A 69,743-nucleotide genomic window follows, 5' to 3' on the forward strand; every position below is an offset into this window, starting at 1 on the left:
GCTAGGTCCTGGGGATGGATATATATACATCGACGAAGTCTGCTCTTACGGGCTTACATTATAGTTGGAGATAGAGAGCTAGTTAACAAAGAAGTAGGAAAGAATATGACTGTGATAAGATAGAGAGTAAACCAGGGAAGGGGCAACGGAGTGGTCAGGGAGGGCCTCCTAAAGTGGTCCCATTTCAAGAGAGACTGCACGATTAGGAGGTAGTGGGACCAGCATGTGCAAAGGTCTTACAGACACATATTTGCAAATATATGTTAAATCCAAGAAGGGACTGCTCCTTTATCATAAATGGTCTAAGAAGCCCTGATACAGCTGATTCGGATGTAGAAACAAGCTGAGAGAGGTGAAGGGACTACCTCCAGGTCACACAGTGGAACACGGGCAGAGGAAGGATGGGGACTTTGAGTACAGAGGAAAAAGGAAATGGGAAGCCCTCATCGAGCACACCCAGTGCATCACCTTGTTCTGACAGTAGCGCCTCCTAAGCATTTCTCAGCTCGATCTATTTCTCCCACTTAGGGTAGGCTGCTCTTGTCTCCTACTTGGGTGATCCCAGCAGCCTTTATTCTTGCCCCCATGGTCCTTTCTCTCTATGGCAGCCAAAATTTGCTCAAAACAGCCTTGAGTCAAATCTTTCAGTGGCTCCCCATTTCCTTTCGATAAAATACAGACTCTCCAAGTTGCATGGCCATAGAATTAACATCCAACAAAGACAATGATCAGATTGAAAGGAGACCTAGTATAATCTTGCCAGAACAAGGGGACTCTTCAGGGCAAACCACTCTAGAATGGATAGCCACCCTAACCAAAGGCTATGGACCTAGGGCCATGACCAGTGAGGCCGCTGAGATAGCTAGGGCTTTCACTTAAGCCTCATTTAAGGAAACTTATTCTTAGGTCTCAGTTCTGTGCCTCAGTTCTGCAAGTGAATACTTTCCTAAAATTTGCACCCTGAGTGCCTCCTTCCCCTGTCCTTGGCATAGCCTGTACCTCTGGGACTTGCCTGTACCTCTCCTTTGCTGACCCTTTTCAAATCCTCTGCAGTATGCCCTCTCCCTCCTCAGGGCTTTTGCCTGCTATTCCCACTCTTCAGTTCTCAGATCCAGCATCACCCCCTCTGGGAAGCTTTCCCTGATTTCTCCAGATCCAATTTAGTTATAATTGACTCTCCAAGTGCCACATGTGTCTCCTTCCCAGCACTGGCACCAGGGAATCATTGGTAATCTGTGAATCACACAATTCAAAGTTTATCTTTGAAAAACACAGAAAATATTTGCCCTGGAATTTGGGTCGTTGTAAAGCATAGGGTGACAACTGGGAAGCATTTGGACTCCTAAAGTAAGACTCACCTCTGGAGTGAAATTTTCTGGATTCCAGGGCTCTTTCACCCTTCCTTTTGCTGTGTGACTTCAGGCAAGAGATTTGAATCTCTCTTGGCATCTGTACCCCCTCCTGAAAAGACGAGTGATAGTAGCCACCTCAAAGGGTTGCTGGAGAGATAAAACGCTTTTGTAAAACCCTTTAGCATAGAGGGAGGAAGGACACTAGAAACAGCTGATATTTACCAAACCCTCATATCCAGTTTTTAATCCTCACAACTGGATGCAGCAAATTCTAGGGATATCCCCATTGTAGAGATGAGTAAACAGACTCGGAGCTAACAGGAGGAGTAAGGATGAAAACGCAAGCCACTTATCCACGATGCTCGTAAACGTTTACTCGATAGATTCCTTGGTTCTCGTAGGGAATTTCTGGCAAGCAAAATTGACAGTAGAGAAAATTCCGTGCGGAGGACCTCGCTAAGCCCGACGGCCGGGGGCATGCTGGGTATTGTAGTTCGGCTGCGTCGCGGAGCCTACCGGGAGTTGTGGTCCTCCGCACCAACGCTCCCTCGGAGAGGCTCCACCCCTCTCTCGGAAGTCACAGCCTGTCTCCAGAGCCAGATTCCTCCGGTGTCTGAGCCCCATCTCCGCCTTGCGCTGGAGCCGGTAGCTTCATCTGGTGCGGCCAAGAGTCTGATTTATTGGATTGTTGGGAAGATTGAAATGGTTAATGGAACTAAAGAATTTGCAAAAGGCCTTGACAGAATGAGCGCTGAGTATTAGCTACTATTTTTCTTCTTATTATTTATTTCTTATGATTTAATCCTCGGTGACCCCTGCAAAGTTAGCTTTTGTCATCTCTATTTGTCAGATGAGGAAATTGAGGCTCGGGAATGTGAGAATGCTTTTCCAGGGTTACATAACAAGGAAGGAGTAAAAGGTTTGGAATTCAATTCTCTTAACCCCGGGACACCTGCCCTTTCCTCTGTGGAGCCTGGGAGGTTTTGAGCAAAGCGTGGGTGGGTTTGCATTTTTACAAAGTGCAGCCCGGCTGCCTGGAGAAGAGTGATTGGGCAGCAGCAAGACTGGAGGCGGGGAGTCCGGAGAGGGGGAGAGTTGCACGCTGTTGACCGCGTGCGCACGGCAGCTGGTTTTGTCCAGGAGGCCCAAGGGCCAGTTCCAGGTGTGAATCCGAGCCAGTCCCTGGCACGGCCATTTCTTTTTGCCAGGGATTGGTCCAGGGGTGTGCCTGTCACCTAGTTCTTTCTAGTCAATGAGTTGAAGAGGGGCCGTGTTTGGAAAGTTTCCCTCCCCTGAGAATATCTGAGAAGAAAGCTTTTTTGGTCCCCATTCTTCTTTCCGAAGGAGGCTGTGATGGTTGGAGCTGTGGCAGTCCTGAGCCAGAAAACTTAGACTGTAGGTGTCCACAGAAAGATGTCAGGAGGTAGGGCCACCCATAATGTGGTTGAGCTGCTGAAGGAATCCTGCGGCTGTTTCCCTACAGTTTCTGTCTTCCTTCCTTCCTTTCTTTTCTTTTGTCTCTTCCCTTCCCTTTTTCCCTTCCACCTTCCCTTCCCTTCCCTCCCCTTCCCCCCCAACATGAGGCTCAGACTCAAAACCAGGAGACCAAAAGAGTCAATTGCTCTTCTATTGACCCAGCTAGGCACCCCAACTTACAAGTTTCTTAAGACATGAGATAAGTCTTTATTGCTTCAGCTGCTCTTAGAGGTGGGTTTTTGTTACCTACAGTCAAAAGCATACCTAATAGCTGGCACAGTGCCCAGTGAAGAGTCACAGACGCAGACTGTCCACAGTGTTCATTCAAAGACTCTTCTCAACAAGGTGGGGAAACATCTGGGCAGTTTGGGAATCTCTGTGATGTGAAACACATAAGTAGTACATTCAAAATGTGTAAAAAAAAAATGCAATACGTTTTTTATAAAACCAACAGTATTATTTTTTTTAGAGCAATAGTCCTCAAACTCGACTGTGCACACAGATCACTAGTAATCTTGTTAAAATGCAGATTCTGATTGTGTGTTTGGGGGTGAGGTTTGTGCTGAGATTTCTAACGTACCTAGGGAATGCACAGATCACACTTTGAGTAGCAAGCTTGTCAGTAACATTGTATACATTTTATGTTTATATTTCCAATTTATAGGTAAGAAAAACCCCCAACCTCCTGCTATAGCATTTATAATACAAACTACAGAAAGTAAAGGGGACAAATTGTTGACAGAGGAAGAAAGGTCATGGACATCCAGAAGATGGAGAGTCAGATGCCTGGGGAGGGTGTCTGTGGTTGATGGGATGTGGGAGACACATTTGCTAATGGCATTTCATGGCACATATATGGAATTATGTCCCTCTGGACTGTGTCTGAAGTATAGCATTAAGATGTTTTATCTAACATTTGATGGAGTTGCTGAAGTCTACAGCCCAAAAGGGATGGGAGTGGGTAGGGTAGGGGATCATTGTGCAACCCATTTATTCCTCTCTTGATGGACATCTGAATTGTTTCTATTGACTTTCTTCCTATACACTTTATTTTGTACTGTCTGAATTTTATATCATCTGTTACTTTTGTGATCAGGGAAAAATAAATAAGAACCAGAGGTCTGGGATGGCAGGGTGGGTGGAACCAAAGGCTGAGTTTCCCTAAATTATCAAGAGCCCTTGCAACTCATGGTGAAAAAAACATAAACACTCCAAAAGAAAGATGTTAATTGGGGTGCCCGGATGGCTCAGTGGGTTAAGCCTCTGCCTTTGGCTCAGGTCATGGTCTCAGAGTCCTGGGATCCAGTCCTGAATTGGGCTCTCTGCTTGGCAGGGAGCCTGCTTCCCCCTCTCTCTGTGCCTGCCTCTCTGCCTACTTGTGATCTCTCTCTGGCAAATAAATAAATAAATAAAATCTTAAAAAAAAAAAGATGTTAATCATAGCAAACACATACTATGTTCCAGGAACATAGGGTTTTGCATATATTAATTAATTTAATCTTCACAACTACCCTATGCATTCAGTACCATCATTACTACTTATAGATGAGGAAACAGAGACACAGAGAGGTTTAGTAACTTGGCCAAGGTCACAATCTTAAAAGCGGCAGAGCCGGGGTTTGAACCCTAAGCTCTTAACCACTACTACCCTGCTTCCCAAGCAAAATAGGAAAAGGACATGTACAGAGTAAGGACATGAGGTAAGATACTTGATCTTACTTAACCCATTGCATTTCAGTGATTCTAAGATGCACATTTTTGCATTCAAACATCTCTGGAATCAGGATGCATCTTACAATCAATGATAGCTTAGATTCAGTGAAATAGAGTAAGAGAAATGCAAATTAAAACCACCTATCAGATTGGCAAAGCACAAAACACTTGATAACACACCGTGCTGGCAAGGGTGTGGGGAACCTGGCACTCTCCAAAGTTGTGAGTTTAGATGGACAACTGGAAGGCAGTTTAACCTATGAGCTATCCAAATGGAACACAGACATCCTGGGCCCACCAGTTTGGTTCCTAGGACCTGACCCCTCAGGTCTCCGGTCCCTCGTCAGCAAAGACTTAGTTTCTCCCCTGCAGTTCGTATTATCCAAGATTGAAAACAACTTCAGTGTCCAACAGAAGATGAGTTAAAACAGGAGAGTCCATTCTGAAGTTGGAATGCTATACAGCTGTCAAAAAGAGGAAGGAAGCAATCGATAGAACACTATCTCCACAACACAGTATTAAAAAAAAGGCAAGTGTGGGGGCGCCTGGGTGGCTTAGTGGGTTAAGCTGCTGCCTTTGGTTCAGGTCATGATCTCAGGGTCCTGGGATCGAGTCCCGCATCGGGCTCTCTGTTCAGCAGGGAGCCTGCTTCCCTTCCTCTCTCTCTCTGACTGCCTCTCCATCTACTTGTGATTTCTCTCTGTCAAATAAATAAATAAAATCTTAAAAAAAAAAAAAGGCAAGTGTGGAACTGTGTGTGTAATATTCTACCTATCATGTGAAAGCAGGGGCGGGGCGTGCCTCTCTGCCTGTCCCAGGGACTCTCACGGGTCTTGTTGGAATAATGGCCTCTAGGGTTGGAAACTGAGGGTGTGGAGAACTCGACTGGGAGCAATTTACTCTTCACTCTAGATGCTGCTGCTGCTGCTGCTGCTGCTGATGATGATGATTATTTGTAAAGGGCCAGATAGTATTTTAGGCTTTGACAGCCATTTGTCTCTCAACTTTGCCTCTGTATTAGATAATATGCAAATGAATGGGTGAAGCTGTATTCCAGGGAAACTTGACCACACACTGAAATTTAAACTATGTGTTAGGGTGCCTGGGTGGCTCAGTGGGTTAAGCCTTTGGCTCAGGTCATGATCTCAGGGTCCTGGGATCGAGTCCCGCATCGGGCTCTCTGCTCAGCGGGGAGCCTGCTTCCCTCTCTCTCTCTGCCTGCCTCTCCATCTACTTGTGATTTCTGTCAAATAAATAAATAAAATCTTAAAAAAAAATAAACTATGTGTTAGGGGATACTCTTTCTTTTTTTTTTTTTTTTAACCCCTCTTCCCCTCCAACCACTTAAAAAAATGCTTATGGGGCCATAGAATGACAGGTGGACCAGATCTGGGTCCCTGGAGCTATCAGCCGACCCCTGCTCTAGATCCTTCTGTATTGATTCTTATTCTGTATCTTATGCAGACAATGCAGACATTACCTATTAAAAAATATTTGGGGCGCCTGGGCGGCTCAGTCGGTTTAGCGTCCCAACTCTTTTTTTTTTTTTTTTGGCTCAGGTCATGATTTCAGAGTCATGAGATGGAGCCCCACTGTTGGGCTCTGCGCTCAGTGCAGAATCTGCTTGAGATTCTCTCTCCCTCTGCCCCTCCACCTGCTCACCCTTTCTCTCAAATAAATAAAATACTTAAAAAAAATTTAGAGGGTAGCTTGAGATTTTTAGGTTTATCAAGGGGGTGGAGTTAAAGTTGGAGATAGGAGCCCTGCCCAGACCCTCTCTAGCAAGAAGCCAGCACAGAGGGGAGTTGCATGACCTTCCCAGCCCAGCTGGAAATACCGCACTGCTTGCTACCTGCTCCACGCCACCACCAGGTAGCAGCACAAATCCACCGAAAAGCGGGCCCTCTCCGCACCGGCTGGGAAGCTGAGGGCAGAAGTCGGGCCCGTACACCTGTTTTATTTTGCCTACCATCTGTTTAAAAAATGGAGCCAGCCTTTTAAAAAAAATCTGGATTTCTGGTTCCTCTTTAATCAGCTGATGTGAGCAGCAGCTGCTCTCTGGGCCTCAGGTCCCCAGGGCATCCCAGTCCTCAGTGTCAGCTGCTCTTTCCCGTCCTGCCTGTAGCTATTTTCTTGCCAGGGACACATTTCTCACTCGCCACCTGCCACCTCACCTCCATCCCTCCGCTGGGGCTATAGGCCAGTGTTAAAGTAGAAGGGCCCGAGGGCAAATTAAGGCTCTGGTCCCAGCCCTGCCACCTATCAGCTGTGTGACCTTGGCCTGTTCCATGACCCCAGTGTCTCAGTGTCCACCTGTGCAAATTGTGTTCACCTCTCAGGTTCAATGCACGGAGCTCCGTGGAGTCTGGCGTGTGATAAGCGTTCAGTGGATAGTATTTTCCCCTGCCCAGCCCTCGTGCACACTTGTCTGTGCAGTGCCCACCCCATTCTCACAAATGACCCCTGAGTCTTGCCGAACCTTAAGACACAACCACCTCCTCTCAGCTTTTCAGTTATAGGAGTTAATCAAATTTCTTTAGCTATTTTTACTTATTATTTTCTGTTACTTATGAACTCTGATTCCCCTTCCTTTTGTGATCCCCTCGGACAGTAACAAATCAAGTCTAATGGTGGGCGAACTTTAAGGAAAATTAAGTTATGGGTCACCTTTTTAAAAAAGCTTTATGATCACTCTAAAGAGTATTTTATCATCTCTGTCTCCCCCCCTTTTTTGGCTAGTATTGCAGAAACTAGCCCAGACCAGATACTGATTGTAATGTCTTTATATTCACTACTGAATCTCAGTGCCTAGCACATGGGAGGTGGCTTATAACGTCTTTTCAGTGGATAAATGAACAAGATACTCATTTGTCTAAAATGTCTAGTGTCTCCCAACTTCCTCAGCCTCGAGGCTCCAGGTAATAAGTCCCTAATTTTCCAACCCTATCTTCCACTTTCCCAATATTCACTCTAGTCCGGCCCACTGTCTTTTAAAAACCTCAAACTTGTTTCTGCCTCAGGGCCTTTGCACTTGCCATCCAGTCTGCCAGCCTCTTCCCCCAGCTGGCTCCATCTTCTCCCACAGGTTTCAGGTTAAATGTCCCTCCTTGGAGAGACCCTCGCTGACCACCCTGCCAAACCTACCCCACCCTGCTTTTCCAATATGATACATTATTTTTTATTTTCTTCACAAATCACCATCTGAATGTACATGTGCATTTATTTATGTTTATTGTCTCCTCGGGAGGTCAACTCCACCAGGGTTAAGTCCTTGTCTGTTTGTTGACTGCTGTGTGCCCCAGTGTCCAGGTCAGAGCCCGGCACATGCCAAGAACATCTGCTGAAGGAATTCACTAATAGGGATCTGCCTTCATCACTCTACCCTCATGATCTCCTGCAGGAAGAACATTCCTCATCCAGCCGTGGGTCCCCTCCAAAAGTGTCTGGAGCAGAAGGCAACATTGATTCACTGTGTCAGGTGACAAAGCTCCCATTCTGAGCCCAAGACGGGAAGCGGGGAGCTAGGAATGGGATAGGGGTGGGGCCTTACCTTCCAGGATCCTTAACCACCCCCTTCCCCACCAGCCAACCAGGAAACACGAGGCAGCCGAGGATAAGTAGACTCTTGCTGCTTTGTTATAAATATATTATGTACATCCAAAACATGACATTAAAATATTACTCCGTGTTACAGAAAAGATATTAAGGCTTTCTATTATTTACATTAAACAAGCAAGCACCTTTAAAAAAAAAAAACAAAACCAAACCAAAACAAAAAAGCCCCTTCCTTCCTTCTCGGACATCCCCCTAGCCAGAGGGGACTCTGTATCCCCTTCCCAAAGACCAGGACCCTTTGCAGGGGCTGCGCTCTGTGAACACATCCTCTGATTAGAAGTATCAGCTCTGGCTGCAATCCCATGGGCAGCTGGGGAGGGGACAGGGGGAGGAGGTCCAGGCTTGGGCAGGGGATTCCTGCCTCTTCTGGCTGGCTGCCCTCAGACGCTTGCTGCACTTGGGCCATCCTTGGGTGGACAGGCCAGGCCGAAGGTGGTGCCTGGGGCAGCTCCTAGACCGCTGGGGCAAACAAGACAGAGAAGACAGTTCCATGGCCCCAGTGCCACCCACGGTGAAGGGCCGCCCAGTGAGGCGGGGGTCCTGGAGGAGGACAGGGAGTGGGTGAGCTCCCCCTCTACCCAAGGAATGGCTGGCAGGGTGGAGCTCCTTTTTCTGCAGAGGCAGGCTTGGAGACAGAGCAGCTCAGGTGGCTGGGGAGGGGCCCAGGAAAGAAAATGAAAAAAAAAAAAGGAAATGAAAAATCAGTGGCTCAAGTATTCTGTGTCACAAGGGGTGGGCTGGGGGGTGCCCGGGCCCAGCCCAGGAGGCGTCCTCTCCATCTGGAGGGGTCAGCACGAGGAGGCTGGAGTTTGGCAGATGGCTTCGGTTTGGGGGGGCTGGGGAAGGTTGGCAATAAGGTGGCAGGCTCGGAGGAGCTATTTGATCTTCTGGGCCCATTTCATGTCATCTGCCCGAGGCTTCTCGCCGGTCAGGCCCTGGATGAGGTCCTCCAAGCGTCGCCAGAAGCCTATCTTCTCCAGAGGGTAGTTGAGCCAACCTGCAGTGGAAAGAGGGCACCGGAGGGTTGAGCAGCAGTCGAGGAGATGGAAGGAAAGGGCTGGCTTTGCCTGGGGCAGGAACACTTAGGAGTAAGTCTGCACAGGGCGGGGGACAAGGGCTGACCAAGGAGTCTGGGGATGGGGACCTCCCACTAATGGGCTTCGGGGCTGCTCAGACATACCTTTCTCCTCTCACTCATTCACTTTCTTACCCTGTGCTTAGTATGTGCCACGCACAGGGGCAGCGTTTCTTATCACTGGGCTCACCTGCCACCTCTTCCAGGAAGCCTTCCTTGACACATCACCCTCTTTTGTTTTGTTATAGCTTTTATGATAACCTATAACCGTTCTCCACCTTCTAATTCACTACCTTTCCATGTTGTGTTGGTTTTTCTCTGCAACTCCCAACTAGAATGTCCTGCTCCACACAGCAGGACATTTCCACTGGGGATCCCACTGGCGCAGAGTAGATGCTCCAGAAATGCTGCTTACAATCCCACTTTCTATTACAGCACCCCCGCCGCCCCCGATCATGAGGTAGGTACTATTCATCCCATTTTCCAGATGTGAAGACTGGCTTGGAGTGGAGTCTCCCGAGTGGGCGGCCAAACCAGGAGGGATCCTAGGCCTGGCTGAGCAGTGACCTGATCTCAACAGTCTAAATTCTAACCCTTCCCCCTGCCCTTAAAGAACATGACTTTCAGACATACAAAACAATATTTCTTGTGGTTCTCTGCTCTGCCTCCAGAAAGACAATGCCCCCTGCTCCCTATGCAAACCAGGAGCTGTGCGTGATCCGGGCCCTCTGATAGAGCAAGCACCTGGCGCCTGCCACAGTGCCATTCACAGCCCAGCAGGGGAAGGTGGCACCTAAGGAGGGGGCTGTGGGCCCCATCTTGTGGGGAGAAAAAGGACACCCAGTCAGGTCTGTGAGACTCATAAGAGCCAATGCCGGCCTGACTTGCTGTCAGATGCTGAGAGCAGCTCTGCCACATCTAAGTTGGACGCCAGCTGGCCCCGGCAAACCAGCTCCGTTTACCTTTGGTACCAGTCCGTGAACAACCAATGGCATGTGGATCTCCTGACTGTTCCTCAACCACACCAGGCATGCTCCTGCCTCGGGGCCTTTGCACTTGCTGTTCTGGTCTGTCCTGACTTGGCGGTCAGGTCCCTCTCACACTTGTTTTTGGATTCCTCACCTCCTTCTACGAACAGCTACTTCTGCTTCCTCACTCCATGACTCTCTGCCCTTCACCTTGCTCTGCCCCCCATAGTGGGGGCATTTCTCTTGTCTAGACTCAGTCATCTCCCCTCTCCTCTGCCGCCAATGCCCTTCGCTCCAGCCACACGAACCACTTTGCCGTTCCTCAAACCAACCAGGCATCTGCGTTCTTCCTTCAGGCACTTTGTACCTGCTGCTCTCTGTGGCTTGGCGTGCTCTTCCTTCAGATCTGCATTGTTTTGTCCCCCAGCTCAAATGTCACCTCTCAGGGAGCCCTCACCGCCTTCTCTCAAGGGTGAAGGCCCCCACTTCCTTCTCCTACCCTTTGCTTTGTTCTGCTCCAGAGCAGCTGGCATGGTTAAATGTACTACTTACGTACGGTCTGGCATGTCCCCTATGAGCATGGGAACCCACCAAGGCAGGGACTTGTGTCTGTGTCTGTTTAGTGCTGTGTTCTAAGCCCAGGACAGTGTGGGGCACACAGTGGGTGCTCAGCAAGTATTTGCTGGCTGGCTGGCTGGAATCCCAGCCCACGAGGTGGGAGAGGGGAGTGGGGAAGGTTGGCTCCTTTGCACTGCCGTGTCCTCTGCACCTAGACTGCTCGGCACATAGTAGGTCTGTGCGTGTTGTAAGAGCAAGTTCCTGCTGGACAAGGATTCCAGCACCTCCTCTTGTGACCTCTGCCCTACTGACCCCGAGGAGGAAGCCACAGAGAGGTGGGGGGTGGGGATGGCCTATTCCAGGTCACCCTGCAGCCGCACCTGTGGTGATGCAGAAGTAGGTCTCATGGGGGGAGACATGGTGGATGCGGTGGTGTTTGCGTGGCAGGATGATATGCCAGTCCTGCAGGAGGGTGACCCAGCGTGGCAGCCCAAAGTACGTGTGGGACCACTTGTGGATCTGGTTGGTGAAGGTGCCGAAGATGATCAGGCAGAAGACGAAGCACTCCCAGGGGTACTGCGGCTCCAGGGCTTCTGCAGGGCAGGGAGAAGGGGGTGCACACAGGGCCATTGAGTGGTCACAGGGCGGGGCCACCACCAGCCTGGCCCTTACCGCTTGCCCTGGGGCAGCTCCCTGGCCTCTCCCCGCCCCCCTGCCCCTGCCAATGGTCTCAGGCAAGTTCAGATTCCCCTCTGGGCCTCAGTCTTTTCTTCTGCTCAGTGGGCAGATAATGGAGTCAGTGGATGAACCATTACAGATGTGGGCTCTGGAGTCAGGCAGGGCCGGCTTCAGGTCCGTGCTCTGACATTTCTTGGCTATATGAGCTTGGGTCAGTGCCTCTGCCTCTTTGAGTCTCAACCTTGTCATCAGTAAAATGGGAGTAAGTCTTTGTCCAGGTTCCCTAGAAGCAGAGCCTGAGACACGGGTTCACATGCTCAGAATTTATATGAGGAGGAATGGGGGAGGCGTCCTCTGTTCAGAAAAACATCTGAGGGGGTAAGGGAAGCAGGGGAAGAGCTAAGCAGTGTTGGGGTTAGGGGAATCTTGTCTCAGCCTGATCCTGGGGGGCAGCTCTGGAGAGTTAATGGCTTCATAGAGTTGGTCTCACCCAGAGGTGAGAGGACTGGTCTTCTGTAGGTTTTTCCTGTCACTTTAGGCTTAGGCTTTATTTATTTTTATTTTTAAAAGATTTTTATTTTATTTTATTTTATTTGACAGACAGAGATCACAAGTAGGCAGAGAGGCAGGCAGAGAGAGAGGAGGGGAAGCAGGCTCCCCACTGAGCAAAGAGCCTGATGCGGGGCTCGATCCCAGGACCCTGAGATCGTGACCTGAGCCGAAGGCAGAGGCTTTAACCCACTGAGCCACCCAGGCGCCCCATAGGCTTAGGCTTCAGACTTATCCCGAGGGGAGAGGTGGGACCTGCTCTGGCAGTTCTCAGAAGGGCCAGCTGGGAGCAACCACCACTGATGGCAACTGGGGGATGGGCGCCTGCCCGTGTAAGAGGATACGGGTGGGCACTGCAGCGGCCACTGTACCACAGAAACTCCTCACATCTACCCACAGGGGGAGGGGTTGCTCCAAGGATGCACAAGGTGTCAAATTGTTAGAACAAGACCGGGCACAGGAAAGTACTTACCACCGCCGCCCACCCCGCCCACCTGACAGATAACTGCCGCTCACTGAGGTGAAAATGACTTTCTTTCTTCCCCCAAACAGGCAGGGAGAGATCAGAACTCAGAACTTCCCGAGTTCATAGGCTGTATTCTAATTACTAAGCCAAGGCAGCCAAGCCAGCGGCCCTCAGGGCCTGGCAGGCCACGCCCAGGAGCAAGGTGGGCAGGGGTCGGGCAGCAGGGGGTCATGGGGACCGTCTAAAGATGGCGGCCACGGCTCCTGCCCCGTGAAGCCAAATGGGAACAAGGACCCAGGATGGCCAGAGCAGATTGTCCAAGAGAAGCTGGGCAGCTGGCGCACTCACCGGGGCTCTGGGTGCGGAACTTGTAGGCCATGTTCAGCAGGGGCAGCAGGGTCACCAGGCAGTTGTCGCCGTTGGTCTCGATGAAGTCGTGTCGGGTGATGGCTGTGGGGTCGATGTGATGCTCTCGGAAGGGTCGAATGAAAGCCTGGGGTGGGGGTGGGGGTGGGGGCCAGAGAAGGGACAGATGGGACCAGTTGGCCTGTGGCGGCCAGCGCCTCTCCACTACCTCCTGGGCACACCAGACTCAGGCTCGCCTCCTGGCCTTTGGGATGCCAGAACATTCCACCATGCTGCCGACGTGGAGCCCACCCGGCCTTCAGGGTCCAGGCCTAAACAGCTTTGGCAGAAGACAGTCCTAATGACTTGGCCGGGACCCCAGGATGGTGCTCAGTCCCCCCCTCAGAGGTGGGAGGGGAGATGCAGACGATCTCCACCCTTCTGCCCCACTCTGATACAGCTGAGGACGGCTCTCACAGTGGCAGGAAGGCCTCCCTTCTTTTTCTCCCCCACGGCCACGCCCCTCCTGGTAACTGTCTCCTCATCTTCCTCTTGTATCGGTACATGCTGTTCCGATGGGGCTGACTAACCAACCAACCAACTAACTAACTAATTAACCCCCTAGTTCAAAGTGAGCACGCGATCCTGGCCCGGCCAATCTGAGCATTTCTCTGCCACGGTGCAGGACAGGGATGGGCATGTGACCTCCGCTGGGCCAGTGGGAGGGAGCCATGGGACTTTGGCTCTAACTGTGGGAAAGGAGAGTTCTTCCGCCTACAGGGCCACACTGGTAGGATGAAGGAAAAGCCTAGGTGACAATGAAGCCAACAGAGAGTAAAGCGGAGGGAGACGTGGAGAGAGAATCATGAGAACATGGTATGACTGGACTGCTGGGTTTGTCCTACTGGACCCGGCAACGCTTTCCCTGGGTTCTACTCTACTGTTCAGTTACATGAATGACGACCTTTGGTTAAGCCAGCTTGTACTGGACTTTGTCACAACCAAAGGAACCTGACAGAAGGTTAAGTTCAATTAAAGAAACAGGGACACCAGGGCTGGCAAAGGAGAACAAGATGTGGCCCCCAAATTCAGGGGGCTCAAAGCTTTCTGACTATCCCAGGCTTCATGCTTTTGCTTCCAGAAAATCCCAGAGGGTTCTCTAGTCTGTTCTTGTCCCAGAAGAGGGACATGGGGTCAGACTGGAACGATGGTTTCTGTCTTTCAAACAGGGAAATGGGAGGCTCTGAGAGGGAGGGGGCTCACCCACGGTCAGACAGCCCAACCCCTTGCTAGGTGGCAGGGCTGGGGCAACGGTACGTACCTTCCCCACGATGGGCAGCTCCACAGAGCCCCAAGTGTCAGCTCCCCAGTGCACCAGGCCAGACAAGAAGTCAGCAATGAGAGCTCCTGCAACTGTGGACAAGAGGAGGGTGAGGTAGGGGTGGGGGACCCCAAGGGACAGTCCTGCCCTCCACCCCACAGTAGGGAGCCCCTGTTCACTCGCCTGCTTGCTCACTCACTCATTTGTTATAGGGGATGATGTCCCTTCTCTACCTGGGTTGCCTTTTTCCCTCTGAATGGAGCCTTAGGTGTAACACTCTTGTCCCTTTACTTGCTCTGCCCGGGGATATGTGGGGACTCATTTGCTCGGTGAGTCTGGAGGACATAAACTGGGCATGAGCAGATCAACTCAACTTTTCCCTGTTAGGAGCTGACTGTGCGCTTCTCTCTGGCCCCAGGCACTACAGACGGAAGCCTGCTCTGTTCCAGCGCTGCCAGTGACTAGACGGAAGTATCCTTCTGGGGTCTGGTGTTGGGAAGCCACGCCTTCCTCTCCAATCTGGCTTTTCTGGCAGCCTTTTCCTTGACTTTGTTCTCAATGTGTTTGGAACTGGACTGGGGTTCCCTCAAAGACCCCAACACCGTTCACTCACTTGAGGGCTCAGTATAATACAGAGGTTAAGGGCTGTCAGATCTGGACTTAAATCCTAGCTGTCTCTCACTAGCTGTGTGATGTTGAGCATGATGCTGAACCTCTCTGTGTCCTAGTTTCCTCTAGGTGGATGGGAATGGTCATCACCAAAAAAAAAAAAAAAAAAAAAAAAAAAAAAAAAATGCAGCTGTCATTTATTGAGCACTTTCGGTACTAGGCACAAGCTCTTTGCATGTTGATCTCAGTGGGGTCCCACAGTCTGTTCCAAGTTGGTACCATCCTCACGCTCTCCTTACAGAGGCGGAAATGGGAGGCCTGCAGAACAGAAGGGACTAGGCAGAGGCCACAAAGATGGCAAGTGGCACAGAGGGGCTCTTAACTTGTCTTGAGGTCCAAATCTACTTCCCCTGCACACGGGGGGAAACCGAGGCAGGTTGGCCCACTGCCTGTACAAGGGAGCACCCCAGTGCCGTCCCCCATTACTCCCCCTGCTCACTGCCATCTCAGCCCTCCTGGCTTATTCCCTCTCCCCCTGCATCTCTCACACGCCTCTGCATCTCTCTCTCTCTTTGCATTTGCTGTTCCCTCTGCCTGGAATGTTCCTTCCCCAGGTGTGGTGCAGCACACTCCTTCACTTCCTCCAGGGCTTTGTCAAACATCTGCTGGAGACATCTGATCTAAAATTATCACCACCCCCAGCTTCCAGCATCTCCTGTCTCCTTTCTTTCTTTCCAAGCACTTATCCTCTGTTTGCTCATGGTCTCCCTCGCTCAAGAATGTCAACTCCACAAAGGCAAGGGTTTTAGACTTTAATTGTTTATGGCTTCGTCCCAGTTCCTGGCCCTTAGTAGGGGGTTCAGTAAACATTCCGGGAATGAATCAGTGCAAACCCACTAACTACAGTGGTTGGCACACAGCAAGCAGATCAATCATTCTTCAATCATTTTGTCTATCAAGCACCATTTGGGGAGGACCTACTGTGTGCTAAGCTCTAGAGCCAGGGACGCAGCAGACACTGAGCTCACTGTCCCCTGGAGCAGGGCGATAGGAGGGGGTGGGGGCAAGCTGTGAACCATGCAGGCCACAAATGCAGTTTCGAGTACAAACCCTTCCCCTCCTCCTCCCCAGGCCGGTTCTTCCTGTGAAATCTGAGACACACCAGGAACCTTTTAGGGATTCTCTGAGTTCTGCTGGGGTCCCTACCTCCTTGGTGACAGGGGACCAGGGCCTTGGGACACTGTGGAGGCTGCAGAAAAACCCCTAGGTGCCGTCCAGGCTGGGCAGTCCTGCTCCTCGAGGACACCTGGGCTAGGGGAGTGGGCTTTTTTTTTTTTTTTCTTCCCCTTTAAAATTTTATTTAGGGCTAGGGGCACCTGGGTGGCTCAATTGTTAAGTGTCTGCCTTTGGCTCAGGTCATGATCCCAGAATCCTAGGATCGAGCCCAGCATCAGGCTCCCTGCTCAGCAGGAAGCCTGCTTCTCCCTCTCGCACTCCCCATGCTTGTGTTCCCTCTCTTGCTGTCTGTCAAATAAATAAATAAAATCTTAAAAAAAAAAAAAAAGACTTTATTTAGGGCCGCCTGGGTAGCTCAGGCAGTTGGGTGACTGCCTTCAGCTCAGGTCATGGCCCGAGGGTCTTGCTCCCTGCTCGGTGGGGAGTCTGCCTCCCCCTCTTCCTCTTTCTCCCACCCCCCCACCTTGAGCTCTCTCTCTCTCTCTCAAATAAATAAAATCTTTATTTATTTTTTAATTTCATTCATTTATTTGCGAGTGAGGGAGAGAGCACCAGTGGTGGCGGGGGGAGGAGCAGGCAGAAGGAGAAGGAGAAGCAGACTCCCTGCTGAGCACAGAGCAGGACTCGGGAGGCTTGATTCCAGCACTCCGGGATCATGGCCTGAGCTAAAGGCAGTCGCTTCACCGACTGAGCCACCCAGGTGGCCCCAAGCCAAGGGCTTCTGCCCTTGCTGCTCCCCTATGTCATACTCCATCTCTCCCTGAAGATCCCCAGCAAGGTGGGGGGGGGCTAGTCCTCCTGGGCTCGGGGCAAACATCACCCCAGACTCCTGGCTAAAGCCACCCTCCCAGGCAGGTGCTGGGTCACACCGCCCCGCTTTATCTGCCACAGCACATCCTTTTTCCTGCTGAGCCATATTCCATAGTTGGGATGCGCCATGGGGCATTTTTAGCTGCTGGACATCTGGGTGGTTTCCAGGTGCAGCTGCTAGGAGTCGAGGCTGTGAACATTCACACGCAAGCCTGTGGGCAGACACATGCCTGCACTGCCTCGGGGGCTGAGACGCCAGCTACGTATTTGTTCTCACTCACAACATTTATGGAGCACTTACAGGTGCCAGGCCTTGTGCCAGCACCTTAAATGTTTTATCTCTCTTAATCCCTAAACTGGACCAAGGCTAGTCCTAAGCCGGTTACACATCTTATCTCCTTAATCGTTGTAAGCATTTAATCCTTACAGATGACAAGAATGATAATAATGAAAATAAGAGAAAAACAATATTTATGATAGTGGCTACCACTTACAGAGCTCTCCCTGTGTGCCAGGCCCTGTATCAAAGATGTTAAAAATGGGGGTGCCTGGGTGGCTCAGTGGGTTAATAAGCGTCTGCCTTCAGCTCAGGTCATGATCTCAGGGTCCTGGGATCGAGCCCCGCATTGGGCTCTCTGCTTCTCCCTCTCCCTCTGCTCCTCCCCACTGCGTGTATGTGGGCTCTCTCATTCCCATCGAGGGACATCCTATGAGATACCAGGGCTCCTCAATACTGTCAAGGTCACCAAAAACGAGGAAAGCCTGAGAAACTGTTACAACCAAGAGGACCCTAAAGGAACATGATACATAAATGTGAGTGGGATCCTAGATGGGATCCTGGAACAGAAAAAGGCCACATTGGGTCGAAACTAAGGAAATTGGAATAAGCAATGGACTTTAATTCATAATAAATGTATCCGTATTGGTATCTTGACTGTAACAAATGTACAGACACTAATGTAAAATAGAAGATGTTAACAGTAAGGGCAACTGGGGCCAGGGGCTGTGTGGGAACTCTACGTACTCCCTGCTCATTTTCTGTAAATCTAAAACTATTAGTAAATAAGCTCTGTTTTTGAAAAACTGCATCATCTTAGTTTACGTCCACAGCGATAGGGCCCAACCCATCCTGACTTTTCCAGACTCGGAAGGAAAGGGCGGTTGGGGCTGCAGGTGAGTAGCCAGGGACGATCGTGAGGGCAGCTCCCAGTGATGCTGAGCCTTCAGATCCCGGTCTGCGGAATGGGGACGTTCATAGCACTTACTTTCCTTAAGCACAATCAGTTGATGAACTGGGCTGATGCTCGTAAAGTCAGTCGCTGGGACATGGTTAACGCTCCCAGGAGTGGCCCTAGTTAGTAGCTTAGGTGTTACCCCCCTCCCCAGGCCTCAGTCTTGTCATCTGTCAAATGACCAGCACCTGGCCTTGGCAGGCTCCCAGGCAGGGAGGGATGTGTGCTTTGGATAGATGTCAGGAATTGCTTTTGGAGAGGAACACACCCCATCCTTAGGCTCTGTGAGCTCCGGGTCTGTGCAAGAGGCTGTTTCAAGAGCAGTGACTCCAGGACTCCTGGCCTGCTGCCTGAAGAGGCTGTGATGGGGGCAGGGGTGGTGAGGCAAACACACAGGGCATCTTTGTCCCAGTGTAGGAGGCAGTAGCTGGAGCTGGCTCCTTCTGGGGGCAGCTTGGGGCTGGTCAGCATCCCATGTGCAGGACACTGGAATAGGGTACAGGACTCATTCTGGGCTACCCTGACCCACCGGGTGGGGACTGCATGTGGCCACAGGTCAGCCAGCTGTGCCTGGTTAGTCCCCTCCAATTTCAAGGCCTGGCATGGAGACAGGGAGAGCAGCTAAGACAGATGTGGTCACACCTGGGTGGCTCAATTGCTTAAGTGTCTGCTTTTGGCTCAGGTCATGATTCCCGCATCCTGGGATCCAGCCTGCACCAGCCTCCTTGCTCAGCAGGAAGCCTGCTTCTCCCTCTGCCTGCCACTCCCCTGCCCGCTCTCTCTCCTGCTGACAAATAAATAAAATCTTTTTTTTTTTTTAAAGATTTTATTTATTTATTTGACAGAGAGATCACAAGTAGGCAGAGAGGCAGGCAGAGAGAGAGGAGGAAGCAGGCTCCCCGCTGAGCAGAGAGTCCGATGTGGGGGCTCGATCCCAGGACCCTGGGATCATGACCTGAGCTGAAGGCAGAGGCTTTAACCCATTGAGCCACCAGGTGCCCCCAAATAAATAAAATCTTAAAAAAAAAAAAAAAAGAAAAAGAAAAAAGAAAAACACCATCAGCTGAAGGCAGGCTGCTCCACAGGGGCCTGGGCCAAATCCTGCCTTCACAAATCCCGGCTTCATCACCTTTTCCCAGGTTTCAGCTTGACTCCTCACCTGACCTGAGGCTGGGTAACCTCTGACTTCAACATCAGTCCTTGCATTCACTGTGCTCCCTTGCCTAGAACGCCCTCCCCTCTACTAGTCCGCCAGAAACTCCTACTCAGTCCTCAAGGGCCAGCTCTCTAGCGCCCACGCTCAGCAAACAGCTCAAGGCTCCCAGGGACGATCATTTGTTCACGCTTCTGCTGAGAATAATACTGTCCTTGTCAAGGTCCCTGATGGCCTCCATGTGGCCAAATCCGGTGGTCCCCTTGCTGCCCCATCCTGCTGGTTCGCTCCGCAGCCGCTCCTAGTGGACCCCCAAATCTTCTGGAGACACATTCTCCTCCTGCCTTCTGTAATCCCGCCCACCCCTTGGCTGGCTCTTCTTCCTCCCCCGCCAGCCTGGAGGCACCAGGGCCTTGGGCCTCTTCTCGGCCTGTACCAGCCCCTGGGGGCACTCCGCCAGCATCTGAGCTTCAGACACCTCTTCTACTGCGAGGACCCCCCCGATTTCTATCCCTGGCCCCCTTCCTGGACTCCAGACGCCGATTTCCAACTTTGTGCTTGGCACCTCGCCCGGGGCTCTCAGGCAGGCAGCTCAAGCATCTCCCCCCAAGCTGCCTCTTCCCACCTCTGTTAATGGCCCTTCCATCCAAGCCTGAGAATTACCACCGACAGGCCCTCCTCACCTCTACCACCGAGCTGACGGGGCCCTCTGGCTGCTCGCCTCACACAGCTTGCTGGAAATCTGATGGTTTTTCACCACCTCCACTGCCCTACCTGGTCTGGGCCACCACGCTCGCCTCTCTCCAGCCCTCCCGCCCCCATCCGTCCTCCCTGTAGCTCATCAGTGGCCCCTCATGGCCCACCGAACAAAACTCCAAGTCTAGACCACAGTCCTGCTGTCTACACCCCCCTCCTCCACCTCTCTGAGCTGCCACCAACTACTTTTCCTCAGATCAGCCTTCTCCAGCCACATTGGCTTCCTGTCGGTTCCCTGGACACACACCAGCCTCTGGGCCTTTGCACCTGCTGTTCCCTGCGACCCCTCCCCCAGATATTTATCTAATCTCCTCCCTCACCTCCTTCAGGTCTCCCAGCAAATGCCACTTTTCCAGAAAGGCCTTCACTGCCTGTTTTCTTATCTTCGTTTTGCTTCCCAGCATTGCATCATCGGCCCGTGTTTATTAACTGGGCACCTTTTCATGCTTCCGCCTCTCCTGGTTTCCAGGGCCTGCCAGAGGCACTGGAGCCTCTGGGGAGATAGCGCTGGGCCAGAGGTAGGCTCTGCAGACTGGCATGGTGCCTAGCCTCCTGCGTGTTAACACACAAATCAGGGTGGCTACTTAAATCGATTAGGGACTGTGCAAACATCACTATCAGGAGATTGTCTACTCTTATCGCCCAGAGGCAAAGGTGTGGGATGGGGGAACTGGTGTCACCTGTGGTGACTGGACAGCCAGAGAGCTCCTGAGCCAGGGACTGGAAGCTCTGATCCCAACCAGGGAAAGGAGGTGGTGACCTGCCTGGGACACACACCAGGGCTCCAACATGTTCTCTTCCAGGTACTAACTGCAGGCTGGATGGCCCCGCTGGGAGAGGCTGTGGCTTGAGTACAGGGCATGTCTGGGCAAATGACCCCAGACTCGGTGGCGGCCCAGGGGAGGGCCAACTGGCAAGCAAAGAATTGAGTTAAAAGCGCCCAGTGTGCGGCTCGGTGCACAGTAGGCCCTTGGGAAATATCCACTGCCGAGCACAGTGGTACGTCGGGGGCTGCCTCTCCACCTCTGCTCTGTCACTGGTCCCTTGGCAGCTACATGCAGCTGCACTTTGGCCTCGGGACAGCCCGAGTTGGCAGGTACCCCGAGCAGCCCCAGCATAGAAATGTTGAAAACAAGGCTCAGAGATGCAAGCACAAGCACACCCGCCCAAAGCCCCACAGCCACAGGGCAGGAGAGCTGGGACTGGAACCCAGGGCCTGCTCCTAACCACCCCCAGATGGGGCAACAGGGCTCACGCCGGCCACATTCCTGCCCCTGAAGGCAGTGCTTGGAGGCAGAGAGGCTGCAGGGGAGATCCCTCTCACCCCGGGGCAAAGGGGACATGTGTGGCTCCCAAGGGGGACCCAGGCTCCCCGGCACCGGATGGGTTAACTCCCTCTCCCCCAGCTGGCCCAGCCCCCCTGCCCCCCTACACAGGCCCACCCTACGGCACACCCAGATGGCTCCGTTAGCCAGCCTGAGCACTATTGGCTTAGGCGGCCAGAGTGTTTTTAATGAGATTGCAGGAGCTGAACACTTGGGGAGGGCCAGGAGGACGGACCGAGGGCACAGCTGCCGCCTCTGCCTGGGCACCCGGGGCAGGGAGGGGAGGAGAGCCTGAGTTCGAGGGCAGAGGGGAGGCCAGAGTGCAGACAGGAAGGAAAGGAGTCCCCCCGGGACTTGGGAGTGGAGACGGCGAGTGGAGAACTAGGTTATGCTTCTGGCTTGAGGTGTGACACCGGCTGGCCCTTCTTTGGGCTTCAGTTTGTTCGTCTGGAAAGTGAGGACAAGTGTGGCATCTGACTCCCCAGCTGTGGACAGGGGAGGCCTGACCAGTGGGAAGCATGGGCAGGTTCTGTAAGTTGCGGCTGCTCATTCCTTTGTTCCCTGATTCAGTAAGTATTTATCGAGTACCTACTGTGTGCCAGGCCTCCTGCTTGGGGCTGAGCCTGCAGCAGGGAACACACAAGAATGTCCGCTCTCGGGGATCTGAGATTTGAGTGGAGGGAGACAGGTACTGAGCAAATAAGTACACTGTATAATGGATTATGTCGAGGGGATGGTGTATGGTAGGGCTTCTATTTTTGAAGGGTATCAGGGAGAGCTTCCCTGAGGAGGTGATCTCTGAGTAGAGACCTGGATGAGGAAGTGAACCAGGTAGGTGTCTATGGGAAGAGAGTTCCAGGCACAGGAACAGCATGTGCAAAGGCCCTGAGATATGAGTATGTCCAAAAGTGCATAGGGGAGACACAATGAGGCGGTCTGTGTAGAGGGAGCAGGATACCCCAGAGAAGAGCAGAGGGAGATGGTGTCTGAGGAGGAACTGGGACCAGGCGGTACTGAGGAGTCGGTATTTTATTCTGTGTATACAGAGAACCGGGGGTGTAGCGTGACTTTACTGATGATCTAATGGGATCCTTCCGGCTACCAGTGAGTATGGACAGTGCGGGCAAAGGGGAAGGCTGGGGACCGGGGAAGAGGCTCCCACAAAAGTCCGGGCAGGAGAGGCCAGTGGCTGGACCAGAGCAAGGAGAGTGGAGATGGAAGGTAATGTTTGGATTCTGGGTACATTTTGAAAATAGAGCCAAGGGGCGCCTGGGTGGCTCAGTCAGTGAAGCGTCTTCCTTCAGCTTAGGTTGTGATCTCGGGGTCCTGGAATCAAGCCCCACATTGCTTTGATTGCTCAGTGGGGAGCCTGCTTCCTCCCTCCTGCTTCCCACTTGTGCTCTCTTTTACTCTCTCACTCTCAAATAAATAAAATCATTAAAAGGAAGGAAGGAAGGAGAGCCGAGGGCATTTGCTGAGGGTCTCGATGTGGAACGGAAGACAAAGAGAGGAACTGAGGCCGATGCCCAGGGTTTTGGCCCAAGTAAGAGGAGGAACGGAGGTGTCACCGAGACAGAGGTGGGGTTCCCATGGCATGTCCTTGGTTCACATGTGCACATGGGCATGTGCACAGCAGGTGGGTCCCTGACCCCTGGGGACCCCAGGCACTCACCGACACCCAGCATGACGAGGGGCGTGTGCTCCCAGCGGGCCAGCAGCAGCAGGTGGACCAAGTTGTGGGCGATGAGGCTGAAGCACAGGACCACGCAGCACCACTCCTGGAAGCGCTTGCCTGCGGGGACAGGAGGCCGGGGGTGAGCGCAGCCTGGGTGGCAAAGGCCACGGGGCTGTGGACTGAAGCCAGACAGAGCCGGACCTGTATGAGCTCTCCTGCCACAGTCACAGAGCCTGACGCACCAAGCACAGGCTGAACGTAGGCGCTGCTGGGAATAAAAGATTTCACAGATGAGGTCACTGTGGCCCAGAGAAGGGGAAGAGTCTGCCCAAGGCACCGGCCCACAAAGCTGGCCTTGCACAGGCCAATTCTTTGGTGGAGGGGACCAGAACTTGTCTCCTGGGCCCTTGTGGGCTCTGTGTGGACACGCTCCAGGGAAATTTAATGAGCTTTTTCTGACACCATGGCATCACTTCTCCCCTTTTGTACGTAATTACTTGGAGATGGAGGCCACCAACACCTTTTAACCCCAGAGGATCAGATCCTGCCCAACGTCCACCAAGCAAGGGGTCCAACGAGTCACAGGGTTTAGGAGAAATGGGCCTGGTTATCACTTCTAGGGCTCCTGCTGGGAGCAGGGGGGGTCTGGGGGCATGACACAGGAGAGGAGGGGCCAGGCACGTGACATGGGGTAAGGTGCGCTGCGCGGGGGCCGTGGAGTGCGGCCCCCATGCCCTGCGTGAAGGAGGGTCACTAATGGGCAGCCCCCCGCCAGGTGGGAGTATGGGCCCAGAGTGCCCGAGCTCCTAATTCCCAAGAGAAGCCAGAAATGAGGACATGGGTGTGAAATCTTTTTAAATTTCCTGCCACATATTTTTAAAAGGCATGTGAGCTCAGACAAGCAATTCACTCACTGCAGCCCCGTCTGTGGGGTCTTTTGGGGGGTCTCAACACTGCAAGTGGCCAAAGCCCGGGGGATCAGCCAAATTAATTTGGTCTGCCGCATCCTTGCAGCCAGCAAAAAATGCCCAGGCGGCTGTCTATATGTGGACATGGAGGATGTCAGGACATACTGTTGAATGCAAGACAGTCAAGGGCTAACCAGCAGCCATTTATGCAAGAAAAGAAAAAGCTACCTCATCAAGACTGGCTTTCACTTACTCCCCTTGGGATTTTGTGTTTGTGAATGCACTCCCCTATCAAAAATCTTTTGTAATTGTAAATTAAAATTAAAAAAAAAAAAAAAAAGGAAGGAAAACATTGTGTGGGCGGTACAGACTGTGCTCTAGGACCCCTAGGGATATTGTTTTCCCAGGCGGCTGGTCCCAAGGGCATGGAAGACCCTTAATGATAATAATTTTCTTATCATCAGTGTTTAACATCTACTAAGCAGTGGCTCTGTGCCAGGTACCTGCTGAGGTGATGCCATTTTGCAGGTGAGAGATCAGAGGGTCAGAGTGGTCCCAAGGAAGGAACGTAAGGCTGTCCGGCTAGTCAGCTATCGACTAGGACCCTATGGCCGGGCAGGTCCTTGTGAGTGATTAACAACTGAAGGGGACACGGCAGAGAGAGAGGGTTCTTCCTGTGTCTTTCCTTTCTTAATGCTTGCTATTCCCTTCACTCCCTTCTGACCCGGAGAGACTCTGGCAATGGCCTTGCAGACCTTGGCCTGGAGCCTCCACCTCCAGGAGGCTATCCATGATGCTTCCTCGGACTCTTGGACTCTCCCGGCATAGGGCTGCCCCTATGACATCCACCCTCCCCGACCCGAATGTGAACTCAGGAGGCCCAGGACCATGTCTGGCTTGCTCACCAAGGCCCTGGCACAGAGCTGATACTCACTAAATGCCTGTGGAATGAACGAATATCTAACAGAATCTTAGAGGACAACTGCCAGGCTTTGTCTCTGGGTGCCCTTCACCGAAGCACCTTAGAAGAGACTATCAGGCATTCCACTGCTCCTGGAGGGAAAAAGGCTCAGAGAGAGAGAAGGGCCTTGGCCAGGCCATACAAAAGCAGGCTGAGCCTGGGGCCAGAATCAGAACAGCGGCCCTCCCCTCACCCTGTGCAAAGACCGAGGGTCAGAGAGGAGAAGGAACATGCCCAGGGTGGCACCCCCTTGGCCCCCTTCTCGTACAGATGAGGACACTGAGGCACAGCGAGGGCGAGGACCTGACAGCAGTCCCACAGCAGCAGAAGTAGCCTGGAACCTCTCGCATCCCAATTCTTAGTGGCCACTTCCCTTGGGCCACGTGACCCTGTTGCTCCAGCGGCCCCTACCTGGGGTCACTGTAATCTGGCCCAGCGCAGCCTTCCCCTTTCTGGTTCCTGTTTGTGGCCCGGGCCCGAGACTCAGAAGCAGAAGCCCGCAGGGGGCAGGTGGAAGGGGTGAGGAGAAGGGGATTCGTCCACACCAGCCTGCCCGCCCCCGCCCCGGACTGCAGGGACAGCAACACAATGGAGTACCAGTAACAATGGCCGACACGCGCCCTGGCTAGGCCGGGGTGCCGGGGCAGCCTACGTTAGAGATGCTGCAGACCAGTGCCCTCCAGCTCTCGGCTTAAAAGAAAGAAAGAAAGAAAAGCTACATTAAGAAAAAAAAATCACCTACAATTTCTGATTTCCTGCTTCCCTTGTGAACACAAGGCTCTGGGCAGCCCAGGCCTGAGTAGCAGGGGCTGCCCACCCCCATCGGAAGGGGGCAAGAGCTCCTGGTTTGGCTCAGTCTCTTCTCTTTTCCTGGGGCCTCCTATTGGGTGGCTTCCTTTGGGGGCCTTTTTGACCCGGAGACCAGGTCACTCCCTCAAGTCTCAGTGCTTCCAGGGATGAGCTATGTAATCTCACTTCCCAGGTGAGGATACTGAGGGTAAAAATTTTCAGTGGGTAAAACTTTTCGGAGGGTAAAAAAAATCTTCATTTTCAGCGGGTGAAAAAACTAGTCCAAAGTCACAGCACGGACAGCCAGCCTGGCAGGGCCTGCACGGCGAGGGGGTGTAAGCAGCATCGCTATTCAGATGGGTAGACTGAGGTCCAGGGGGAGAGAAGGGCTTTGGTTAGGACACAAGTGCTCGGGCCACCTCTGGCAGAGTGCTGGGCCCTGTTTTCCTGAGCCAGCCCCTGGCCTGGCCAGGGTCCATGATCTGGGCTCCGGGTTATGGCAGTGAATGCCCGTTGGCCTGTTGCGTGTGGTGGCTGTGGACAGCTGGGAGGAGCAGGGGAGGCCAGGCGCCAGGCCTCGGCCATCTTTGCTTTCCTGGGAGCAGGCCTCGGCGGCCAAGGGCTTGGCATCAGGCCCGACTCTCCTCGCTTCAGTCAGACAAGCCCTGAATAACCTGCGCTTTGGATGGCCCTTGGCGTCGGGTTGGTGCGGGGACAGAAGGTAGAGAAAAGGCAGGAACCGGAGAGAGACAAGAGGAAGAGACAGAGGCCAACAGATGCGAGAGAACAGGAATCAGAGACACAGAGAGACAGGAAGAGAGGAAAAACAGAGACGTGGAGAGATGATAGGGAGACAAAGAGAAAAAAGACAAAAGAGTGTAGCCAGAGAGGAGAGACAAAGTGGAAAAAGAACGAGACTGAGGGAGAGAGAGAGAAAACTCAGCCCAGAGTGGCAGGGACCAGGCCCGGCTTGGGAAGGGGCCCCGGGTCTCTGGCTTCCGTCAGGCCCATTTGGGGGGACTGAATCTCTGCTCTGGCCCCAGGCTAAGAGATCCTGTATCCCCCAGGGCCAGAAGTACGTGTAGTGAGCCAGGGTGGTGTGACCCCTGAGGGCCCACCCCTGGAGCCCGGAGCCCCTGAGATGTAGCACACCCACAACCAGGTTTCCGTGGGTACCTGCTGGGAAGCTGTGCGAAGCCTTACCCCCAGGCTTGCCCACGAGGCCTGCCAAGCCTGCCAGGTCCTTCACAAATCCTGGCACAGGGCAGGCTGCTGCGTGAACCCCGAGCCCGGAATGCAGTGGGCTAGGGGACCCTCCATGACTCCCAGGACTCGCAGGACCAGGCCCCCGCTTCTTGGCCAGACACTCGGGGCCCACAGGATAGGGCCGTCCCACCACCCAGTGCCGCCCCAATCAGACTACTCACAGTTCCCCGCAGACACCAGGCCCACTCGCTCTGCCGCCGGCCCTGCACACATGCTGCTCCACTGACCTGGAACACCAGGCCCCTCCTGCACACCCACCCTGGGCTGGCTCCCTTCCACAGTGAAGACTAAGAACATGGAACTTAGAACATCCCCCCTCCCTCCATCAGTGTTCTGGTTCTAGCCCCGCAGCTGAATGGCTGTGTGACTGTGGCCAAGGCTCTCCTCTTTGCTAAGCCTCAGGAAACGTCTTCGGGATGGACAGGGGCCCATGAAGTGCCAGGCAAATCAAACCCAAGCAGTCCTGGCCTTGCGGACCTTGCCCTCTGGGAGGGGCAGAGGCAGGCTTGATCCTACACGGGACAAGCATTACGAAGAACACATGTAGGGGCTGGGCCATGAGGAGGCTACAGGAGGTGGTGGGGGGGGGGGAAGCCTCGGTTTCCTCCCCTAAAAAATGCAGTTAGCACTGAGGGCACACCTGAGACAGTTGTAGTGAGGACGAAACGAGATCCCATGAAGGAAACGTCCAGCACGAGCAGTGCTAAAGAAATCTCAATTATGGGCACCTGGGTGGCTCAGTGGGTTAAGCCACTGCCTTTGGCTCAGGTCATGATCTCAGGGTCCTGGGATCGAGTCCTGCATCGGGCTCTCTGCTCGGCAGGGAGCCTGCTTCCCTCTCTCTCTCTCTCTGCCTGCCTCTCCGTCTACTTGTGATCTCTATCAAATAAAGAAATAAAATCTTTAAAAAAAAAAAAGAAAAGAAATCTCAATTATGTCAACTGCCTTATTATTGCTGCCAACTGTCACATTGCCAGTCCATCTCTGGCCCCAAGAATATCAAGAATTCAGTCCTGGAACCCAGAAGCTTCTCCTACTCTCTCCTTGCTCATTTTTCCCCAGCCCATGGGACTCTTTGGTGTTCTACAACAACTCTGGGCATGCTCCCACCTCAGGGCCTTTGCACTTGCTGGGTCCTTGGTCTGGACCAATCCCTCCTCAAGTATCTTCAGGCCTCCCTCTCTTCACGGCTGTGTTCAAATATGACTGATTCAGTGAAGCCTTAACTGGCCCCTCTAAAATGTTACTGCCCCCAACAACATTTCACTTCCCCCTTTCCTGCTATATAATTTCTCCATAATGCTTGCCACCACAGGGCAAGGGATCTCTTCTCCTTATTTACTGGGCTTAGTAAAATGCCAGTTCTATTTTTTCTGTCTTATTCACTGCTTTGCCCTCAGGGCCTAGAATGGAGACCGGGACAAAGATGCTCCAGACGAGACGTAATGAGCCTGGTCCCTCTTTTTTTTTTTTTTTTTTTTAAAGATTTTATTTATTCATTTGACAGAGAGAGAAAGAGAGAGAACAAGTGGGCAGAGAGGCAGGCAGAGAGAGAGGGGGAAGCAGGTTCCTGGCTGAGCAGAGAGTCTGATGCCGGGCTCAATCCCAGGACCCTGAGATCATGACCTGAGCTGAAGGCAGAGGCTTAACCCACTGAGCCACCCAGGTGCCCCAAGCCTGGTTCCTCATTTCGTAAGTCAGGTCCAGAGAAGGTCAAGGTACTTCTGCAAGGCCACACAGGAAAGGAAGAGAGACAGAGGGAGGGAGATCTAGGACATTTGGAGAAACCAGTCTGACCAGTCTCCTGCTTCTCCACTCCTCACTCTTCACCACCTGGCCTCCTTCCAGCTCTGAGTCAAGAGGAGAAAAGGCCTTTACTGAAGATTTGGGGGCATCTGGAGGCTTGTCTGTACTCTCAGAGCCCTGCATGGCTGTTCTTCAGAGGGTGAAGGGCATTTGGGGGAAATCAGAACCAGACAAAAATGCAATCATCAGCGGAATGGAGAAAGGGTCAGTCTCTTGGGGGAGCTCAGAATCCCTGAGTATGATCTGGCTGAAAGTGGGTAGGGTTTACTCAGGTGGGCAGAGCGGGACACCAAAGGAATCCTTACCCTGAGTCTCAGATGGTGAGTCTGGACAAGAGAGTGCAACCCCTTACTTCAAGACTCACAGGAAACACCAGCCTATTGGGGGAGCATCAAAGTGGACGACCTCATTTCCTCTTCCCCAAACACTACCTGAGGAACAGGTAAACTTTACTTAATGTCCATTTTGGAGATGAGAAAACTGAGGCTCAGAGAGGGAAAGTGGTTTGGCCAGGGTCACACAGTAAGAAGCAGTCAGGATGCCAAGCCCAGACTGTCCCAGGGAGTGCAGGAGGTTTTAGGTCCATAGGCTAGGTGCTTTGGGAACAAGCTAAAGAAACTACGGTATCATGTGCCCCGTACCCAAGTCACTAAAACAAACAAACAAACAAACAAAAACACAACCACACCCAGAGCATGGAATTGCAAGTCCAGAAAGGGCCTCTGGTGATCTAGGTCTCAACAAGAAAGCAAATGCCCCAAGGTCACACAGCCAGCAATGGCAGAGATGGTATGCAAACCCAGGCCAGTCACGGTAGAAAGCCAAAGGTGGTAGTGGAACCATGCCCACCCCAGGCAAGGGCTGTGCATGGTGGCTGTCCCCTGGCAAAAGATGTCAGAATGTTTGACAAACAAAGCTTGGTGTGATGGCGACATCGGGGTGGAGAGGCCTCCTGCGGCTCCCAGTCACCTGACTCTGGAGTTCTCCAAGGCACTTCCTTAACCCCTGGGGGCAGCACACACCCCCCCTTCCCGGCCCCGCAGTGAGATTCCCTGGGCTCTACTGGAAGTCAGAGAAGAGTGGTGGAGCCGGTGCTTGCTGGAGCATAAATGGTAGGCACAGCGGGAAGGAGCCAGGGCAGAACAGGCGGCAAAGGTCTCTAAACTGCTGTGGGTTTTAGAGAATGGAGGGGGCTGATGCCTGCAATGGGAAAGGGGCAAGGGCTGGACTTGGGGCTTGCAGATGGGAGGAGCTTAAGCTGGAAGACTTACAGTGCCCTCACCACTCGGGATACCGGGATACCGGAATAGAGAGCGGAGGCTCCGCTCTGCTGGGGGAGGGGATGGTCTGTGGCCACTGAAGCTCAGAATAGGGCTTGGGGGAAGGGCGGCGTCTGGGGCGCTAGGTAGCCGGGAGTCCCTAAGTTGCGGTTCCTAGAGCAGAGAGGCTGACGTGCCCAGATTTGGTGGGTGAGGTCACTGTTTGCTGCCCAGGCCCTGGCTGGGGCACAGATGGGGCCCTAGGGTGTGAATTCCGGATCTGAGGAATCTGGGATGGGATGTGACTTATAAGAGGCCGGGGTGGGGGGGGGGGGGGGCGGTTAGAGGGAGTGGCAGTGCAGGCAGCTGACCGGCTGCCTAGGATGGGGGTCCCCAAGTCTAGGGGCGCTCTTTGCAGCCGCGGATGCTTTGAGGCTAGGATCCGGATCTGGGGGTCCGATGGGAGCTCTGTATGTGGCCCGGGGAGCTGATACGGCAGTTCCTTGATACAGGGATTGTCTGTGCATCTAGAAAGCCCCGTGCCCGGAGCTGTGCCTGGAGCTTGGAAGGGGCCCTGGGGTGGGGTCCGGGACTTGGGAACACTATGTGCAAGTTTAGGAGCCAAGGCTGGAGTTCTACATCAGGGCCCGAGGCTGGGATTCCGATCTGGGGAGCCCGGGGTCGCTGTCCGAAGCCCGGGCTGGTGACTGCAGGCCCGGAGTGGGGGGGAGGCGGAGGTCTTACCTGGAGAATAGAGCGCGGCCAGTTCGCGGGCCCCGGCGTGCTGCGCGCCCCAGCGCCGGCAATACGCCGCCTCATCCTCGTCGAGCTCCGGCTGCTGACCCGGCCCGTCCTCGGCGCCCGCCATGGCCACTCGCCCGGCCCGCCCGGTGCGCTCTGCTAGCAGCGGCGGCGGCGGCGGCGGCAGGGCCGCGGAACCGCGGCGAGATCACGCCGCCCAATGACCGCTCAGCGCCGGGCGCGGCGGAGGCGCCGGCGGGGGCCTCGCCCGGCCGCGCGTCACAGCCAATCGGGGACCGCGCCGGGGCCGAGGTGGCCAATCAGCGGCCTCCGAGCCGCAGCCAACCGCGGTGCTCGGGAGGCAGGAGCGCAGCTGGACGCAGCTGGGCACGGAAGCGTGGGGCGGCGGCGAGTCCCTCCCGGCAGCGATCCGCCCCCGGCCGGAGCCCCTTGCCTGTCCCGCGGAAACCGCGGGCGCGGCAGCACCCCCGTCGCGCTCGGTTTACCGGCCTGTGTAATGGGCCGAGGTCGTGCGCCGCCGGACCCAGAAACGGGCGTTTCTTCAGCATGCACTGTCAAGCGGCTCCTGTGTGCAAGGAGCGCGAGTGGGGGGCGCTGGGCCGGGGTCAGGGAGCCCGCGCTTGGTGGACACTTCGAGCAGGGCTCCCTGGCTGGGGCCCTCTCCGCCTGGGCTAGCTTCTAGAGCCCTACCGCGTGCAGAGGTGACGAGGACCGTGCGTACACCTACTGTCTGCCCGCAGGTGTTGAGCGCCTGGGGAGGAGAGCCGTCGTCGAGCCTGACTCCCAGGACCTGCTGTTCTCCCGAGGGAGAGCACAGTACACGGATGAGAATGACCTTAAGCGTCCCTATTCGATTTGGTGAGCGCTTAGTATCTGTTAGACGCCGGGCCAAGAACTCGTCAACAGCCTTTCATTGACTCCTAATAACCAGTGATGTTGCCGCCTCAGAGTCCCCTCCTGACTTCCCTGCTCAAAGTTGCTCCCTCCTCCGGTCACTGTGACATCATCAAGTTTTGTCTTGACAGCGCTTGTCACGGGCAATGAACTTGCAGTTCATGTGCCACCCACCAGAAAACCGGTTCCCGAGGGCCAGGGTTTGCTTTGTTCACAGCCGAATCCCCATGTCTGGATCGGCATAGGGCACGCGGTGGAAGCTCAGTAAATGCTTGCTGAGTGAATTAAGGCTCAGCCCAATGCTTTCATTCAAATCCTTTGCCCATTGAAGAATTGGATTATTTGCCTTTTTATTGTTGAATTGTAAGAGTTCTTTATGTGCTCTGGACACTGGACTCTTATCAGATACACGATTTGCAAGTATTGTTTCTCATTTTGTTTGTTGTGTTTTCACTGCTTGCATAATGTCTTTTGATGCACAAAAATGTTTTTACTTTTAAAAAGATGTTTTTACTTTCAATAAAGTCCAGTTTCTGTGTTTTTTCTTTCTGTGTGCCCTAGGTGTTATATTTCCATATTCTTTTTTTTTAACAACATCATCATATTCCATTGTGTGGCTGGGCCATAATTCATTTAACTAGTTGCCTATTGAATGGACAATGGAATGGAATGCCTATTGTTTCTGTCTTTAGATTTTGTCAACTATTTATGCAACGTCACTGTTGCATGTGAAGGTAGATCAAGATGACACACTCTTGAACTGGGATCACTGTGATAAAGTTAAATGTCTTTGTCATTTTAGCAGATATAGAACAACCATCATTAGGTAGGTGGATACTGGGATTAGAATCACATGCTAGGGTGCTTGGGTGGCTCAGTGGGTTAAGCCTCTGCCTTCAGCTCAGGTCATGATCTCAGGGTCCTGGGATCGAGCCCTGTGTCGGGCTCCCTGCTGGGCTTTCCGCCTCTCTGCCTACTTGTGATCCCTCTCTCTGTCAAATAAATAAATATATTTAAAAGAAAAAAGAATCACATGCTAATTTATACTCCCACAGCTGTGTTCAAGAGAGCTTGTTTCCCACAGCCTTGCCAACAGAGTGGGGCTTTTTACGTCAGATTAAAGATTCAGCCCTTCAATTACACTAAGCACATTTCAATAGTCACCTGTGGCAGGTGACAAGTGAATTGGACAGTACAGATGTAGAACATGTCCATCATCACAGAAAGTTCTGTTGGGCACTTCTAGTAAAGAGTTGTGCAGTTACCCTGACTGTGCATTTTAATAGGGTCTCTCTGGCTGCCTGCAAGGAATGGACTCCGGGACGGTGCAGAGGCAGGACACCAGGAAGAGGTGACCACGATAGCTCAGGTAGGAGCGGATGGAGGGTCAGACCAGCGTGATTGTGGACGTGGGGGACGTGGTTGATTCTGGATGTGTTTTTGAAGGTGGAGTGGCCAGCATTTGCTGATCAATGAGATGGAGTGGGGTGAGGGAAATAGAAGTTTCAGGTTCCTGGTGCCTGAGCCACTGGGAGGATGGAGGTGCTATTGACTGAGCTGGGCGAGAACACAGTGGGAGCACGTTGGGGGTGCGGGAGAGAACAGCAGTTCTGTTTTGGGCATATTGTGTGTGAGGTGCACGCTGGATGTTCTGAGCAGAGATATCAAGTGGGCATCAAGTTGTTTTTCTGGCCTTGAGGATGACATGTGCTTTTGATCACCAAGTTAGAGCAAAGTCAGTAAGGAGGGAAGAGGCAGCATCATGTGCCCATGGTGGGAATGGGCAGACAGTGCAAATGTCAAAGGCAGTGCTGGGCCATGGAAGGAGCTCAGCCTTTGAAACTTGGAGTCTCACAGCTCTGTGTCTGAGCCTATGTAGGTCCGTTTTCCTTTGTTAAAAGGAAAGAGAGTGTGTCATAGGCTTTCATAAGGTTCACAATGAACACAATGAGAGGTAGTGAGGAGACAGTGCAGGAAAATGTTCATCACCTTCCTTGTGTGTTATACTTGACAATGAAGGTGTTGGGCCGAGATCCACACCCTCACCTGACGTTCAAGGCCCTGCTGGTCTGGGCCCTGCTGACTCTCCAGCCATGTGTCTTCACATCTCTCACTGTCATCCTGCTGCTGGGCCTTAGCACTTGCTGTACCTGCTTCCTGGTGAACTGTCTCCCTGGAGAGGTATGTGGCTGGCCCCTTCTCCCCCTTGCAGTCTCTCTTCTCCAGTTCCTCCTAGCTCTGAGACTCAGGCTGCAAAGCTGCCCGAGATGGACACCCCCACAAGGTGTCACAGTGTTGGGGGATGGAGCCCCTGCCGGCTTGCCTCAAGTCTCGTTGATCTGGATGGCTCCATTCACTTATTCATCAGATCTTTGCTGAGAATTGCTGTGGGCCAGATACTGTGCAAAATGCTGATGGTGCAGCAGCAAACAAGACATGTGGGCGCCCTGTCCTTAGATTTGTAAGCAGGACAGACAACAAACAGGTAAAAAGATCATCTAATTTCAGGTAGGGACCAATGATGTGGAAAAGTGAAGCAGGCTGCGGAGATGGGTGGAGAATGACAGGGAGGGCTTCATCAGACGGGGAGCAGAAGGTGTCCAGAAGGCCTCTCGGAGGAGGTGCCAGTTGAGCAGAGACCTTGAGGAAGGGAAGGAGCTGCCAAGAAGATACCCAGAGAGGAAGAAGTGCAGAGGCCCTGAGGCAGGAGCATGCTTGGTGTGCTCAAGGGACAGCAAGGAGGCTTATGAGGCTGGGGCAGAGGGTGAGTGGAGAAAAAGGGGGAAGGTGGGATCAGAGGGGTACAAGGGAGCCAGATTGTTTGGCATCATTTAGGCCAAATAAGTGTTGAATTAATGCATGAGTGAAAGAGGCAGACAGAGAGCTGTGGGAATGCATATGTAATGGCTACCAACCTCAGGATGAGAAATCAGAGATGGCTTCCTGGAGGAGGGGATGCCTGAGCTGACATCCGATGTTAAGAAAGAACTGGCTGGGGGAAAGGGAGTCAGGTGAGGTATGAGGGTCTTCCAGACACAGGGCCTAGCCTGTGCACAGACCCAGGGGTGAGAGATTGTTTTACTCACTGAATGGAAGAAAAGACAGTAAGCCAGGCCGGGGTATAGCATGAGAGTTGCAGAGAAATGGAAGCTCCATGGGGGCCTGGACGTGCTTGGGGCCCTACAGAGAAATCTTGCCCTTTCCAAGGGCAGCACCAGGGTGCCCCGCAGAGCAGAAGATCCAATTTGTGCTTTGAGAAGCTCCCTCTAGCTGCCCAGAGGAGGTGCATTAGATGAGGGCAGGGAGATGAATAAGAAGGGTCCACAGGGGGGCGCCTGGGTGGCTCAGTGGGTTAAAGCCTCTGCCTTCGGCTCAGGTCGTGGTCCTGGGGTCCTGGAATCGAGCCCCGCATCGGGCTCTCTGCTCAGAGGGGAGCCTGCTTCCTCCTCTATCTCTGCCTGCCTCTCTGCCTACTTGTGATCTCGGTCTGTCAAGTAAATAAATAAAAATCTTTAAAAAAAAAAAAAAAAAAGAAGGGTCCACAGGGCTGATGGCTGAGGGGGCTGGAGGTCAAGGGAGGCTGTGATGGGGGCTTGTGCCAGCAGACTTCCTTCTCCCCCCTCTTTATGCCTCCTCTTCAACCTTCTGGGTGTGCTTGTGCTGGGTGAGTGTTTTCAGGGTCTGCCCCGAGCCAGCCCCATGCTGCGGGCTGAGGGACCTGGGGAGAACGGAGTCTCATTCCTGAGAGACGTTCCTAGTGACACACAGTGCCCTATGTTAAGGGGAAATGTTTAAGCTCCTGCCTCGTGCGTATTTATGTAGGCTCCGCACCACACAAACTGACTGCAAACACGAGCTTCACTCAGAGTTTCATTTTTACCTTCATTTATTCACCCAGCAAATATTTATTGAGCAAGTATTACAAGGCAGGGCCTGCTCTAGGTAACAGGAAAGAAAGAAGACAAAAATCTCTGCCTCCTGGAGTTGACAGCCGGGGGTGGAGGATAGAAGGGGAAGATGGACAATAATCACTCGTGCTAAACTATGCTCTAAACTATGCTTGGGGGGCGGGGGGGAGAAAACACAACAAAGCAGGGTAAGGCGGATTGGAAGGTGGGGGCTGGAGGGCAGGTTGAATAGCTAACTATGGAAGCCAAGGAATGTCTCATGGAGAAGGTGATAGACTAAAGATAGAAGGTGAGCAGATTAAAGGAGCGGAGGGAGGGAGCCATGTGGGACTGTAGGGGGAGAGTGTTCCTGACAGAGCAAAAAGCCAGTGCAAGAGCCCTGCGGTGGGAAGGAGGCTTACTAGCTTTCATGATTGACTGAATGTGTGGGCTGTTAAGAAAAAGTGGGACTAGGGTCCATAGGGATCTAAGAAGGTCCATGTCTTAGCCTGGTGGAAGGACCAAGGACGTCAGAGTGTCCTGGCTGTGAGAAGAGTCTCAGAGATGGGGGGCTGCTATGCAGTCAGCATTGCCAGCTATCCCGCTACCTCTAGATGCCCTGTGTGCCCAGCTGGGCTGTTTGCTCCCTCTGTCAGTCTATGGGAACATCTCCTTTCCATCTCCCCTGTTCCCAGCAGGGCCTCCTACCCGGAAGGAAGTGTCCCATGCTGTGCTCTGGCCTGCTGTAGGCTGTTTGCCAACACCCTGAGGGGGCCTGCCTCCTGGCCCTGCTAGCACCACAGGGAGTGGCTATAGACAGGAAGGCCTCCTTCCCTGGAGGTCATGGCCAGACTACACTGACTAGACCAGACGGTGTGGTGCGTGCCTGGGCTATGGCACAGCCATCCTCAAATTAAGTCTTCCTCTCCCCCCGCCCCCAATTTTAAAGTGTTTTATTGTATGTGTGAGTCATGGGAATGGAGACATCTGCTTCTGGGTGCCCACGCCCATTCCCCTTCCTTCATGGAAACAATACTCTGAATTTTTGGAGGACTCTCTCTTGCCTGCTTTCTCATCTGTGGTTTGCATGGAATGGACTCCACGTCTTTAATATAAGCCAAGAGATGTCCAGCCACCTGAAACACAGTGATTGGTTCAGAGATGGGTGTGTGACTTCAGGTGGCCCAGTCAGAGTGAATTTCAGGATCCTGCCATGGAATTTCATGGATCCAGGAATCTGAACATTTTGGGAAATAGATGCTTTTACCCCATTGGATGTGAATGAGAAAGAAAGTCTTTTCAGAATCTGCTGGCAGCCATGAGGGGGTAATCTTTAGGGTGAGTTCCCTGGAAAAGGGAAAGAGGAAAGACCAAGAGAAACCAGGTCCTTGGTGAGATCTTTGAGGCTGGATCAAACCTTACCTGAAAGCGGTACCCCTTTCCAGTCAGCCAGACTTTGTTTTAAGTCTCAGCCCCACAACTTGTATGTTGTGTGACCATAGGCAAATTATTTATTCTCTTAGGACGTCAGTTTCCTAATATGCAAAATGGGGGTAACAAGAGTATGCCTAGCTTTGGGGGTTGTTGTGAAGATAAGCTAATAAATACATTGTGGTTAGAAGAGTGCCTGGCAATAAATTATAGCTATTATTATTAGCATTAAATAAATACCCAGAGCAAACCTTACCTGAACTGTGTGTGATCTTCTTTTGGACTTCACAGTTATAGGAAACCAATACATCTGTTTTTGTTTTACATCTTTTTTCTTACTGGCAGAGTATAAGGATCAAGATCAGCGTGGGATTGGGGAGAAAAGTGTGGGAGACTGGTGTTTGAAGGTGGCTGTTTCTGTGTGCTGGATATCTTATGTACACTTGCTTTTTGGCCTCATTTATAGGAAACAAGATTGAGGCTCAGAAAAGTTAACTTGCCCAAAGATGAGTAAGATTTTGTCAGGGAGAAAAGGGAAGGAGGGTATGTTCGGCAGCAGGTGTGGTGAGATCAAGGATGATGAAGTGTGAATGTAACTCCGTGTACTATTCAGGGAACAGGAGTAATTCGGAGTCCAGGGAATAACAGATTAAAACCATGTTTTAAAAACTAGAATAAAACATAGGTGAGTATGATAAGATCCTTTTAAAATCATAATTTCTAAGATAATTTTATTTTAACAGAGAAGTTGCAAAAATAGTGCAGTAAGCTTCCATATCTCCTTCACTCAGATCCCCCAATCATCAACACTTTGCTACACTTGATTTATCATTTTCTCTGTGTGCTTATAATTTTTCTGAACCATTTGAGAGTCCGTTACAGGTGCAACGTTCTTTTACTCCTAAATACTTCAGTGTGCATTTCCTAAGAACAAAGACATTCTCATACGTGGCCATGGGTTTGAAACAGGTTTCAAAATGAGGAAATTTAAGATTCACAGAAGATTCTAATATAATTTCTCTTATCCATATTCAAATACCACTAATTTTAGCCATAATGACCTGAAATCTTTAGTGACTACCAAGGTCATTGTACCCCTTCCATGGAGAAAAAAATCCTACCTGCCCAAAGAGAAGAAAATCCTTCACATCCATAAGCATAAATCTGCTTAAAGAATCTGTGCTTAGAATTCCTATTTGCAGGCTCTGTAGACCTCAAGCAGTAGTTTCCATCCTGGGGCTATGTTTGACCCCTTTTTGACAAGGTCTTGAGACAGTTGTGGTTGTCACAGCAGGGGGTGGTGACATGCTGAGACAGTTGTGGTTGTGGTTGTCACAGCGGGGGGTGGTGACATGGTAGGACATGTTCTCTACCCAGGTAGAGAAACCAGGGGTGCCACTACCTGTCCTACCATGCACAGGGTAGAGAATTCTCTGGCCCAAAATGTCACCAGTGCTGAGGCTGAGAAACTGATCTGAAAGCAAGCTGGGGAGAGACACCCGCCTTTGCCGCAACCGGAACACACTCTGGGCTTCTAGTTCACCCCAGCAATTCTGTTTCTCCCCAGCGACCCCGGAAAACTGTCACTCCTATAGGCGCAGGGAGGCTCAGCGAGGCTGTTGATGATCGCTCCAAACTGGAACTAACCCACGGGTCCTATTAGGACAAGACTGATAAAATAAAACCGTGGAGTCACGCTGTGGTCACGGCTCGTCCCTCAGCTCTGTTTGCTCTTCTTTAAGACAGGGCCAGGGCGGGGGTGGGGGGGTGGGGTTGGAAGGATGCCAGTTATCTTGGGTCCAGCTGCTACTTTACGACTTGTGGGCATAACTGCTTCTGACTCACGCACAGTTGACGCATTGGGATTATACGCTGACCGGTCATTTGGCTTTTTTTTTTTAACCGGAGGCTGCCTGGTAATGTCTCCCCATTGGAATTGAGGGCAGGGCCTCTGCTGAGTCACCTCTGGCCCCCGGGAGCCCAGCTCAGGGTCTAGCTCATTGGAAAGCAGGTGCTGTTCCTTTGGTGCCAGATGTGTGCCAGGCTCAATGCTCAGTCCACATGTGCTCACATGGCATGAACATACTTACCCTCTTACCTCCAGGTTATAAATGAGGATAGTATGGCCCAGAGCCCCACAGTGGGGAAAGGCAGAATTGCAATTGAACCCAAGATGAATCAAATTCCAAAGTATGGGCTATATCTAGTCTGCGGCAACTTCTCTCACACATGGTTGGTGCTCAGAAAAAGTGTGGGTGGCAGGGGGTGGACGATATATTCATTGGTTATAAACCCCGAGTTTTAGCAGCGTGGCCAGCTGCCCAGCTATGTTAGCTACTGACCGCTGTTCGAGCCTGCCTTGCAGCAGTGTAGGACATGTGACAAATTCTGGCGGAATTAGAATGAGAGCGGAAGTGGCACAAAATGTTCTGGGTCATGCCCTTAAAGAGGCTGGTTCCTGCTTCCTTTTCTCCACTTCCCACTGGCAGGAATGTAGATGTAATAGCAGTGTTAGGGCAGCCACATTGGGCCATGAGATGGAAGCTGCCAGTTGAAGATGGGTGAGCTTTAAGATAGAAAGAGTCTGGATCCTGGGGCGCCTGTGGGGGGCTCAGTCACTTGAACATCTGACTCTTGATTTTGGCTCAAGTCATGATGTCTGGGTTATGAAATGGAGCCCATGTTGGGCTCTGTGCTCAGTGTGGCTCTCCCTCTGCCTCTCCCCCAACTCGTGCTCTCTAAAGAAACAAACAAATAAATAAGTAAAATCTTTAAAAAAAAAAAAAAAGGAAGAGTCCAGGTCCCTGATACCATGAAGCCTGATGCCATTAATCCTTCAGATTAATGTAAGAAAGGAAGATGAATTATTTTCTTATCTAGGAAGCACTTGTTATTGGAGCCATTCTCGAACAGCATGGATCTGGTATCTTACCAATGTAGTTGTTAGGTAAGTGGACAGATGATTGAATGACAGAAGGAATGGTCAGACACAGGTCCGCACACATATAAAAGTGCAGGGACCGCCCTTGTGCCGAGGTGGGAGCTTCCGACAGAGTGCGGTGGGAAAAGTCTGTAGCCAGAGGAGCCGGTTTCAGAACTGGCCTTGTACTTGCAAACAATCCGGGGTGACCCATTTCTGTGGCTCCCATCCTCTGGGGGCCCCATCCTCCTCAGCTGTAAATCAGGCTTAGCAAGTTCCCGGGATTTGAGCAATTCAAAGATGTTCACTCCTCTTCCGACGCCATTTCTAAGAATCCATTCCCAGAGAGATTCTCACCTTGGAGCTGGTGACCACAGGTGCTAGGATAGAGCTGCACCTTGGTTTATGGAAGACAGACTTGGAGATATCCTAAAGGTCACTAGATAAACGATGGCACCTTCATGCTCTGGGGTGCTGACCCTGGACTGTCACCATTAGGAACTCTCTGGCGACCCCTCCTGGCATAAAGTGAAACTGTAGCCCAGCTTGGCAAGGCACTGGAAATTTCCAGGAGCGGTACAGGCGGGCTGATGTTTCTCCAGTAATTAATCTACAGCCGCAGAGCAAGGAGATTTGGAAGGAAGGCACCAAGGTGAGGAGGTGGCCCGGGTTTGAATTCCAGCTTCCGTACTTACTAGCTAGGTAAGGGAGGGCGCATTGGGACTTTCTCTGAGCCTCCGTTTCTTCTTCTATAACATATGAACTCATCTGCCCATATGGATGTCTAGTGAGGATGTGATGAGAGAATTCATTCATTAGATTAGTTTTATTTAGAGATTTATTTATTTGAGACAGAGAGCACACGTGAGCGTGTTGGGGGAGGAGTAGAGGGAGAGAATTTCAAGCAGACACCCCACAGTGTGTAGGGCTCAAATGACTGAGCCACCCAGGTACCCCTAAATCTCATTCCTTTTTATGGCTGAGCAGTATTCCACCATGTGTCTGTAACTTGACTCATTTTATGGTGTTCCCCCTCTGTGTTAAGACATTAATCCATGTGAAGAGTCTGCCTTTGTTCACAGTTTTTTTTTGGGGGGGGGGCAGTTTCCCAACACCATCTCCTGAAGCATCTTTCCTTTCCCGGGCGGGCTGTGATCCAGACCTTGAGGTTCTCAGACAGCTGTGGTCGGCTCCCACCCCACTGCGTTCCCTCGTTGGCGCGTGTCTCTGTGCACCAGGACCCCACTGTTTTATACTGGCATGTGCCTTTTTCAGGTGGTAGGGGAAGTCTCCTCTTTAATATTCTTTCTTACGGTTGTGGCTGTCCATGCCACACCCCATCAAATTCTCGGAACACCCTGTCCCAATGAGTACAGCCCTTTTCCCCACAGGACAGGTGAGAAAGCAGGCTTCAGGGAGGGAACCTGGCTTGATGAAGTTTGCAGAGCTGACACCTGGCAGAGCTAGGACAAAACCAGGCCTGATCCCCAGCCCCCAGCAGCCTCTCCTGCCTGTAGGCCACCAGGGAAGAAGGGGGAAGGGGCTGTGAAAGCCTGCTACGCTGTTCAACTGCCAGTTTGCTCTCAGATCCCTTCCTTGCCTCAAGAAAGGAAACCACTGTGCATTTAAGCAGAGAGATTTTCCTGTAAGGAATTGGTGACGGGGGTGGTGGAGGAGCCCAAAAGTCAAAAAAGAGGGTATGAAAAAGCTCGGAGTTTCTCAGCAGAAGCCGCTGCTGCCTCTAAGCTGGAGGGAGCAAGGGAGGAGGAAATGTGACAGTAGCCCAGGACATGTGCCTCTCAGCAAACCTGGAAACACATCGGTAGGATAGAGCTGTGAGCCCCTGTTAGTTGAGCATTTACTATGTGTCAGGATCTTCCTCTGGTATTTTACATGCAGTCTATATAGACCAGATGCGGCTCCTTCTGGCCTCTTCCCGGACCTCCTCAGACATGCCTTCTAAGAATGCTGCCACTGACACAGATCGAGCTCCCGCTTTATTTTCCTTTATCGTATTATCAGTACCTGAAATGATCCCATACGGGTGTTTGTCTCCCCCGACCTGCCCTAACACTAGACTGTAAGCCCCATGAGGGCAGGACTCAGGGCTCGGTGTATCTCAGTGCCTGGATGAGATTCTCCATCTCCCACAGCATAGCTACTTGATGTTTCTCCAGTAATTAATCTAGGGGCGTCTGAGTGACTCAGTCGGTTAGGCATCTGACTCATGGTTTCGGCTCAGGTCATGATCTCATGGGTCGTGTCGGGCTCTGTGCTTAGCGTGGAGTTGGGTTGAAGTTTTCCCTCTCCCCCTGCATGCACATACACACACACACACTCTCTAAATAAAATCTTTAAAAAAAGGAAAGAGGTTTTGACACATGCTACGACATGGAGAGATCCTGCAAGTGTTATGCTAAGGGAAATAAGCCAGACACAGAAGAACAATAATAGGCAGATTCATAGAGACAGAAAGAACAGTGACTGCTAGAAACTGAAGAAAGGGTGTATGGGGAGGTATTGTTTAGTAGGGACAGAGTGTGTGTTGGGGATGATGGAAAGGTTTTGGGTATTGATAGTGGTGATTATGTACAAAATACTGTGAATGTAATTAACTCCACTGCATCATACTCTAACAAATTGTTAAAATGATAAATATTATATATACTTTACTCCAAAAAAGCCCTCTCACATTAATAGAAGAATAGAAAGTGACTTAATGCCAGAGGTGAGGAAGGACTTTTTTTTTTTTTTTAAGATTTTATTTATCTATTTGACAGACAGAGATCACAAGTAGGCAGAGCGGCAGGCAGAGAGAGAGGGGGAAGCAGGCTCCCTGCCAAGAAAAGAGCCCGTCTCGGAGCTCGATCCCAGGACCCCGAGATCATGACCCGAGCCAAAGTCAGAGCCTTTAACCCACTGAGCCACCCAGGCGCCCCGAGAAAGGACTTTTTAAATTAAGTGAAGTTCAAAAGCACAAGCATAAAGAACCTGACTCAGAAATGGCCAAGGAACTTGAATAGGTCTCTCTCCCCTGGAAAAAATATTTTCATACCAAAGGAAGCTCGCGGGGTGCATTCTTTTGTGTCTGGTATCTTTCTCTTGGTTCAAGATTTTGTAGGTGGGTCCTCCTAAATAAGGCTGGTACGTCTTAAAGCCCGCTTGCTTGAGGGGGAGGCAAGTTGTGAAGTTGAGAAGGTGCATGGACAATTGGGATGGGTAATTTATCCTCAAAGCTAGGCTTGGGACCCCCTGCCCTGGCCTTCGGTGACCTCTCAGCTTTCCAACGTGCGGGGTCTTTCTTGGTTCAGAAAGGCGCTGGGGAGGTTGGAGGCTGGGCTCGACTGCCACCTGGTGGTGATTCTGGACAGTGCACCCACAGATGCGAGCAAAGGTCCCGTGGGGTGGGGAGATGGTGGGTCAGGGCAAGTGTTTGGGGCCGGAATTCACCGAGCACCTACTCAGTGTGTGTGTATGTGTGTACAGACATGACCTAGATTGGGTTGACCTGAAGGGGCTTCCGGGAGAGGCAGATTACCCAAAACTAACTCCAGTAGGGGCAGAATGAGATCCTAGAGGCATAGAGGGGGGGGAGTGCAGAGCCAACAGGGAGTCATTTGACTGGGGTATTCGGGGAAGGTTTCTCCAGGCATCGTCTCAGCTGCAGGTGGAAGGGAAGGGTGTTGAGGCAGAGGGAACAGCACAGGCCAAGTTGTGGAGGCAGGACCATGCAATGTATGGCTTTCTAAACTCGAGACAAATAATATGGTAACTCATATCCATTGTGAACATTTTAAAGTTAGAAAGAAAAGGGGCACCTGGCTGGCTCAGTGGGTTAAAGTTAGAAAAAAAAATGTAGGGCTTCCTCCCACCTCCCACGTCAGCCCCCCTCTTCCTGCAGAAGACTGACTTTAGTGGCTCCCACCAATAGGATGAATGGTGAGGACTTAAGCCTAAAGCCTAAAGAAGGCCTGGCATCTTTCATTTTTGCTCTGGGGGAAGCCAGCGACTGTATAAGATGTGTAGCTACTGTGCTGGGAGGACCACGGTGGGAGGGAGAGACTGCATGATGCAGAACAGAGGGACTGAGGACTAAGCTGGCAGATAAATGCCCCAGCTGGCCATCAGCCATCCCGGTCATCCTAGCTGAGATGTCACACTCAGGGGTCAGGGAGTCACCTTGAACGTTCCAGCAGCAGCCGGCCCTGGAGCAGAGAGAAGTTGCTCAGATTTCTGACCCACAGGATGGGGAGCAAACCAAATGGCGATTGTGTTAAGCCACTAAGTTCCGGGGTGTGTTATCACACAACAGTATTCAGAGCACCCCATACCCTAGGCTGCCCCTGGTCGCCAGTTTCTGGTGGCCCTTCCATTGGGAGAAACCTCCACAAACACACGCAGGAATGAATTCCTGCATCTCCTCTCAATTCCGTGGGGTTTGCATACCACACCTCCCGGCCCACCCTTGGCCTTGTCCTCTTAATGGTCTCCTCCTAGATCTTGATTCTAGATGTGTGTTGTTCAGCACAGTACCCATTAAACACAGGAGGCTATTTAAATGTAATTAAAATGGAATAAAATAAAGAAATTCATTTCCTCCATCACATACTAGCCTCAAGGGCTCACGGGCCACAGGTGGCTTGTAGCTCCCCTATGACACAGCACAGATGTAGGATATTGCCATCATCCCAGAAAGTTCTATGGGACAGTGCGGGTCTAGATCTTCTCCCTTGGTCCTCTCCCTCATCACTCAGCCCCAGAAGCAGCATAGTGCCCCCCACCCCCGTGATGGGCGCTCCCGATGCTGTCCACAAGCTCCTGCTATGACCATGTCCATTTTTGTCCGTGCAGCTGTATCTTTGTAGTATAAATGCCCAGCCTTTCTGGGCTCAGCGACGTTTCTGGGCCAAATTACAACTAGAGGTTCCACCATTTAACACGGCCACTAGACGTTTGTAAGAGTGTTTGTTTTCCTGCACCATCAACACTACGTATAATGAAAAACATTTTTTCTTTAACTAATGGCCAATATTTTCAAGACAAACATAACTCGACCAGGATCCTGCTTCGCCACATCCTTCTTTTACTTCACTGGGCCCTTGGGTACGTTCCCATGTTGACATCTGAAGATCTGCCTTGTCCTTTTTATTGATTTATTTTTTAAATTGTGGTAAAATTCAGATAACATGAAATTGTTCATTATTATTTTTAAAATAATAATTTTAATTATTTTAAATGCACATTTATTTTAAAAATAAATTTAATTATTTTTAAATGCACAGTTCAGTGCCATTAAGTACATTCTCACGTAGTGCAGCCTTCACCAACATCCGTCTCCAGAAGCTTCTCATCAAACTCTTTCCCCATTAAACAACCCCCGACCCCTCTGACCCCTGGCCCCTAGCATCCACCATGCTACTTTCTGTCTTTATGAGTGTGACTGCTCTCAGGAACTCATCTAAGTGGACTCATACGGTATTTGTCCTTTTGTGCCTGGTGTATTTCACTTAGCGTCGCGTCCTCAAGGTTCATCCATGTTGTAGTATCTCTGAATTTCCTTCCCTTTAAAGGCTGAATAATTGTCGTTTGTAGAGGCCATATTTTGCTTATCCATTTATACGTCAATGGATGCTTGGGTGCTTCGACGTTTTTGGCTGTTGTGAATAACGCCGTGATGAGCATGGGTGTGCGTGCATGTCCTCCAAACCCTGCTTCCGGTTCTTTTGGGACATACAGCTAGAATTGGAAGTACCTGATCCTATGGTAGTTCTATTTTTAATTTTTTTGAGGAACCGCCATACTGTTTCCAACAGTGGCTACGCCAGTTTGCTTTCACACCGACATCTTCACCGTATCTGCACCAACACTTGTTATTTCCCATTTTTCTGGAGAGTAGCCATCCCAGTGGGTATGGGGGGGTCTTTTCGTGGTGGCTTGGATTTGTGTCTCCCTAAGGATCCGTGACGTTGAGCATCTTTTCATGTGCTTATTAGCCATTCACCTATCTTCATTGGAGAAATGGAAATGTCGATTTCAAGTCCTCCCCCCATTTTTAATTGGGTTGTTCCTCTGTTGCTGAGTTGTAGGAAGTTTCTTACATGTTCTAGATATTAACCTATCAGATACATGATTTGCAAGTATTTTCTCCCATTCCTCAGGGATGACTTACGACTCTGTTGATTTTTCCCTCTGCTGCACAGAAATTTTTAATTTTGACATCGTCTGATTTATCTACTTCTTTCCTGTGGGGGGGGGTCTGTGCTTCGGGAAGTCAAATACTGTATCCTTTTAAATGGCCATGAAGCTGTCCATGGGGAGTGTGGCTGTCTCAGAATTGGATCTATCAGCAAATCCTGAAGGTTCTCCTTTCAGAAAAAGATTCAGAACCTGACCCCTTCTCTCACCACCTCCACAGCCACCCTGCTGGGGGAGTGTCCCATCAGCTGTTTGCATGGACTGGGGTTACCTCCTCCTTGGGCTCCCCGCTTCGGCCTTGACTGCTAGTAGCGACCACCCCCTACTTCCCACTTGCAGCCAGAGGGATTCTGTTAGAACCCACGTCAGATCCTGTTCCTCTTCTGTTCAGAACTCTCCATGGCTCCCAGCTAGCCTGGAGTAAAAGCCGAAGTCTGTTTAGTGCCCCACAAAACCCTGTGTGATATGGCCCTCACTATTTCTTTCTTCCTTTAAAAAAAATTATTTATTTATTTGAGAGAGAGAGAGAGAGAGAGAGGCTACAAGCAGGGGGAGGGGCAGAGAGAGACGGACAAGCAGACTCCCTGCTGAGCGGGGAGTCCGATGCTGGACTTCACCCCAGGATCCAAGATGACCTGAGCTGAAGTCAGACGCTTAACGGACTGAGCCACCCAGGCATCCCTGGCCCCCACTATTTCTGAAATAATTTCTTCCTACTGTCCATCTTCTTCACCTACAGCAACTGCATGGGCCAGGCAGGCTCTGACATTAGGGCCTTTGCACGTGCTGTTCCCCCTGCGGGGCCCACCCTCCCCACAGCTATCTGTGTTCATGTTTTTGCTCCAATGTCACCTCAGGGAGGCCTCCCCCGACTTCCCTAATGTAAAATTAAAATCCACCCCCCCATTCCCTTCCTTTGCTGTATTTTTCTCCAGGGTGTTTACCAGGATCTAACACAATGTATCTGTTACTCATTGACCTTGTTTCTTGTTTGTCTTCTCCAAGGGGAATGTCAACACCATGAAAATAGGAATCGCTCTGTCTCCTTCTAGGGCACAAGCCACTATAGGTGCCAAAAAATATATGATGAATGACTAAGTGAAAATGAGCACTTTTTGTCTGTAGACATTGGTCCGTTGGACATTTTAATTTCTTGCAGGAGCCTTCTCCTGTCCTGTGGCTATCTATCCTAGCCACAGTGCCGACTTCTGTATCCCAAAGCCACAAGATTGACTTAAATCACTCCTGCATTCCCAGATCCTGCCACATGGTGGCAGCATACGCACAGACAAGTTTCACCAGCTGGCCTTGAGCGCCTCCCCGGACTCCAAAACTCTGGGTCCCGGGATATTTGGTTTGACAGCCCTCAGGGATCTAATTTCAGCCCCAATTGGTAAATGGGGAAAGTGGACTTTAAAGAGGAGGTATCGTGGGGGAAAGTCTTGGAATCAGGGGTCTGGCTCTTTTACTGGTTCCCTGTGATCTTGGGGAAGGTCTGAACCCTTTCTGGACCTGTTTCCCATCAGCCTACTTTGTGAGGCTTCCAGGACTGACTGGGGTCAGGCCCTCTGAGGGGCTGAGGAGATGCACTCCCATGTGTCATGGTGGCCCAGTGGGAGGGGCAACTGCTGGCTCAGAAGGCCCAAGACAGGGGGATAGTATCACCCCACTCTACAGACCAGGGACTGAGGTCAAGAGGACACACTGGAGTGTCCCCAGCTAGGAGGGTACAGAACAGGAACCGAAGTTCACCTCCTGCAAGCCCCCCATTCCAGATCCACTAGAGACCATCTCTGATGGTTCCTTTTTCAGACTTGTGTTTCTACCCGCGGGCTGATTTCTACCCCCTGCGAACACCTTTAACCATTCTCCACCAAGGGAGCGACACTGGGACTCCCTTTGGGCAAGTTGCCTTGGTTTTCTCCTCCTGAAAATGGGGCCGAGGAGAAGCTGCAGAGGCTGGGAGAAGGGATTTTGAAAGCAGTTTGGGGGCAGAGGAGGGTGTATCCGGGTAGGAAAGATCCTGTTCCTCCACAGCCCCCGCCTGGTTCCTGCCCACACTTGCAGCCACATAGGCCCAGCCCACGGGTTCTGGTTTTAAAAGAGAAGCTGAAAATTGGAATTTTGATGTGAAGTCTCCTGATTTTTAAATGTTAGCAATAAATTCATTAGAAAAAAACACACACACACACACACAATAAAGCAAAATGCCAGAGAGTCACGCTGAACATGTTTCTAGGTTGGATTGACTCCTGGCTCCCCATCTGAGACCTTCTCCCATCCCGGGCTCCTACAGACACGTAGGTGGGGTGGTAGCTGGGAGAGGGCATTGTGGGTGGTGTCAGGCGGAACCTGGCTTCTGGCCTGTCCCTGGCACAGGGACACAGGGCGTGCTGGTGGCCCCTGGGCCCTAGGGGTTCCGTGCCCATCAGACCCTCCTTGGAGGGGAGGCTGAGTGTTCACGGTGCGGCAGCGGGCAGGGCCTGCTGAGCAATGAGGTTTATAAACACAAGGCCTTACGTCACCTGAACACACAGCTTCTGTGCCCGCGCCGAGGGTGGCACTGCGGTGGTCATGGACTTCTCCGTCAGGCCAGAGTAGGGAATCTGGAGCAGGGAAGGGCGGGCAGCAAAAAGGCTCAGTGTCTGGTGGGTGAAGTCCATCCTGGAGGCCAGCCAAACAAGACCCTGGTGGGGTGAGTCTGGTTCTTGGGGGCCAGTCACCAGGATTGGGTTGCCCCTCCACTCACTGTGTGACCCCGGGGTGGCCTCCTCTGGGTCTCACTTCTTTCACTCAGAAAATGGGGTTGACATCCCCAGACCCATTATGATTTATTATAAATCCAAAGGGGGAAGGTGAGCCTGGAAAGGTTTTAGTCCTTTCCCCCCCTTAAATGTGATGTCGGCCTCAGTTTCCTCACTTGTAAAGTGGAGGTAACAGGACCTGCTTCCTCTAAGTTTTCAAGAGGGTTAAATGAGTTAATACAAGCGGAGAGCTTAAAATGTGGATCAGAGAGGGTGGAAGATGCTTGAGGACACACAGCAAATCCTCTAATGAGCTTCAGAACCCCTGATCTCACTGTCTCACTGCAGTCTCCCCAGAACCCTGATAGGGGTGTGTGTGTGTGTGTGTGTGTGTGTGTTGGGGGGGGCTGCTGAGGCCCAGAGAGGGAAACCATCTTGCCCGAGGTTACACAGCCCAGCACATGGGCTTTCTCCGCTTCCTCATACATTGAGTATTTTTCCTGTGTCAGGCACTGTTCTAGGCATGGGGCACATCAATGAACTAAACAAAAATACCTGCCCTAATGGGGATGGCATGGGGAGGGGACAGTGGGGACAGAAAGCCACATGCATAAGGGAGACAATTTTGATTGTAAAGAGAATACAGGAAAGTGAAAGAAGCCACTGAGGGTCTGACTTTCGGTGGGAAGGGCTTCTTGGAGGTAACCTTTGGGCTGAACCCTGAGGAGTTATCTTGGGCAGAGCTAGGGGAACAGTGTTCTTGGTCCGAGGGAACAGCAGATGCAATCACCACTGGTAAATTTTGGTCATGCCCAGGCAAGGAGGTCCAGTATTCACAGGCCAGCCCTCATGGAATGGGCAGGTTTTGGCGGGGGCGGAGACTGAGGTAGACTGGACAAGTAGGATAATGGTAGCTGGTGACAGGCTGGGAAGGAAATTCACTTGCAGGTGGGGCCAGGAGGGCCTCTTGGAGGTGGTGTGAGCGTCCCACTTTGCTGAACTCTGAGCGTCCCACTTTGCCGCTTGGAAGGCCTGGCTGAGTAGCCCTGGGGCCTCAGATCCCTCCCTGTCCCAGAGGCTGCTGGGAAGGCCCTGAAAGCCAGCGGGCACGGTCAGTGTTTCATCCTGTTCTTCCCTGCTCCCCCCACCCCCCAAGGGCGCTTGGAGATGTCATTTCTCCAGCTCTCTGGGGCGGAGGTCACCCCAGCTCAGCAGATAACACTGAAGGTTGAGCAATGCCTGCCCGCCTGCCAGGGCCAGGGCTGGGGTCAGTGGGCCGGGGGTTATCCCCAGGCAGGCTGGGAGCTCCTGCCTGGGCGGCCTGGGCTGGGAGTGGCAGAGGGGTGGGCCCAGGGAGCTGCCCAAATGGCCTAGGAATGGGGCTGAGCCCATGCAGCCCCCTGTTCCAATCCAGGATGGGCCCCGGCCTGTCTTCCCTTCTGTGTAGCAGGAGTAGCAGAAGCATCCTCCCGCCAGGGTGGAAAAGTGGACCCTGGGGCCAGGCCCACCCTCAGTACAAAGTGGGGACTTGGTGACAACGGGGAAAATCCCTTCTCTCTCCTACATGGCTCTCGGTGGGGTCTGGCTTGACACCCCCACCCCAGCCTCAGGAGTAAATTTTTCTCAGGTTGGCAAATAGGTCCTTAGGGTGCCCTGACAAGAGCTCTGGAGACTAGGGGGGGTGGGCAACGAGGCCCTGTGACCCTGAGTGTCTTGTAGCCCCCCACCAGGGCTGCTTCTTACCCTGTGTGTGTGGGGGGCGGTGGCTTCTTTCTGATGTGCCTCCCAGAGTGGACTTAAAAATGAAGCCTTATGTTTGGGAACCTGTGGCGTAGACAGTAACACAGTTAATAACCGTAACGGCACCTTCATGGACGGAGCTTGGAGAAGCGAAGCGACTCGCCCAAGGTCACATCGTGTGGCAGATTCTAGCACCCCCGCCCCCTTCCACCTCCTGGGCCCGGGTCCGGGTCGGGTGGGGCCAGAGAAGACCCAGGTGTGGTCTAAGGAAGAGGGCGGGTCCGATGGGCGGGGCTAGGGGAGGGGCGCAGTCGCGGCATTAGAGACCCGGGTGGAGTGCTCCCGTGAACAGCCCATCATGCCCCCCGACCAGGGTCCTTGTATTGGATGTGGCTTTAGGAGGGGAGTCTCCACCGGCGTGGAATCCCCTCCTTCCGAGAGCTGGGGATGGGGGCAAGTTTGGGGGCGGGGCCACGCCCGGGGTCACCTCTCCAGGAGCCAGAGCTGGGGGGCGGGGGGAACTGGGGTCTCCGCGATCCGGCGCGCTAGCGTCTCCTCCGTGGGGCGTCCGGACTGGGCGCCGCGGATCCTGAAGCCACGGCCTCCTCCAGCAGGGGGCGGGCAGCGGCCGTGTTTTGGGTGGGGGAAGGCGATCGCGTTGCCCCCTCCACGGATTTCCCCCCCCCCTTCCAGTACAGCCTCCAGCCCAGAGGGGGCGGTCCGGGGGCGGGGTCGCGCCTCCCCCTTTCGCTCCCAATCCCGCGGCGGCTGGGTGGGGGTGGGCAGGGGGCGTAAGGCCGCCCCCCGGGGCCCACCGAACCCCGAAGGCGCACTCCTGCTCTCGGGTCTGACCGCCGTGCCCAGCCGACGCCCCCCCGGGGGTCTCGGGCTGCCACACAGCGTCCCGGCGGCGGCGGGAGGGGCCGGGGAGGCTGCCAGCGTGACGCAGCCGTTGCCATGGGCCGCTTTATAAATAACCGGGCTCAGGAGAAACTTTAGCGAGTCAGAGCCGCGCACGGGACCGGGAAGAGGACCCACGCGAGGGTCCAGCCGTCAGCCCCCGCACTAGTAGCGGCCACCCCGGCGGCAGCAGCAGCAAGCAGCGACACAGCGGCGACAGTTCGGAGCCAGGAGGCCGCGCCACCTGCGGGCCGGCCGGAGCGGGCAGCCCCAGGCCCCCTCCCCGGGCACCCGCGTTCATGCAACGCCTGGTGGCCTGGGACCCAGCATGTCTGCCCCTGCCGCCGCCGCCTGCCTTTAAATCCATGGAAGTGGCCAACTTCTACTACGAGGCGGACTGCTTGGCTGCTGCGTACGCCGGCAAGGCGGCCCCCGCGGCGCCCCCCGCGGCCAGACCCGGGCCGCGCCCCCCCGCCGGCGAGCTGGGTAGCATCGGCGACCACGAGCGCGCCATCGACTTCAGCCCGTACCTGGAGCCGCTGGGCGCGCCGCAGGCCCCGGCGCCGGCCACAGCCACGGACACCTTCGAGGCGGCTCCGCCCGCGCCCGCCCCCGCGCCCGCCTCCTCCGGGCAGCACCACGACTTCCTCTCCGACCTCTTCTCCGACGACTACGGGGGCAAGAACTGCAAGAAGGCATCCGAGTACGGCTACGTGAGCCTGGGGCGCTTGGGGGCCGCCAAGGGCGCACTGCACCCCGGCTGCTTCGCGCCCCTGCACCCGCCGCCCCCGCCGCCGCCGCCGCAGCCCGCCGAGCTCAAGGCGGAGCCGGGCTTCGAGCCCGCGGACTGCAAGCGGAAGGAGGAGGCCGGAGCGCCGGGCGGCGGTGCCGCAGGCATGGCGGCTGGCTTCCCGTACGCGCTGCGCGCCTACCTCGGCTACCAGGCGGTGCCGAGCGGCAGCAGCGGGAGCCTGTCCACGTCCTCGTCGTCCAGCCCGCCCGGCACGCCGAGCCCCGCCGACGCCAAGGCGCCCCCGGCCGCCTGCTATGCGGGGGCGGCGCCCGCGCCCTCGCAGGTCAAGAGCAAGGCCAAGAAGACAGTGGACAAGCACAGCGACGAGTACAAGATCCGGCGCGAGCGCAACAACATCGCGGTGCGCAAGAGCCGCGACAAGGCCAAGATGCGCAACCTGGAGACGCAGCACAAGGTCCTGGAGCTCACGGCCGAGAACGAGCGGCTCCAGAAGAAGGTGGAGCAGCTGTCGCGCGAGCTCAGCACCCTGCGGAACTTGTTCAAGCAGCTGCCCGAGCCCCTGCTCGCCTCCTCCGGCCACTGCTAGCGCGGCCCCCGCGCGCGTCCCCCTGCCGGCCGGCCTCCGCGCTGCCGGGCGCGCCGCGGCCGCGGAGACTCCGGGAAGCGCCCGCGCTCCCGCCCCCGCCCCTGGTGGCGCCGGCAAAACTTTGGCACTGGGGCACTTGGCAGCGCGGGGAGCTCGTCGGTAATTTTAATATTTTATTATATATATATCTATATTTTTGTCCAAACCAACCGCACATGCAGATGGGGCGCCCGCCCGTGGTGTTATTTAAAGAAGAAATGTCTATGTGTACAGATGAATGATAAACTCTCTGCCTCTCCCCCTGCCTCCTCTCCAGGCGCCGGCGGGCGGGCCGGTTTCGAAGTTGATGCAATCGGTTTAAACATGGCTGAACGCGTGTGTACACGGGACTGACGCAACCCACGTGTAACTGTCAGCCGGGCCCTGAGTAATCGCTCAAAGATGTTCCTACGGGGTTGTTGATGTTGTGTTGTTGTTGTTGTTGTTGTTGTTTTTTGGTCTTTTTTTTTTTTTTTGTATTATAAAAAATAATCTATTTCTATGAGAAAAGAGGCGTCTGTATATTTGGGAATCTTTTCCGTTTCAAGCATTAAGAACACTTTAATAAACTTTTTATTTTATTTTTTTTTTTAAGAATGGGTAAAGGCCTTTTGGGGGCAGTAGTTGGCTTTTGATTTTTTTTTTTTCTTTATTTTTGGTTTCTATGATTTTATATTTGCTTTCCTGGTGTGTGTGTGGGGGAGGTTCTTGTGTGTTGGGGGGGTCCTGTTAATTTTGGCGTTTTTGGTGGTTGGGTGGGGGTGTTACAGCTGTTTCTTTTTCCTCTCCTCCTCTGCTACTCCCTCCACAGGCTGTGCTTGGAGATGGGGGTGCCAGGCTTGTGGGGGGAGGCAGAGGAGTGCTGGGTCAGCCTCTCAGAGTGACTCAGCGCCCTTGGGTGCTGAGGAGGAGTGACTGGGAACCCTGCTTGGGGAGAGGTCTAGGACCGCCCGCTGGTCCTGAGTGCCAGCCTTGGGTTCAGGGGGGTCTCTGTGACCTCTCTACAGTGTTTGGGGATCGGGCCAGCAGGCCACATTATGTAGGAGAAGAGGGTCTTGGTCCCGTTGAGCCCAAGTTGGGGCAGATTCTTTTTGGTGAGTGTAGTTGGGCGGGCTGTTTAAAAAATACTTTGTGTGTGTATATATTTATTTTAAGAGGAGCCTGGGTGTGTGGGCGAGCTTGTGTTTGTGTGTCCCTGGCCTGCCGGAGGGGAGAAGCTGGGCCAGGTGGAGGGAGGTGGGGGAAGGGTTCCTACATTTCCATTCCCCTTCCTTGGGGCAGGAGGTTTACCAGCTTGCCTTCTTTGCCCAGGTGTGGACACCAAGTTCCAGCCTTACGTGCTTGCTCATGGTGGCTGAGCCCGGTTTGAACCTGGGACCATTGTCTCTGATTCCCTGGGACAGAAGGGACCTCTGGCGAGTCTTCTGCTTCTCTGCCCCCTGATACCCTCCCACCCCTCTGCACTGCACCCCCATGGCCCTTCCAGCCCTGGACAGCGCTCCTGAGAGCTGAGGATGGACACGGAGGGCTTAGTGTGGGTACACGTTCGGCATCCCGCAGGGCCTGGCACACAGGAGGTATTATGTAAGCGTTTACTCTTGTTATTATTTTTTGCTGGGAGGTTCCTGGCATTTGGCAACCAGTCTTCAGTGCAGCGAGAGTGTGGTGAGTGCCTACCAGGGGTCGGGTGTCCAGTAAGTCCTGGACCTAATGCATTGCATGTAAGCCTCCTAACAACCTTGGCACAGGTGGGTATGATAGTGAGGCCAGTTTTTAGAGCCATGGAGCAGACTTCTGTCACATCCCTAAGGGTACGAAGATGGTTTGGGGTTCCCCTGTCCTAGGAATTCAGGGGTGGGGTCAGATGGGCGCTTCAGAGAGTGGTTTGCCAAGGGCCTGGGGCAGCCTGGGGTCAAGAAACAGCTGCTGGTATGGTGGTTTTAGAAGAGGACATGCTTTTCCCTCCTTTTCCCTCTGGGGGCCTGGATGTGCTTTTGCTGTGGGAGCCTCGAATAAGGGAGGCAGAGATAAGCAGCTCCTACAGTCAAGGAGCTGAGGGGCCAGGCAAACTCCACCCCCCTAACCCCAACCTTTTGTTTGTGGCACGGGGGCTGGACGGGCACTGGGCACAGAAAATCTCACTTTGGTCCTGGGCCTCCATTGTCCCTCCCACTCCCCAGCAGATCTCCGCTCTGTCCTGGCTGGGCGGGTGACTGATTATATCCCTGGGCCCGCCAAGTACCAGCAGCAGCACCTGGGCTTGAGGGCAAAGGCTGGGAGCCTGATGCCAGGGAAGGAGGGGGCTCAGTCCTGCTGGGGATGGGGAGGTCATGATTCAGAAATGCACCTTCCCCATCCCACTTTCCTCTTGATCACTGAGAGTTGGCTGGTGGCTGCTGCTCCGAGGTGAGAGGGGAGCCGCCCAGCCACATGGGGACCCCAGGCTTCCTTCTCCTGAGCACTGTCTTGGAGCCCTTTCCACGCTCACATCTGGATATAATCTCCGGAAACACTCCAGCGAAGGTGTAATACCCATTTGATAAAAGTAAACTGCGGCCCACAGAAGTGGGGTTAGTGCTCAAGGAATGAGGTGAAGCCAGTTACAGAGTTGGGTCTGACCCCTAGGTCTCTGGGGAAAGCTTGGCGTCTAGAGCCTCTTGTGATCCTAGCCCCTTTCCCCAGTCCTGGGCCCTGTCTGATGACTCCTTGCCTGGCCCCAAGTTCAGGTACCCCCAATGCCAGAGTTAAGTGACTTGCACACAGTTTCACAATTTGGAAGCAAAAGACAAGGGATTTGACCCTGAGCCCATCTGAAGAAGGTTGGGAAAAAGTTAGCAGGTTGAGGGCTCTGCTGATGGTCTGGGTGGCCTGATGCAGGAGTGCTGTGGACAGAGCTGTGCCCAAAGGACTCTGGGAGATGTCATAGGTGAGGAACAGCCACTTCATGGATCACAAGGCTAAAAGGACTAAAGGCTTGCAGGGAGGAGGGAGGAAGCCACTCACAAGTCAGAAAACAAGGGAGTAGGCTGGGGGAAGTGGTGACAGGAGGCCAGAGACGAGCCTCGAGGAATAGTAACAACAGCATGTGTGAGTTCGGTGCTTATGATGGGGAAAGTGCCCCTCCAAGGCCTTGGCTCAGATGGACTTGCTGGATCCTTCTGTCTGCCCAAGAAGGCTGATCATGTTAACCACAGACCCATTTAATGGGGTTGACCACTGAGACTAGCTGGGAGCCCCAACCAGTGTTTGCTTAGGACAGGAGAGTTGATGAAACACATTCATACTTCCCAATCCTAGGCAGTTGTCCCACAGCCTGGTGATTTCACCAGGGAGAAAAGTGGCTGTCCAGAGTGAAAGCCAGAGACACTGGCGGCTGCTTGCCCGTTGAATTACCCCGGCTGCCTCTTGTAGGCTGTGGCTTTGGTGATGGGCATTTTCCTGCCAAGCAGACAGGCTCAGAGAAGGGAAGGGACCTGTCCAAGGTGGCACAACTGAGAATGTGTGAGTTGGGGTAGGAAAGAGAAGGGAGTCTCCCCCATGGAAACACTTAAACGTGTCCTCCTCCCCCGGAGTCCCTGGGACCATTTTGTCTTTGTTTCTGAGATAATTATCTGTCCAGTTACTTTTTCCATTTGTTTGGCGAGCATTTGCTCAGCACCTTTGGAGTGCCAGGCCCAATGCTTGGGGCTGGGGACAGGGTGACCAAGACAGAGGTGATGGTTTAGGGAGAGAGGCTGACACTAAGTGTCCACTAACTAGAACAAAGTAATGACAGGTGGGGACAAGGGCTCTCAAGGAAGGAAAGTGGGGCAGGGAGTGGCTGGGAGGTCCAGGAAGGCCTCACAGGAGGCGGCATTCGAGCAGACATCTGAGCCAGGTGAGGTGTGAGGGGGACGGGCCTTGGTTTATTGGGCATGCGCATGCTGTGCTGGGTGCTATGTTTTATACGGCTTTTAGTCCTACAGTAACCCAATGACTTAAGAGCTGTTTATCATTCCTCTTCCTCAGTTGGGGAAACCAAGGCACAGAGAGACGAAGTCACTGTCCCAACAGTTGATGAGTGACTTGTGTGACAATTGAATTCACGTCTTACCTTTGAACCTGAGAATCCTTCTCTTCCTGTCTCTGCCTGTGGCCCCAGATTTGTCATTTGCTCTGTTTTCCTGTCCTGCCCCCTCCCCCATCCTTTCCTGGCCTTCTAGGTGACCCCTGAGGGAGTCCCAGCAGTCCTAGCTGTCCATTTGGCTGCCCCTCCTTGAGGGTGTCCAACCTTGTGTTGGCTGTGGCCATGCGCAGGGGAGTGAGGGAGGTGGGTGCTGGGGAGACTGGAGCTTCCGGGGTCCCCACCTGTCAGGGTTCGAGCCCCTCCTGGGTATCCTCAAGGCCAAGGTAGGGGGGGAACCTGAGGCCCTGAGAGGGGACATTACCTGCCCAGAAAACAGAATGGATATTAGAATCTGTACCTGTGTGAGCCCCAAGCTTAGCCATCACTGCACTCTGGGGGTACAGATGGGCGAACCTCGATTTTACAGCCTTTGAGGGTTAAGATGCTCGGGCCAAAAAAAAAAAAAAAAAAAAGTTCTGAGCTTTGTCCCTTACTTGCTGGATGACTCTGGGCAAGATGCTTGACCTCCTTGGACCTGGGTATATAGTCACGTACTTAGTCAGTCAAGCAAGCACCTACTGTGGGCTGGGACAGTCTCTGGGCTCCCCGAGTTGACACTCTGCTGCGGGAGAAAGAAGAAAATGAAGGTGCAGGGGAGTGGTAGATGGGACAGGGGGTGGGTGTTGAGAGAGCATTCCAGGCAGAGGAGGAGCAAATGAGGTAGGACAGAGCTCAGTGTGCTGGGAAAGAGCGAGGAGCCGGCCTAGGGTTTGAGGGAGCCAGGGGCGACATGGAGAGAGGAGAACCGTGGGGTGGGGGGGTCCCTCACACAGAGCCGTGGAGGCCAGCATGAGGCTGACGGAGGTTGTTTGGAGGAGGAAGGAGTGGGTGTCCCTGGCAGGGGCTGGCACCTGGAAAGCCCTTGACAAGTTTGTTGATGGGACGGAACAGGCCCGCCGGCCTCAGAAGGAGGCAAAGTGCAGTGGGTGAAGGGCACAGGAGGCCTCCTGGGGCCCGGGAGATCTCATGGGTGAGCAGCCTCTGACCCAGGGCCTGGAGCCACAGTGAGCTGTTCACCAGGCAGGAATGAGGGGAAGGCCATGCCAGGAAGGGGTACTGGAGGAGCAAAGGCGGGGAGCCAAGAGGGGGAGAGTTCTTGGGCAGCTCTGACTGCAGAGGAGAGAGCACGGGGAGGGGGGCGGGGGGCAGAGGGGAAGAAGGCCAGGCTGGAGAGGGAAGTGGGGCCTGGTCTCCCTGAGGCCTCCAGGGTGGGAGTCTTGGGGGGGGGGTATGCAGGAGGCTGGACCCCAGGAGAGGTGTTTTCCTTTTTCTCTGATTTCCCAAGCAATGCACGATCCTGGTGGGAGGGTTGGACAAGGCAGGGCATCAATAAAAGGAGGAGATGGAAAGTGCCCATCATTCCGCTTCTGGGAAATAAACCCCATTAACACTCGCTGTGTGGCCTTGGACAAGTCACTTTACCTCTCTGGCCTCGGTTTCCGTGTTCTTAAAATGGAACAGTAGCACCTGTCTTGTAAGGTCGTTGTGAGGAATTCACACGTGAATCCATCAACGTGTTCAGAGCCGTGTGAGCTTGCGGTGAGCGTCAGCCATCATGGTCATTATTAACAATCTCATGACCGTTTGGGTGGGTGAAGAGCTCTGGCGCTGGGATTGGGCTCCCTGCTTTCTAGTTCTGAAACCCCCACTTCCTGGCTGTGTGATTCGGGGCAAGTGACGGCATCTTGGTGTCCCTCCGTTCTCCCTCTCTGTGCTAAGAAGATAATGAAGTTCCTCATGGTGTTCTGGAGAGATCTGACAGGTAAATTCATGCAGGGCAATGGTAGCGTGAGTTCTGTTTGCAGTTCTTTCTTTCCAGAATTCTTACTTCATGTGTATTTTTTTCTTCATCGTCGCTAACATTGCCTATTGGATAGTTGCTCCCTCCTTCTTCCTTAGCAGTGGGACCCTCTAGTGTTGGGGGCAGGTAAGAGACTACATTTCCCAGATCGTCTTGCAGCAAAGGATGACTAATGAGTATAAACAGAAGTTGTAGGTGAGGTTTCCAGGAAAGCTCTGGGGGTGGGGGGGTTGCTGATTCAGCTATGAGGTACAGTTCCTTTTGCCTCCTTCCTCTGCACCCTTTCCAAGCCCCCACCCCCCATTTCTTCCTACTTTCTGCCTGGAGCTCAGATACGATGGCTGGAGCTTCAGGGGCCACCTTGAACGGTGTGGCAAACGTGGAAGCATGGAAGCCACCTACTAGGGGTGATGAATCTGGAAGATAAATAGCACTTGGGTTCCTGATGGTAGTGCAGCTCTGGACTTACTTATATGATATAAAAAATAAAAATAAAAACAATCTTACAGAGGTCTCTGTCATTTTGGCTCCGTGTCACTGGCAGCTGAAGCTATTTCTTTTTTTTTTTTTTTTTAAAGATTTTATTTATTTCTTTAACAGATAGAGATCACAAGTAGGCAGAGAGGCAGGAAGAGAGAGAGGAAGGGAAGCAGGCCCCCTGCTGAGCAGAGAGCCCGAAGCGGCACTCGATCCCAGGACCCTGAGATCATGACCTGAGCGGAAGGCAGCGGCTTAACCCACTGAGCCACTCAGGTGCCCAGCTGAAGCTATTTCTAACTGACACATTTGCCCGAGTGGAATCAACCTGTGTGGAATGGACAGACTCTCTTTTGCTGAGCCCAGCAAGGTCGAATCCTGGCCCCGTACCCTCGACACGCAAACCATGAAGGAGGTCCTCAGTTTGGAAGCAGAGAGGGTCAGTCCCTGCTGCACAGCTCACAGAGCACGGGGAGGCGGCGCCAGGATCCGACACCCCGCACCACCCGGAATAACCCCTCCGCCTCGTGCTGCCGCTGCCACCACCTGCTCCAGCGAGCCCGTAGCCTGCCAGGCCTGGGAGGCACCTTTGCTAGCCTGTCTGGGGCCAGCGCTGCTGGGATCTCTATGGGGTGAGTCTGGAGGCCAGGGAGCCAGGCTGGGGGAGCTTTTATTTTTATAGCTGTCACCAGATCCCTCCCTCGCAGGCCCTAGCCCTGGAGCCCTGGCGAGGACGGAGGAGGTCAGGGAGGAGGAAGGCTCCTCAGGGAAACTGGTAGGTGTGGATCAGTAGTCCCTGGAAGAGAGAACAATGGGGCAGGAGTCGGGACTGCCCGACTGCCTGACTCAAGCCAGATCTCAGACCTCATGCTGAAACAGGGCTGGTCACCGAGCGCACCTTGCTCGTGCTCCTGGGGGCTGGTGAGGGACATACAGATAATGGGGACCCTTTTCTTTCTTTAGTTTTGAAAGTCAAGTGTAGAGCATTAGCTAACCCCTCCTTTTGGTTCTGAAGATGCTACCAGTCCTTGCAAAGCCCACATCACACTTTTGTTTTATCTCCCCCTTTCATTTCAGCTCCCCACATCCACCCACCCCCCCCCCCCTTCTCCCGCACCCCCCCCCCCCCCCCCCCGCCCCGGGGGTTGATATCTGTCCTTATATACGAGCGTCTTACTGTTTCACGTCTCTTTGCTGAAATACGCACACACAGGAAAGAGCACACGGCATAGGCAGATGGCTCAGTGGTTTTTCCCTGCGTAGACCCACCAGCGTGCAGCTCAAGAGACAGGCCATTCCAGCAGCACAGAAACCGCTTCTAGTACCTGTATCCCTTCTAGTTACAGCCTCGCCCATCACCCTAAGTGGAGAAAGGAGAAATCCTTATCCTGATTTCTAACAGCAAACATTAGTCTTGCCTGTTTGTTTTTTAGAGAGGAAGAGAGAGAGGGGTAGAGGGAGGAGCAGAGAGAGAATCTTAAGCAGACTCCACACCCAGCACAGAGCCAGGCACGAGGCTCCATCCCACACCCCTGAGATCATGACCGGAGCCAAAATCAAGTCAGACACTTAACTGACTAAGGTACCCAGGCATCCCCAGTTTGCCTGTTTCTACACTTTATATAGATGGATACACAGGGTATGCATTCATTTGTGTCTGATTTTTTAAAAAAGATTTTATTTATTTATTTGGCAGATAGAGATCACAAGTAGTCACAGAGGCAGGCAGAGAGAGAGGAAGGGAAGCAGGCTCCCTGCTGAGCAGAGAGCCCGATGTAGGGCTTGATCCCAGGACCCTGGGATCATGACCTGAGCCGAAGGCAGAGATTTTAACCCCCTGAGCCACCCAGGCACCCCATGTCTGATTTTTTTAAAAGATTTTATTTATTTATTTGACAGAGATCACAAGTAGGCAGAGAGGCAGGCAGAGAGGGAGAGAGGGGGAAGCAGGCTCCCCGCTGAGCAGAGAGCCCAATGTGGGCCTCAATCCCAGGACCCTGAGATCATGACCTGAGCCGAAGGCAGAGGCTTTAAAGCACTGCGCCACCCAGGCGCTCTGTTATCTGATTTCTTTTACTCAGTATTGTAACTGTAACATTAATCCAAATTGCATGTATCAAGGTTTGTTCCTTTTCATTACTGCCTAGAATCCTACTGCATGATGTACCACAACTTGTTTACCCATTTTATTATTGAGAGACACTTAGGTTGTTTCTAGCTTTTGACTCTTTGGAATTGGGCTGTGATGAACATTATAGAATACATGTCCTTTGGTGAACGTAGGTACACATAGTACACAGAGGAAATGGAGTGAGGATGTGAACTCCTATTCATGGTATTTAACCCTAGATCTTCTTTAAAAATTAGTTTAAAAAATTTTTTTGTTAACATATAATGTATTATTAGCCCCAGGGGTGCAGGTCTGTGAATTGCCAGTTTACACACTTCACAGCACTCACCATAGCACATACCCTCCCCAATGTCCATAACCCCACCATCCTCACTCTACCCTCCTCCCCTCGGGAACCCTCAGTTTGTTTTGTGAGATTAAGAGTCTCTTATGGTTTGTCTCCCTCCTGATCCCATCTTGTTTCATTTATTTCTTACCTCCCTTGCCTCTTGACTTCCTCATATCAGGGAGATCATATGATAATTGTCTTTCTCTGATTGACTTATTTTGCTCAGCCTAATACCCTCTAGTTCATCCATGTCATTACAAAAGGCAAGATTACATTTCTTTTGATGGCTGCGTAGTATTCCATTGTATGTATGTATGTGTGTGTGTGTGTGTGTGTGTGTGTGTGTGTATGTATATCTCACATCTTCTTTATCTATTCATCGGTTGATGGACATTTAGGTTCTTTCCATAGTTTGGCTATTGTGGACATTGCTGCTATAAACATAACCCTAGATCTTATTCTTATTTTTTTCAATTTAAACTTTTTTTTCTTAGTCTGTTTGGGCGCTATAAGTTTTGAGTGCTATAAGCTGAGTGGCTTGAAAACAACAGAATTTTATCTCTCACACTCTGAATGCTGAAAAGTCCAAGATCAGTTGGTGGCAGATACGGTGTCTGGTGAGGACCTGCTTTCTGATTCTTAGATGCTGGGTCCTCTCACGGTGGAAGGGGTGAGAGAGGTCTTTGGGGTACCTTTTATCAGGGCACTAAACCCACTCATGAAATAACCCTCACATTGGGTTATTTCAACGTATGAATTTGGAGGATACGAACATTCAGTCTCCAGTCCTTTTCGTTTTGAAAAAGATGTCACATATATAGAAATGTTATAAAAACAGTATAAGGAACACCTTTTTCCCTGAATTATTTAAGAAAGAATAGGAGCACCTGGGTGGCTCAGTTAGTTAAGCATCAGACTCCTGATTTTGCCTCAGGTTGTGATCTCAGGGTGGTGAGATCAAGCCCTGCTCCGGGCTCTGTGCTCAGTGGGGAGTCTGCTTGGGATTCTCCATCTCTCCCTCTGCCCCTCCTCCTATCTCTCCCCCTGCTCCTCCTCCTACCTCTCTTCTCCTAAATAAATAAACAAATAAATAGTTGACCTGTTGCCTTATCACCCCCTAATACTTTGATATATATATATATATATCCTACAAAGAGGGCCAATTTCTGTATAACCACAGTATAACCATCAGAATCAGGAAATTAACACAGCTCATTACCACCATCTCCTTGAACCCATTTAGCTTTCATCAGCTGCCCTAACTAGGTGTGCTGAAAGGGTCCAGTTCAGAATCACGTGTTGCATTTCATTGCCGTGTCTCTTTAGTCTCCTTTGATCTAGAACAGCTCCTCAGTCTTTCCTTGACGTTAGTGACCTTGACATTTTTGAGAATGACAGGCCAGCTCGTCTGCGGCATGTTTATCTGTTGTTTCCTCATGATTAGACTCAGGTTATGCCCGAGTCCTCGGCAGGTAAATCACACACGTGGTGCTGTGTTCTTCTCTTCAGCCCGTTATCCGTGCTGTTCACTTTCCCTGCCCCTCCCCCCCAGTTTTATTGAAATATAATTGACATATAACATCATATAAATTTAAGGAGTTCAACATCATGACTTGGTAGATGTATATATTAGGAAATGATCACCAAGGAAGTCTGGTGAACATCCATCACCTCATGTAGTTACAGTTTTTCCCGTCGTGATGACATTGATGATTTCACTTTGATTATTTGACTGAAAGCGCTCTGCCAGTCTTCACAGCTGTAAAATTACTACCCCCCTTTGCAATAGTAAGTGTTTGAGGGGAGGTTGGGAGCCCCTTCTAGCTGGCTTCTGTGCCCTTCTGACATGTCCCCCTCATTCTCTGAGTACTTCCCTATTTTCTGGCACGAGGACCTCTAGGTGCTCCAGCTCAACTCCTGTCCGCCCAGCCCCAGCCCTGGAATCGGCCATTTCTCCACCTGGCTCCTTCCGGTGGGGACCGGTCTCTGCACAAAGTGTGCTCATTGCTGCCTGAGTGTCACCGCTCCCTCTCTAAGACCGTGTGTGTGTAAGCACACGGACCTACACTTACATCGGTAGCCTTTCTGTATCTGATTATCTGTCTTCTATCATGTACCATCTATTTAGAAAATTAGGAGTTGACACGGATAATTCTGCTTCTCACCCAGCGCCCCAGAGTTTATTTTAATTTTCTCTTTCCGTGTTTGGAACGATCTTTCCATGTTTGGAACGATCTTTCCCATCAGTGAGAAGAATGTTACCTTTCATTACTCTTAATTTTTATTTACGTATTTATTTTTGAGAGGCAGCGGGAGAGAGACTGAGCGTGAGCACAAGCAGGGGTGGGAGAGGCAGGGGGGAGAAGCAGACTCTCTGCTGGGCAGGGAGCCTGATGCAGGACTCGATCCCAGGACCCTGGGATCATGACCTGAGCTGAAGGTAGACGCTTAATTGACTCAGCCACCCAGGCAAGGCATCCCAGCTTTCATTATTCTCAATGTATATGCTTATCTCATTAATTCCCATATGTTACCTGTTTCCTGTTTTGGCATCACACTCCCTGCTCTGCCCACTCCCACCTGGCCCGGTGGGATGCCCTCCTCCCTCTGCTCTGGCCCCCAAACTGTGCCACGTTTCTTTTTTTTTTTAATATTTTATTTATTTATTTGACAGAGAGAGATCACAAGTAGGCAGAGAGGCAGGCAGAGAGAGAGAGGAGAAAGCAGGCTCCCTGCTGAGCAGAGAGCCCGATGCGGGACTCAATCCCAGGACCCTGGGATCATGACCTGAGCCGAAGGCAGCGGCTTAACCCACTGAGCCACCCAGGCGCCCCTGTGCCACATTTCTTATGGATGTTCTCAGTTCAACTACCTCATGGAGATTACACATTTTTATTTTAATGTTTTATTCAATTTGAATATATACTCTCTGCTCATTGTCCAAAATTCAGACGGTATGAAAGGGTTTACGGTGAAAAGCTGGTCTTACGCCCTTGTGGCCCTCACACTTCCCTTCCTTTCCCGGGGTTTTTTCTTGTTGTGGGAGGTCTGCGCTAGCATGCCGGCGCGGGCCCACACGTGATGGCCACACATGTCCCACGTTGCAGCACTGGCCACTGGTCTTCACTTTGCCTTTTTTTTTTTTTTGGATTTTACTTATTTATTTGACAGAGAGAGAGAAAGTTCACAAGTAGACAGAAAGGCAGACAGAGAGAGAGGAGGAAGCAGGTTTCTCGCTGAGCAGAGAGCCCGATGCGGGGCTCAATCCCAGGCCCCTGAGATCATGACCCGAGCCAAAGGCAGAGGCTTTAACCCACGGAGCCACCCAGGCGCCCCTCCACTTTGCCTTCTTCATTCAACAACGTATCCTGGAGGTTGCTCCTGTTGGCACTGCAGAGCTGCCTCACTCTTTTTTGTTTTATTTAAAAAAATTTTTTTTGCCTTGTTTTAATTTTGTTGAAAGACTTGTTTATTTGAGAGAGAGAAAGAGAGAGAGAGAGCGGGGCAGGGGAGGGGAGGAGGAAGAGGGAGAGAAAACCTCAAGCAGACTCCCCGCTGAGCACAGAGCCCAACGTGGGGCTTCCGTCATGGCCCTGAGATCATGATCTGAGCCGAAACCAAGAGTCAGCCGCTTAGCTGACTGCATCGCCCAGTTGTCCCTCAACTCATCCCTTTCGACGATCACAGAATATTTCATTGCATGGAGGCCCCAGAATTATTTTCCTTTCGATGGCCATTGAGGTTGTTGCCAGCCTTTTTCCAGCTTGCACAACGCTCCACTGGACAGCGATTCTCAAACAGGTCACATTTGGCGTGAAGGCGACATAAATTCCTGGGACACTGTATTAGAGATGTCTTTTAGAGATGTCTCCACATGCTCTCTGACCCTCCGACTGACGCCTTTTTGCTCTGATCACAATGTGCCTTTGTGTGTAGCTGCCTCACGGTCATGATCTGTTCCCACGAATTCCCAACATTCCCACGAATGTTGCCACGCCCACAACCACCTCAATGACAGACACCATCGAATGTGCCTCTGTCGCCATTAGCTGGTCTGGACACTGAGAGGGAGTTTGGGGAGAGTGTTACCCATGAATGAATGGAGATTGACTCTCCACAGTCCCCCTGCCAGTGTCCCACAGTTTCCCTCACTGCTCTTTGTTCCCTCACCATCTTCCTGTCAGGTTCACGAGTCTGATGGGCAATTGTTCAGATCTCAGCTTTGTCACTTAGATATTTGATCTAAGTGCCTCTCCCTCCTGGGCCTGTTTCCTCATCTGTGCATTGTGTCCTGTCCCATCCCTGACTATCGTGCAATGTGGAGCTTGGTGGAAAGAAAGCCCTTGGTAGAAAGAAAACAAAAGGGTCCCATTCCGTTAGGGTCCCCAGGCTTTTGTGGCATAAGTTTCTACCTCAGGCTTAGGTTTAGGGACACAGTTGCACTTAGTGAGAGGGAGCAGACTAGCCTGGAGAGGACCCGGGGGTCAGGAGGCTTAAGCTGGGATCCTTAGGTCCCAAGAAGAGTTGTAACCAGGTTTTTGATTCTGTAATATTTGAAGGGAAAATGCTGATGTAGATGGGAACTGGTTTCCATTCCTTCATTATTCATTCATTCATTCATTCTTTCATGTTCGTCTTCATAGCTTGGGACTTTAGGCAAGTAACTTCACTTTTCTGTGCCTGTGTTCCCTCTTCTGCAACATGGGGATGGATTAAATAAGATGCCGCACACACAGTGCTTGAATGCAAGCAGGGGGAGTGGGAGAAGCAGGCTCCCCGCTCTTCAGAGAGCTCAATGTGGGGCTCAGTCCCAGGACCCTGGGATCATGACCTGAGCTGAAGGCAGATTCTTAATGACTGAAGGCAGATTCTTAATGCCACCCAGGCACCCCACAATTCATTCTTTTTTTTCAACAAATCATTTATTGGGAATCTGCTGCACCCTAGACATTGTTGTCTCTCTCTTTACCTGGAAGTAGAAGCATGTGGAACCTCAGATTCTATAAAATCAGACCCCAGAAAAGATGCAGGATCTCAGGTCATAACCACCCCCAACCCAGCCATCTGGCTGCAGGGGGCAGGGGGATGGTCTAAGATCCCCCACTCCCTGCAGTTTTCCGTCCAGGGATCTTGATCTTGACACCCCTGTAAGCCCTGCCCTTTGGCTCCCCAGACCTTGGGACAGCCTTAGACCTTCTCTAGCAGTGTTGATTAGAACCCTTGCAGACTCAAAACAAAAACAGACTTGGGTAGCAAAACCCTTTTTGTTAAAGGAGGATTCTCCTTAAGGTCCAGATGCTGCTGAAGGCCCAAGCGGCCTTTCCTTTGCAGCCAGCTGAGCTCTGAGAGAAAGCTGGCATTGGGACACCTGGGTGGCTCAGTTGGTGAAGCATCTGCCTTCGGCTCGGGTCATGATCTCAGGGTCCTGGGGTCAAGTCTCGAGTCAGGCTCCCTGCTCAGCGGGAAGCCTGCTTCTCCCTCTGCCTCTGCCTCCTCCCACTTGCTCACGCTCTCTCTCTTTCTCCTTGCTCTCTCTCTCTTTCCAATAAATAAATAAATAAGTAAAATCTGTGAAAGTGGGCAGGGTGAGTTGGCCAGGGCCTCACCCTTGCTGTCATTAGTTTAGTGTAAACCAGGGCTTCTCGACCTTGGCACCACTGGCATTTAGGACAGGATCATTCTTTTTTTTGGGGGGGTGCATTTATTTTGGGGGAGGGTGTAGGGGAAGAAGGAGAGAGAGTCTCAAGCAGACTCTGCAGTCAGCAGGGCTCGATCTCATGACCCCGAGATCATGACCTGAGCTGAAACCAAGAGTCGGGTGCCTGACTGACTGCACCACCCAGGTGCCCCAGGATGGGATCAGTCTTTGTTGTGGGACACTGTCTTGTGCCTTTGCAGGTTCCCTGCCTTTTTGCACTAGATGTCAGCAGCACCTCCTCAACCAACCCCTCGTTGTGACAACAACAAATATGTCTCCAGACATTGTCAAGGGTTCCCTGGGGGTACAAAGTCACCCTCAGTTGGAAATCCCTGGTGTAGAGGATCCAACAGCTGGGCAGAGCTGGGTGGCTTGCCCTATGACATTGAGGAAGCCCTCTGCACTCTCAGGGCCTCAGGTCCCCACCGCTTAGTTAGGGATCAGGCGGAGCCAGCCTTAGGGGGCCTCCAGCCTGGTCTGCCAAGAAATTTTGCTCTTCTGCCTCCCTGTCTCTCTTTGCATCCTAGTTGCAAGTTCTAGGAGGCAGGGCGAGGATTGGGGCCCCGGGGGTAGGTCTGGATGGGGCCAGCCCTGTGTGTGTTCTTTATCCCATGCCTGGCCCTCCCTCCAAATGCAGGAGAGATAATAAGTACAAATCTGGGCCTTGGGCTCTGTCTCCTTGAATCCTTGTAACAGCTCTGGGGGGTGGGAGCTTTTATCCTCTCCATTTTCCAGCAGCAGGACAGAGCACAACTGCGTGCCACCTGACTCGCCGCACCAGAGCACACCATCACTTCTGCGAGGTCCGTGCAGAGAGGCGTGACCTGAAGCTAGCCATGAGGAAGCCTCAGGCAGATCCAAAGTAAAGGGCAAGCTACAAAGAGGCTGGCCTGTCATCCTCAAAATTGCCAAGGACAAGAGAAAGGCCACGGAAGACTGAGGAGCTGTTGAGAGAGCCCGATACAACCGAAGGAAGTGAGGTGTGGTCCCGGACCGGGAAGAAATCATAAAGACCTTCTTGGGGACCATTATGGAATGTCAAATATGACATGTGGGTTTGAGGGTGGTGTTGTATCGATGGTAAGTGTCACAAGTTTGTGTATTGTGTGTGTGTAGCGGGGGTCGGGGGCCGGGAGATCCATGCCGGAGGGTTTGCGGAATCAAAGGACATCCCATCCACAACTGACTCTTCATCATTCAGGACAAGAGAGAAACATAAATAGAGGGGAAATGATGAAGTGGGACAGAACATTAATAATCTGGGCAAAGGAGATCCCGGGGTTCCTTATAACTCCCGTAATTTTTCTGTAAGTTCAGAAGTTGTGCGACAGTCAGTTGAAAAGCAAATCAAAACATTTGACCTCCAAGAAACCCAAGAGAAATGAAAATATATGTCTACCAAAGAGACCTGCAAGCATGTTCATGGGAGTTTTATTTATAATAGCCCCAAGCTGGATACAGCCCAGATGTCTTTCAGCACGTGAGAAGATCAACAAATTGTGGGACATCTATAAATGGACTACTATGCCGCGGTGCCGGGGGGCAAGCTATGGAGTCCTGCACACGATGGCTGAATGGAGAGCACATTGGCCAAGGGACCGAAGCCAGACACAAAAGATCACGTACCCTGTGATCGCTCTGATAGAAAGTTCTGGGCCAGGTCTGATGAATCCAGAAGTCACAACAGTGGTTCCTTCTGTGGCTGGAGGAGCTTCACTGCTCGGGAAGGGTCTTTCGGGAACCTTCTGGGCTGCTGCTAAGGTTCTGTCTTGACCTGGGTGGCATTGATATGGATTTATGCACACGTGAGTAAATACTCACTGAGATAAAAACTCAGCGAGACAGATTTCCTCTTGGTACTTTACATACGTTAAACTCAAAATCAGAGTAAAAAAGGAAAAAGAATTTAAGATGCACATCAGACACAGGGGAATGAGGTGGGGTTGAAGGGAATAAATAAAACCGGGGTAGGGAGGGGGGCCCCTGCATGACAATGCAGACAGCATGTCAGGAACTGGGAAGTTGGAGGGGCACTTGGGGGGCTCAGTCCTTAAGCGTCTGCCTTGGGCTCAGGTCGTGATCCCAGGGCCCTGGGATTGAGCCCCGCTTTGGGCTCCCTGCTCAGCGGGAGGTCTGCTTCTCCCTCGTCCTCTGCCCCTCCCTTTCTCTCTCTCTCCACTCTCTCAAATAAATAAAATCTTAGAAAAAGGAACTGAGGAGTTGGATAATTCAGCCCTTCGTACCTGAGTGTAAAAGGAAAAACCGAAAAGGACCAAAGTGCTCAGAGAGGGGGATTACCCTGCCTGAGGTCACACAGCTGGTGGGTCGCAGAGGCAGGATTTGAACTTGGGGCTGGAGGACCCTGGGGTGTGCTCCTTACCCAGTGCTCT

At 52.3% G+C, this 69,743-nt stretch overlaps 2 protein-coding genes and 1 long non-coding RNA gene across 4 annotated transcripts; 2 read left to right on the plus strand and 1 right to left on the minus strand.

Annotated features, from left to right (window-relative positions):
* Positions 1–8,154: 8,154 nt before the first annotated feature.
* PEDS1 (plasmanylethanolamine desaturase 1) lies at positions 8,155–30,819 on the minus strand. Of its 2 annotated transcripts, none has more exons than XM_059407218.1 (6): positions 30,646–30,819; positions 22,910–23,029; positions 14,117–14,208; positions 12,799–12,943; positions 11,138–11,350; positions 8,155–9,153 (listed from the first exon to the last, which is right to left on the minus strand). In XM_059407218.1, exons 1-6 carry the CDS (start codon positions 30,767–30,769, stop codon positions 9,032–9,034), a joined length of 816 nt encoding a protein of 271 aa, XP_059263201.1. In that variant the 5' UTR covers positions 30,770–30,819; the 3' UTR covers positions 8,155–9,031. The 2 variants fall into 2 exon arrangements, with proteins under 2 accessions (XP_059263201.1, XP_059263200.1); XM_059407217.1 differs by lacking the exon at positions 30,646–30,819 and adding an exon at positions 26,998–27,162.
* LOC132022020 (uncharacterized) lies at positions 29,493–32,098 on the plus strand. The gene is made up of 2 exons (XR_009405490.1): positions 29,493–29,754; positions 31,404–32,098. It is a non-coding gene; the product is annotated as an uncharacterized LOC132022020 (long non-coding RNA).
* Positions 32,099–51,378: 19,280 nt separating this feature from the next.
* Positions 51,379–53,350, plus strand: CEBPB (CCAAT enhancer binding protein beta). The gene has a single exon (XM_059407220.1). The coding sequence runs from the start codon at positions 51,674–51,676 to the stop codon at positions 52,712–52,714; it is 1,041 nt and encodes a 346-aa protein (XP_059263203.1). The 5' UTR covers positions 51,379–51,673; the 3' UTR covers positions 52,715–53,350.
* Positions 53,351–69,743: the final 16,393 nt, after the last annotated feature.

The sequence above is a fragment of the Mustela nigripes genome, chromosome 7 (genome assembly GCF_022355385.1).
Source record: "Mustela nigripes isolate SB6536 chromosome 7, MUSNIG.SB6536, whole genome shotgun sequence".
In the NCBI taxonomy this organism is placed as follows: Eukaryota; Metazoa; Chordata; class Mammalia; order Carnivora; family Mustelidae; genus Mustela; species Mustela nigripes.

Bases quoted from the DNA above. Each gene is read 5' to 3' on its own strand.
- PEDS1 (XM_059407217.1), bottom strand. From the start codon at position 27,133: ATGTTCTTAGTCTTCACTGTGGAAGGGAGCCAGCCCAGGGTGGGTGTG. The intron at 12,944-14,116 runs GTACGTACCGTT...CCCCCACCCCAG, and splicing joins AGCTGCCCATCGTGGGGAAG to GCTTTCATTCGACCCTTCCG. The intron at 9,154-11,137 runs GTGCGGCTGCAG...TTTCCACTGCAG, and splicing joins CTACTTCTGCATCACCACAG to GTTGGCTCAACTACCCTCTG.
- CEBPB (XM_059407220.1), top strand. From the start codon at position 51,674: ATGCAACGCCTGGTGGCCTGGGACCCAGCATGTCTGCCCCTGCCGCCG.